This window comes from Abrus precatorius, unplaced genomic scaffold (assembly GCF_003935025.1).
Source record: "Abrus precatorius isolate BTA unplaced genomic scaffold, Abrus_2018 Scaffold2, whole genome shotgun sequence".
Classification (NCBI taxonomy): Eukaryota; Viridiplantae; Streptophyta; class Magnoliopsida; order Fabales; family Fabaceae; genus Abrus; species Abrus precatorius.
In genome coordinates, this window is record NW_020874362.1 from 27,101,672 (window position 1) to 27,172,664 (window position 70,993).

A 70,993-nucleotide genomic window follows, 5' to 3' on the forward strand; every position below is an offset into this window, starting at 1 on the left:
GTGAAGCAAGTAGAAACCAGATCATCATTGCTGATTTATCCCAAGAAAGAGATGATTTGAAGGAGGTTCTAGAGAATGAATCTGGCAAAGTGAGCAATTTGAAGTATGAACTCCAAGTCACCCAGGAGAATCTTGAAAATTCAAGAAATGAATCTGCTGAATTGGAAATACTTCTAAATGAGTCAAACAAATTGCGCAAAGAGCTCGAGGCTGAGGTCTCTCAGCTTTCATCTGAGCTCATTGAAGTTAAAAAATCGCTACAGAGAAGCCTTGATGATTCAAAACATGAGGCAGAAATACTGGCAAGTGAGCTTACAACCACAAAGGAAAATTTGAAAAAAACACAAACAGAGCTGCAAAGGGTGTCCAGTGAATTGACAGTTGCTCTTGAAAAACGTGATAACCTACAAAAAGAATTAATTGACATCTACAAAAAGGCTGAAACCACAGCAGAGGATTTGAAGGAAGAAAAACGGTTAGTTGCTTCTTTGAATAAAGATTTAAAAGCTTTGGAAAAGCAAGTGTCAAAAGACAAGGAGGACCGGAGATCTATTGAGCAGGACCTGGAGGAGGCTACCAAATCACTAGATGAAATGAACCGAAATGCTGTGATCCTTTCTGGTGAACTAGAGAGAGCTAATTCTCTTATTTCTAGCCTTGAAAAAGAGAAAGAGGTGCTTTTGAAGTCCCTTACAGACCAAAGAAATGCAAGCAAAGAGGCCCAAGACAACATTGAAGATGCACATAACCTCATCGTGAGACTTGGGAAAGAAAGAGAGAATTTAGAGAACAGAAGGAAGAAATTGGAGGAGGAATTGGCTGCTGCCAAAGGTGAGATATTGCGCTTGAGGAGTCGAATCAATTCTTTGAAAGTTGCTGTTAACAATGAGCAAGTGCAGAAAGATGAAGGTCAAACCAAATCATCTTCAAAAGTTGCTGTTGACAATGAGCAAGTGCAGAAAGATGAAGGTGAAACTAAATCTTCTTCAACAGTTGCTGTTGACAATGAGCAAGTGCAGAAAGATGAAGGTGAAACCAAGGTTCCTGCAAGTGCGAGGAAGAATGTCAGAAGAAGAAAGGCTAACCCCCAATAACATAGAGAAAGTAGAGAACCTTCCATTTTAAAAAAAATTCAATTAGGAGAATGATATTCTGTAATAAATAATTTGGAAGCCAGATGATATTGAACTTTACTTCCTTGGCATGCAAAATTTTCCATTTTGCTATTGTATTGTACAAATGAAATCACCTGATAGGAATTGTTGAGGTAAGCTTTAGGAGAGTTGATTTTTGATAGTTTTCATTATAAACCTAAAAAAGGAGAATCTGCAACATTGAACTTTATTTGGTGTATATGCAGCTATTTTTCCTGGTCTATCAAGCAAATCAACAAGCTTGCCACAACACTTTTTCCTGATATTGCGTACAATTGGTTATTTGGTTGACTCTGCCACCTCCAATCTCTTGTGTGTTTGTCAGATATCTTTTAACTATTTAGTTAATATGCTAAAAGATCATTGATTGCAGCATTTGGTAGAGTTGAACTGTTATTCAAGCGTTAGACACCATCTAGCAAATTAGACATTTTTATACTTTTATTATTTTCAAGTACGTGATGCACCATTGCTTGTTCTCATAAGCATAAAGGTAATATAAACCAAAAGCATTATATTTTTACTAAAATTGAAAAACAGACAAATTAAAAATATTGTTATGTATTTTTCATGAAAATTCTTCACGGTAAATGATTTTTTTAAGCATGCAGTAACTTGTATTAAAAGCCAAAACTGTATCTTTTTATGCTAATTGACATGGATACTAATGAGAAATGTTCCTAACATGCATTTACTTCTAAAAAGAATGTGAAATGAGTAGTTCTCTTTTGAATCTTTGACTAGTCTGTTTCTATGTGACTGCTTCTATACCAGTAGTTCTACTCTGGAGATACCATCTAGTATGGGATTGCGTTACCAGAATAAGATATGTATGTGCTTGGAACTTAATTACTTATCTGTACTCAGTCTGAAGGCGGTAACTCCACTGCCGTCAAAAGCAAAGTCCATATTATGGGTTTGCATGCATTTAACGTTGGGTGCTCGCTGACAAAGTGCAACAAATCTTCATAGTTTGCACGAAGACCCTTAGAAAGAGGACAAATCACAAGTTTACTATCATGGATAGTTGACCCCTGGTGTGGTGGCTCTTGTCTTCTAAAGAAGATAAACATAACATTTAAAAATAAAGAAATATAAGGTTTATTATATGTTAAATAATAAAGATAAATAGGTCTTTCTAGATATAGATTAGTATTTAGGATACATTTCAATAAACTTAATTAGGTGTTTGAACACTCAATAAATTTATTTTGACAAATCTTACTATGACACTTAATAAAATAAAGTAAAAAGAAAACGCACAAAACCTTCATGAGCCTCTTTTGAGGAGTGAATAATCACTTTAATCAAGGATTAGGAATTGGTCATTTTTTTGGGATGCATTCTATTACATGTTGAATATTTCATTGATCGAGATAAACATATCGTATACACAATATATACATCACGCAAATAACAAATAAAAGAATTGCTTAGGGCAGTGTTAAACGAGCACGTTGCACGTAATTGAAAAAACTCCTAAACTGTTAGCCATTTCTTCAGACCGAGGCACTAGCAATGTGCCACTGTATACACTGACACTATTACTCTACACAGTTTAGGTTGTATTTACTTCGTATCCTAGGCGCTGACTTAAATTTAAATAAAACTATCTAAGTTCTAAAACCCAAGAGGTACATTCGTGGAGAAGTTGGAATTTCTGACGAGAAGCTATGTTCAAGAAAACCTGCATCTTTGCGCGAAATTCACTTGCATCTTCCTTGCACTTAAATGAACCTGCACATGCACATTGCTCAGCCAAATGTGCAGCTTTAACTTGGTTGCACCTGAGACAAACCAGATCTTGTAGATGGTATAGTCGTTCTCTTTGTCGTACAATCTGAAGAAGAGCATTCTCCATCACCTCACGGTCATAAGGCTGGCCGCACTGTGGCACCGCACACCGCCACTCCTGAGTCAATAAAGCTGAGTCCCGGCACAAGTCCAAGTCTCTGCAGTCATTGCAATAGCTGTACCGGAAAAGGGATAACTAATCTTGTGAATATAGGAAGCTTAACATGCTCTTTTTTTTGGACCATGATTAACATCGTTTGATCTCACAAAAGATAATGGAAATTTCATCCGTATAAATCAGGCTAATAAAATTATCGAGGTTCATGACTAGCCATTAATACGGAAGCTTGCAAAATCCAAAGCACACAAAGGTGCTCCATTGGTCTAATATTTTATATCTTTTGGTTACAATGTTTCTCAAAATATCTGTCACTTGAGAAAATCAAGAAAATATAATTTCTTTCAGTAATATCCTCATTTATTAATATCTCACCTAAACACTTAATTGAATTCACAATTACATTCTAACTCTTTTAACAAGGGTAATTTATATATATATAAAAAAATCATTTTATCATAGTAAATTGTGTAATTAATAATTTTTTGAAAAAGTTTACATTGTCTTAAAAGATAAACAATGAGATGAGAGAATATTATGTATAAGAAATGGAGTCTAGCTATCACTGTTATAAGGACTCCAATAAAATAAACTTTATTAAATATTTTAAATTAATTAAAGTAGTATTAAATGACTTTTATACTTTTAATACAACAAATACTTTATTTAATTTTTTTTCCCTAACCAGTGTCTTTAAGACAGTTGTTAGCATTTACCTAAGAAATAATAGAAAGAAAGGTAAAGTTCATTCCTGAGGCAATAAGCAATCGCATTGTGTTATGATAAGAACCATGTCACAAAAGCACCATTATCGAAGAGTCTATATAAACCTCGCACTAGAATCTCATACCTTGCTATTAAATCTTAACAAAAATCATATCAACTCCTAATGCTATTGATATTCAGTAAAACTACAGTACTGTTTATTATTTGATTGATAATCAAAATTTTTATTTTCTTACCTGCAGATGACGTTGGATAGGATGAAGGAATGAGAAGGGTCAGAAAACTCAGCCTCTGGAGCAAACTCCCTGATATCAACATATTTTAGCAAATTCTTTCTCATTACCTGTCATGTGAAGGATTCAATCAGAACTATCGCTTTGCTAACCAAAGAGAAATGTAGAGACCAGAAAATCAAATAGCAGATGGAGAATGAAGAAATTCAATTTAAATTATTCAGGAGAGGCATATAAGCATAGCTGCTCTATTACATTTATGCTTTCTTCTTGATATCTTAAGCAACACAGCTTATTGAATCTCTTATTAGCTTTTGTTTTTTTCTTAATGAAATCTTCTTGACATTTAAAATTTAAGTATGCAATCAGCAGTGCACAACACATCTTTATGGTAACGTAACGTTGGTACTTATACAAGAATAGGGGGGAAAAAGCAGCCGTGCAAAGCCAAAATAGTGCAGTTACTTTTCACGATTAGCACTGGATCATTAATAATACGTCCAGCCAAGGGCTCTCGCATGGAGGGGCAAGCTAGAAATGTAATATAGAGTATTCACGTGTCTTCACCTAACAGATTAAGTTTTTTGGGTTAATTGGTTCATAACATTTACAAACTAGGTCATGAAACCTAAACAAGGATTACCAAAACATCATGCTGCACACTTCGGTCAAGAGCCAGGACAGCACAGGCATGCTTGATAAATTCCAAGGCAGCATCCCCTCTATGAACACCACCCATAACTTGAGGAAGGCCATGATTGTTTTCTGATCTGCTCATCCCCTTCATATGAAGACCAATATCATGAACAATTCCAAGCAGTTTGTGTGTGAAGTATGAGCTAACCTGGGGAATAGAATGCAAAACAATACAAGAATCAACAGATATGTCAATACAAGAAACCATGCAATTTCAATTCCTTATTCTGTCACTGTTATACCTGCCCTTTGATATATTCCTTTATATCTGATTCAAAAGCCTCTGCAGCTCCAATGTTAATTGAGGGGGTACAGGAGTCACCGTTCTGCAACGAAGACCTAATTGCTGCTTGTTTTTGTGCATAATTCCAGGGAATATACATGAATTGAGAAACAATAAATACAAAATGGTCCTGTAGAAAGTCATAATATGATCAAACAACTTAGCCATGAAAAATGCAGATCAGTTCCTGTATTTAATGGCTAAACATTTAAAATCTAGTAAACTAATCTTGCCATAGTAAAGATTTGTTGCCTTCAGCACTTATGTGTTCAAGGTAAAACTTATATTAGGTTACTTACTTGGATTTTTTCTGGCAAGTATTCAGCAATATTCCAGCTTGATATAATGTCAACTTGAGTTTCATCATTCATGGCTTCGTCAGATTTTGCTGGTATTCCCCCATAGTTATACTACAAGAAGAAAATCACAATACTAAGCAATATAAGATTAAATGCTCATTATGAGCAAATAATGACAAGTGAAATGACTGAAAGACTGCAAAACTGATCGGCCAAACAGCCCAAGGCCAAACTGATATCTCATTGTGGTAGCTAGCTTTAAAGGGTCTGTTACTGGATACAAATTTAGACAATATTGCTCGCTGTTTGTTGGGTGCAAAAGGAGGAGTCTCTTTGTTAGGGGGAAACTGTGAAAGTATTGTATTCAGATAATCTGGGTCATAAACCATATTATTTCAGTGTTTTTTAAATAAACTGTGTTCAACCTGTGTCAAACAAAAACTATATCCACTTCATCAAGCATGAAAAAATACATTAAAATTCCACAGGAGTCTAGTAAAATATTGATGCTTACAAGTAATTAGATGCATTCATCACTTGGCCAGCATCATTAGGCATTTAATGTCAAAACAGGATATTCTAACTAGGAAAAGTACTGCCAGAGATGTAAAATATGTATGGCAACTACTAGCAGAAGCAACAGTAAACACTATGTAACACCATTGTCAAATCTTATACTAACTTCGTCAGTAAAAAATATTTCCTTCTTTTTTTTTTTATTGATGAAAGATCAGTCAAGAAACATATCTATACCCATTTTGGCATCAGAATTAAAACCTTGCACATAAGGAAGATATTTCACATAAAGCCAAAAGTATATACTAAATCAGCAACTTTCTTGATGATTATATAAGAAAAATTATTTATTTCCCTCAAATTTATAATTACAAAAAAGCCTGCCAGAGTTTATTAATATGTTAGTGCGCCATTCACAATTGCTTCAGAAATAATTTGAAGAATGTAATATTATCTGGCAACTAACAACTTAAATAGTGAGGGCTAAACAATGAAAAAGAAAAATCATGATGGTGAAACCTGATCCATGAATAGCAACGAGTGCCAGTACTGCAGTGGTTCAAGCTCAATCCATTCAAATAGGTCTCTACAAAACAGAGAGCAAGATGCACCAATTTAATGTCAACTGAAGTTTAATCTGGTTAAAAAGAAAGACTCACATAAGTGATTCTTTCATCACAACTTTATGTTTTTCAGTTTAAAATTGTAAACTTTTCATTCTTAAACGAAGACAAAAGTTCTCAACTTCTGTTATATTTTTTTATGGCCCTTGCAAAACTGACCTAGATTGTATGGTTCTTAACAAACTGTCACAATAAGCTTTGGCTGTTGAAAGATCAAATTTGCCAGTGTCTATAATAATCTTTGAGAAATTTGCGAATACAATTGTAGCACCTAACTTTCGGAACTCTGCCAGCAACAATGCAAAGACCTTTTGCATGACCTATAAATATCAATGCAATCAAAATACACACGAGACAATCAATTAGGAGGTTTTAAGTTTTGACTCCAACATATAAATCACAATGAAATGAACTAATCAGGGCCAACAAGCCTAAATCCAAAATCATGGAAACCCACTTAACAGGTAGGAAAATGATATAGCATTTCAGGGAATAATCCAATTCACTAAAGCAATTTTGATTGATTTATCCATTTAAACAGAACATTTGGAAAGATAATAAAATTTATGATAATAAAATAGAAAAAATAACAAACAAATTTCTTTACATGCATCATACAGCATCTTTCAGTGTAAATTGTTTACCTTGTGGAGTTGCTGGTGGAGAGCTGGATCATGAAGTTTAGATTTAGGGCTGCAACATGGGAAGGAATGCGGTGGTTAGACAAATAAAAAAGAATAGGATGGTAAACAAAGTTAGTAAAAACCTGCAAAGCCATCTATATAGATGTTGCAATATTGCATCAGCATAAACATTTTGTGATTTAGCAGCATCTGCAAGAATCATTCTGATCAACTGTATTAGGACTCGGAAGGGATTTGCACAAGAGGTAGACTCATCAACGCCATTCTGATCATTCCCAGAAAATGCTCCAGAATCATATTCATGATCAAATCCTAATAAAGCACCACCTTCCATTTCATTAACTTGGTTGCATTTTAGAAGAGCATCTACGGCCAGGTGGTGTATCTGCAAATAAATAAATAAATAAAATAGAAGGGAATTCCAACTGATAAAAGCTTGCTCAATGTGATGCAAGTAACTTTAGATTATCGAACCTTTAGCTCCACAGTAACTTTTCTATAAGCCCCGGGATATGTAAGGACAGGTTGGTGGACCTACTTTCAAATAGCACAGCAGTCAATTTGAGAGGATCAAATATGAGCATGCTCAATCATCAAATAATAACTATTAAGGGGAAATCATGCCCAGGTGACACTTATTGCACGGTTTGGGCACCTGTACTATTTATCCGCAAATTTTTTGAATCTGCAGCTTAAAATCTGATCTTTATGTCAAAGAGAGTGGTGAATTAATTCATTATCAAACTCTTAATAAAACTGGAAGATGTCCCCCAACAGAATAACGGCCTTTAACAAAATAAGAACAAGTTAAACATGGTGATCTTTATAAAAATTGGTTACTAATGACGATTCACACACACCTCAAAAAAGTCCTAGTGGTTGAGTGACATTGTTCAAAGGGTAGTTATATGGAAAAACTAGTACCGTTGTTCTCAGAGGAATATAAAAAAAATTTTTATTTCCTAATAATAATGGTAATAATAATAATAATAATAATAATACGAATGCCAACAAGTGCCCTTAAAGCACTAGTTAAGGAATCATAAATAGAAATTTTTATTAAAAAGATCATAAATGCAAGGAGAAAATTTATATATTGTTCTTTAAGTATTGTTTGTACTATTTATTAATTAAAATTAGAATTTTATTTTAAAATTTGTATTTAATATTGTTGCAAATTGTGTAGATAAAATTCCGGTTTGATTGAAACATAGGACCAAAGTATTTATAATACTGCATCTAAGTTCATCCTAAATGCAATCCACTGATTTTTAATAAAACTTTTTATTTTTTCATTCTTTAACCAATGTCCGGTACTGGTTAGCAAGACCCTAATAATAATAGTAAAATTGATTAATACTAACTCTGCAAAATCGAAAATAGGAAAACATTAAAGGTCAGCAAAAAATTGGGTCAATGAAGAACCAAATATCTATATGACGGACCTCGTCAACAAAACAGTTCTGTTCACCATTAATGCCACCTAAATCCGGAAGGCCGTCATCAGATATCCAAAGTACCTGTACGAATGAATATCTCATTAAGATATGAATGGGTAGAAACGAATTATCATTGGGGGGACAAAAACGGGGCAGTAGGCTTCATTTGGTTGATAACACTCCAAGAACTAAAATCAAAATCAGAACCTGTTTATCATGCATCGCTCTTGAAAAGAAGATATCCGCTGTAAATATAAGCCAGTCAAGTTCAAAATTCCCCAACGGTACCTGCAAAAGAAACACGCATATGAAGAAAAAATGGTTGGGGAAATTGCATTATAGAATTTCTCAAATAAAAAATATTTGCATTCTACGAACAATTTACCACTCACTCGGTTAACGACGTGCAAAGAGTGACACGTATGTTTTTAGTTATTGGCTTAATTAACCACTTTTGTTTGATGAACTTTTCCTAAACTGAAAATTTCGTTTACAAATACATCCTTTTATTTAAATTTTTTGGTAATTTTCCCGAAGATGCGGCCAAAGATTTGAAGTGCTTACATGGGCATATCTTGAGAGAGCAATTCTCTCATTTAGCCATTGGACTGATGCAGCACAACGTTGCATTCCAATTTTAGCAGCAACTTGTTGCCATCCAAGAATCTAAAAAGAGCCAAAATTAAGTATAGTAAGAATTTAGCAGAAAAGAGATAAATACAGACAAGCTTGGAGAAGGAATTCGGATCCGAGAGATAGAATATGATCATGTTAAAGAAAAAAAAAATTCCAATTCTTGTAAAATAAAGACCTATTCTGATTGATTGTAAGACTCCCTAATTATATTTGATAAAAATTGTTTCTTTCTCTTCCTAAGTTGACTATGTCCCGGTACCCAATAACAGAAAAGGATCCAAATCTTGAGAAGAACCAGTTGTTTCAGAACATTTTTACCTGATACTGACTATCTCGTGCATTAGAAGGAATACTCAGGCATGGAAAACCATCCAAAGCTCGAATGCCCAATTTTACTTGCTGAACATTTGGGCACTCAATGACAGCAACCATAGGCCCATGATGCTCATTCCTATGACCAAGATTATCAGAGAAGAGCGAAATAATTCAGTCCAAAATATTTTGTAAATAGAAAAACGAATTTTCATATTTTAGAACATTTAGAGCCCATAGAACTCAGAAAAGAACAGAATTGGAAAACCTTAAAATCATATAAAGACCATGGAGATTAAACACCTTTAAAATTTCAAGTTGTGATCGCACTTAATCTTCTTTTTAAGTTTGAACATTTTTTTGGTCTGAAGTTTGAATAATAACTAACGCAAATGTAGACAATAGACCCATGAAATGAACTCCCCCTATACTTGCGGGGTCAAAATATGGAATCTATTGGTTAAAATCAGGTCCAGACGAACCACAACGTATTTATATATAAACTCCAGTGCTACACTACATGCCTATCACTCTACTCAAGATTTAAAATCTTATTTCACTCTTGCTTCTGCATCTGTGTTTAATTTAATTTCTCAAAAATAAAAATCAAATTAAGATAATGACGTTAATTAAGGGATTTGGGGTTTTATGGTCCCGATACGAGACTCAGTTGCAAAGCATACAGGCTACCATGAACAATTCATGAACAGGCTTCATATTGAGGTATGGCCTCTATAGAACCAACTCACCATGTATCACGTCGTTAGCATCTAACAGTACATGTATCAGAAAAAATACTCTGGTGAGGACTGAGGAGCCACAAAAGGAAATGGCTGGTAAGGTAATAACAACAGTTAACTGTGATTTTTGAAAAATAATGTTCAAGAATGTCTCGTAACCAAGAGTTTTTATTTTCTAAAACTCTATCAAGAAGTTGTAAAAATAATTATTTTCGAGCAATAGACCAAATTAATCCCAAAAATTACAAACCTGAGTCAATTTTGCCAAAATGATCGATAATTGTCAAAGCCATGGATCAAATTTACAATCCTTAACATCAAGAACTATAATGATTTCCAAGTTTAAGGAGTAAATTCTTTTTTATAATTATAAGAACTAAAATAATCAGCAATTTTAATTTCAAGGACCAATTTCATGGTTCACTCTTATTTTTCCAAATAAAGATTTTTCGTAACAAAAGACGATGGGAAAACAATTGGGTGTGAAATTAGCTGCTACTTTATAAAATATTCAACTATATTCTTAGAAACGTAGACAAGGGAAGAATGAGATTATCAACCAGCTCAGGAGTTAAAATTTGAAAACTTGGGACATTAAATTCACCTTCATACGGTGATAGATTCCTTACTCACAGATTATAATATTACGTTCCGGAAAGAAAATTAGGGTGTATACGGTTAAATTTGTTTGCACTAAGCAGCTAAAGGAATTTGTGCACAACAGAAAACAGAGTCACATATTTTTAAAAGCAATTTTACTAATACGTGCAAAATAAGAAATTATATATAATAAGCTTTTATTAAAAATTACAGAAGTTAATGCAATTTAACGCATTGATACAATTCAAGTTACAATATTTAACAAAAACTTGGTACGTATAACTTCTTATTCTTTGTAACGTTGTATATGTTGAATAAATTGTTTTAAAAGAAAACCTAAGTTATGCTACATTCTTGACCTATGACCATTGATTGCTCTTTGCATCACTGTTTTAGCATCCTTAGAAAATATTATAGTCAAGCAAGAAAAATAACCTGTGACCACTTATTGCTCTTTGCATCACTGTTTCAGCATCCTTGACATGCGTAACATAGTCCACCTGAATGTTGGACATAATTATATTCAAACGTGAAAATACATAAGTATTAAGTACATAGACACTTGCATTTAGAAATTTTAAAACATAAATATAATTAAAAGAACATCTACAGATTAGATTTTAAGAATTACTGAAAGGAATCAAAATTATGATCAGAGAAATGTTGCTGGTTTACCTTAAAATTAATGCCATTCCTCGGAGGTGCCTCAATAGACAAAGCTTGGGAAGCATCGTGAAATTGTTTTTCAAGAAAAGTTGGTGATAAATCTTTGTTTTGATAGGGATTAACTACCACAACAGTTATTGCTTTCGACGCAGGAAAATATCCAACATATATAGCCCGTCCCTCGGAGATGCTGAAGTTAATAAAAGATATTGTGGAAAGCATGGAAAAAGCATGAAATTCAATTTTAAAGAAAATATAATTAAATGAAATGAGTGAAGAAATAATTGAGAAAATATCCCTGTAGACATTTAGCCTCCACTTACCTATGGTACAAGTAAAAAAAGGATAAAGATTGTTCAAGATAAGCACATTCTGTTGTGGTCTTCATGTGCAATTCACTCAAATTCCATGGATCTTGTAGACTACGTTCCTTGGCAGTTTTTTCCACCTTACATACACAACCAAGCTGGACTATAGCATTAAACTCCAGTGGCATCTTTGTTTCATATATTCCCTGACAAAAAAATTGCATCCCCCAAGTTACATTCAATACAGTGGCACCCATCATTTGACATTATGGGCGTAAAACTAATAATATAATGTAAGTTCTTGAATGATCCTAATAGCCCAGCTAAAAACATACATCAAAATAATATGTGAAGGATTCACATCAATTCCTTTGGCATGTATACAAATTCAAAGTGAGAGATGGAGTCTTAATTATAATCTAAGAAGCATACATGGGATGAAGTAACAATTCAGATTTGAAAGGATTACCATTTTATCCAACATAAAAGTTCCTCACAATTTGGAAAAGAAAGTAGGCCTTTCACACATACCCACAGCCGTATATGCTTAAAGTGAAGATTTAAAAAACCAGTCCATATTGCAACTTTTACTGGTCAATCTCGATAAGCATGAACAAATCTAGGCATTTGTCTACCAAAATAAGCCAAACTGTACCAAAATGAAAGAGATTGTAAGCCATTTATAATTTTTATTGAAAAGGGTATATTCACTGCCTTGTTCAAGAAAAGAAACAATCTAGCGAAACCACTTCTAATTAGGGCAACTCGTACTCTTAAAATTAGATGGCATACTAGTACAACACACAAAAAACAACCTTTAACCCTGGAGAGAAAATGAAGATAAAGACAACAAATTGTCCACACAAAAATACATACAAATATGCATACAGATATATATGATTAATAAATATGCTGACCTCAACATCAGGATCTGCTAGAAGAGCTGCAAGTGTTTTACTTGCTTCCCTATATTGAACTTCATTAATCGTGACCTGTAAAATTTTCATAGCAATATGGATACCTTCAAATGAGAAAAAATTAAAAAATAAATAAAAATCTGAAATTGTATTAAAAAAAAGTAATAACCCCACAGTACCTCATACAGATTATAACTATGCCTTCCATGAGGAAGAATCTTGCTGACACGCTTAACCTGAAAGTTTTTAGTATGCCCTCCACAAGCAAGAGTGTTGTTGACACAATTACCCAGAAATTCTTTAGTAGTTGGTGATCTGGTATTCAGGTAGAAGACTCTAGGAACAGAAACAGGAATCTTATGCATAATCCCATCCACAACAACCCAAGCAAAAAATTGGCCGATTTCTGAACTCTGAATAAGTTGTACTATCTGAATCACAGGAAAAAAAGAATAAGAAATTTAAAAAATCATACCATTCATTGTAAAGCTGACTAGTTGCAAAATTTAACACTACCTGCCAGTGGTACTGTTTTAGATCTGCCTCGTGCCTTCTAAGATATGAACTGACATTATTTCTTCCCTGACTCCCCTTACCATTCATTTGTTCAAGAATACCATTTAAATGGTCAGATTTCTTTGCATTCTCCAATCTGACAAAAGAAAAGCTTTGACACTACCAATCAATAATATTTGGGAGCGCAGACAAATACAAACCACAACAACGAAAACTCGGGTATCTATCATGACAGTCAGGTTTTCATCCATTAATAATGTTCTAGGTATGGAGGTTAAGAGTAGCAGGCAGGTTAAAAGTAAATTCAGTCACACAAACAATCATGATTGGCCCTTCTACTGGTGCTGGTGCCACCTATGATTATCCCTTTTCAACTCTCCTAACTTCTGAATATCTTAGAAAGAATTGAATTCTCAAGCTGTTACACATAAGACTTTCAACATACAAATTCTGAAACAAAGTAATTGCCCACTACATGGCAACACAAACTTTTATAATTATGCTAAATGTCTCCTTTGTCCTAATCATATTCTTGGGAGCTGATAATAAAATTAAAGGCATAATGCAGCAAATGAATTCATTTCAGTAGACAATGCAGCAGCATATATTTAATACATCATTTAGCCTTTTTCTTTCAAACAACCCAAGATTATCTTTTGGGACTTGCTCTTTGAATAAGAACCACCCCAAAGGACTTCCTAATATCGATGCATGAACTTTAGTATAAAGGTAGCAATAATCACTTTACCTTTGCTTCTTTCTCCTTTCCCGAATATCTTTCCACTTTCGCTTCTTTATTTGAAGCCATGCTTGATAATCTACATTTCTGTCAACATTTTCACATGATATTTCATTTTGCTGTAATGGTGAAAGTAACTGACCCTTGCTGCCATTATCATCATCCTGTGGCTTTGAATTTTCTTGACCACTGAGCTTCACTGAATGTCGTTCATTATTAGCTTCATAATGTCGTATAATTGGTCTGGGTCCACATGCAGAACTTCTGGCCTTGTTTCCAAAGTCCTCCAAGTCATTAACAGTCTCATCATCCATCACAAGATGGACATGATTTGAATCATTATGCTTTTTTGAGCGCTCATTCCTGTTCATTGAATTAAAGACATCGACTAACTTTCGTTGGCGAAACTTGTCCTCCTTCTCACGGACCTTCTTATGCAACCAATCAGGATGAACTACCCTAGGGACAGGATTGGCAACCTACGAGCATTAAACTCTAGTTAAAAAAATAAAAAATTAAAGCAAACAAGAATGCATCATTTCCCACGTTAAAAGAAAAATTTAATAAACCTTTTGCATTGCAGCAGGAATAGTGATAATTTTTTGAATTGCAGAACTAAGCCGCTGCTTGTAATAGGACCAGTCAACTATGGATCGAATGCCAACATCTGACGAGACCTTGCACCATTGTCGGACATAGAACTTCATTACCTCTGCAAACATTACGCATACACTTCCTTATAAAATGTAAACAAGAATAAAATTGTAATGTGACTTAAAAAAATCCCAAAATATAAAATTACCAGCTTCAGTTTCAAATATTGCCACAGGAACAGCGCGCTCACTCACTGGTGTTCCCTGCAAAGACAGATTTTTCAGATAATATTAACTAAGTGATAAAGGCTTACTGTGGATGAATGAAAAAGGAAAAAGAAAAAACATATTTGTGATTCATGAATTTTCCGTACTGTACATGGATCACACCTTAGGTTCACTTGCTATTATGTACTGACATCGAAGACCTTTATCTTTGACTGTTGTTTTCCCAAGAAAGTCAGCAAGACGTTTAGCAGTGGTAACAGCACATGACTTCTGCTCCCCATAATCAGCTAAAGATTTGCTCATGGTACTTGATTCTGATATATAATCAAGCAACTCACTGTCTGCAATATCCTTCCCTTGGTTCTGTATGATGACAAAGAGTTCACATTATAAGGAAATAAAAGTTGTATCTGGTCAAAACCATCAGTATCTTCAACAAACTAATTTGAGCATACATATATCAATGCTCCTAATACATCATTCAATTACACTAGAAAATATAAATTAAACTGCAGATTTTAGCATACATCAAGAAGATCAAGCCAGCGATTTGCCACTGAAGCAACAGCTGAATAGCATTCCTCTAAGGTTGAACCATGGAGAAACTTGTCAAAAAGCTCAGCCTGTGACAAGAAATATGTTTCAATTAAAAAAAATTAGAACTTAAAAAAAGAACATTCTAATTTTGTATCAAGAACATAATAACCATTAAAAAGAACCTGAACATTGAACAACATTCAAGGCTGTTTCATAATTTTTTCAACTTAATGACAATATACAAATAGAAAATTCATAAAAAGAATTTGCTCAATGCTATCACATGAACCAATCCAGAGAATAGGCACCCACCAAGTTTGGAACTAATATTTCTAAAAAGTATTGTAAGTGTAAATTTTTTCAATTACGAATTTGTCTAAAACACTGCCAGTAGTTAATAATCCACTTTAACTAGTTTTGGTTCCACAGAAAACAACTCCTTACTTATCAGCCTTGTATTAAGAACAACAATTGCTTTATCATACGACCACACCAGAGCCATCAGGAAGAAAGTAAAATTATACATTCTCATCATTATCAGATTGTAATTTCCAGATTTGTGCTTGAAGCTAATGATCTCTATTCTTTATCAATATACCTGGAAAACTTTGATAAGCTTCAGTTCACCTCTGCGCTTGATCTCAAAACCTTTCAGTTCTGCAAGGGTTCCATCATCATTAAAAACAGCATATCGCTTCTTAATTAAAATTCCTTCTTCCTTGGAAGCAGGAAGGATCATTGCCTACATCAAATCAAACTTATATAAGTTATTTAAAAATAGTGAAACTCAAGAAAATATTTAAATCAGAAACTACAGCTACATTTTACCTTGTATGGTCCATCCACCTCAAATTCAATAGAGCATTCACTGTGAGTTGTATAAATTTTTCTAATTGGATCAGTGAGTGTCTGACAGAAAATGGGAAATAGAAAGAATGAAGTGATTGCATGTAAAAGCAACGAAATTGCATTTTAATTGCTGCAAAACACAGAAGCAGAAGCAGGTACATCAAATTGTGAATTAAATCATTTACAAATAAAATTACAAGCTGACCTGATACTGATCATTTGTATTATTTATTGCCACATCAACATTAAGCATGACACAAGGGTATGAGATTGTCAACTTCTTTGAGCCTCTGAAATGCATTAAATATGAGTAAGCATTTTAGATTTCTACCAACAGCATTCAAAAATGTTAAAAGTTAGAGAATAACAGTTTGGAACTTGGAAGAAAAACAGTAAAAAATAGGCAGGATGTAGCACAATAAACTGCCAGCAGCCAATGCCTTGAAAGCTGGAAGAATAATACAAGAATATCTAAATCAATGTCCCTTAATTTTGGAGTCAGCAATTTCCAAAGTTCTTCTTAATATAAACAAATTAGACTAAAATCATCATAGAATTGCCAGCATTCAAGCTGCTAAAATAAAGTCTGATTAAAATTAGAGAACATACTTTGTTTTAAAAGTGAAATTTTCTGGGAAAGATCCAGGAAGTGCACACCAGATACCATCCGTGTCTAATTCAAGTGGTTTTCCTATTTTCTCTACAAGCAAGCGGGCATTCTGAATGATTTTTGCACCAGTATATGTGACTACTCCAGCCATTTCCATGGAGTACCATCTTGCACCCCTGTAAGATAAACATTGATGCACAAGATGATTAAGAAAAAATAGCAAATGTTATTAAATGAATTCCAATTATGAAACTTCAAGAAAATATGGAGGTCAATATACTCACTTGCGCATGACATATCCATAAAATGAATTAAGTATACACTTGTGAGCAAGTTGCAAAGAATCATATAGCACAACCATATCCTGATGCATAAAATAATTAAAATGAAATCCCAACATAGTAATGTACTGTTTGTAGCAAACTGAGTAAACTGATCAAGAATCAACAAGTTATTAATATAATTCATACTTGTGCTTCCTGGATCTTCATAGAATTTCCACTAGCCTTGGCCTCTGATAGTTTTCCCTTCCAAACCTTATTGAGGCCTTTATATTCATATCTTCTATCCCGAAAACTTGAACCAGATAGCACAAAAACTGGGGTTAGTAAAATACAAGCAATGAAACAATGGTGCAGTAGAAACTTAGAGAGATTCTGTAAAGGTTAACCTCGCTTACATTATGAGCTGTATGACAAATATGCTCCACAGATTATAAACATACAAGGACATACTAATTACTGTCTACATCAAACTATATGTGCAAAGGTTAACTTTATTTCAAGAGAGTAATTTACACTCCCCTCCCTTGAGAGAGACTTGAATTACACTTCCCTTCCCCCTTATTTTAAAATATACACTTCCCTACTCTAAGAAATGAAGTTAAATCTGTCCTTTTGAATATAAACAAAACTTTTAACAGTAGTAAATGTTCAAAACTAGCTGTCAATCAAGCATTGTTATCATTCCCAGATAGCAACACATGGCAGCCAACTCTGAAAATGCTATAGCAAGAAGGGTGATGCTCACCATTTTAAAATATTATTATACAAACTAGATAATTTATACTACACGTATAAATAAACAAACAATTAAAGAAATCCATGATAAAGAATAGTCTTGATCTAAACACAATCACCACCAATCTAGAAGCAATAAGAACATACTAATGAGGTCATAAAATAAAAGATGATGGAAAATTAATATAAAAGAACATAATAAAAATTAGCAGAATGTGAACTGGGAAGTCTAAAGAAGAAAGAAAACAACACAGGAAAAAGAAAATAGTCCTGTAAAGTGTGAAAGAAGAGAGATCAAAACAGCAGTAACTTTTGGTTTTAGGCAAGGAAGAAAGGTTTCAGATCCTACTATGTTTTAGAGGCAAAAAATGCATTAGAAAATGGGGAAGATATAAAAAATTTACCCCAAAAAACTCTAAAACTAAAAAATCTTGTTTCAGGGTAAAAATGGGTTTTCGAAGCCTATATCATAGTAGTGCTGCTATAGTGTGAAAAGCCGCTATTTTGGCATCTATTGTGGTTGCAATAACAGCTGTTGAAAACCACTCCGCTATTTGAATCCTGTAACAGCCAAAGGCCACTTCACTCTGCCATAGTATGCTATTTACTACTATGCAGTCAAGTTGAAAATAACTAAAAAAATCTCTAAAAAATTTATTTACATTAAAATGAACTCAAATATAAATTGTCCTCGCCTTTGAAGAGGGGTGACTGTATATTTTAAAATAAGATGGGAGGAAATTGTAGTTTTATGTTAGGAGAGGAAAAAGTAATTTACTCTATTCAAAAGTAATCTTCAATAATCTTAACTCACCTGCGAACAGTGTCAACATAAAATGGATTTTCACGCATGCAGATTCCTGCTTCACGAAGTTCAGTAACTGGTTTGTCAAGTACTCTTTTATACGCCTATGAAACCCATCATGATTTAGTATACCATAACTATACATTGTTTAAACAAGCAGGTTAAATAAAACAGTCATAACCTTCTGGCAGTATTTCTTTAAACGCTCTTTTAGTCTTGATTGTTGCTCTAACTTGGAAAGGTCAAGAAAAGATTTTGACAGCCCCTCCCCAGAACCATCAACAAACTCTGATTCAATCTGTTTCTTTAAATGATAATAGTCACTGAATGATTTCCAATAAAAGCTCTAGTCAATCATTTATTAAATTTTCCAGAGACACGTTCAAAAATCTGCAGAGCAGGAAACAATTACACAAAAAGGAAAGTGTACCTTTTCTTCGCCGTGAATGTTTCTCCACGCCAAACCCACTCAAGCTTGCGTAGGCAAGTCTTTCCTGGACGATTAAAATCACATGCAGTGCAAACTTCATCTGTAACAATTGATGGTGGCTGTAATATGGAAAGAAATTTCCCTTAGGGAATGGGAGAGTGAACAATTAGAAATATCTTTAAATCATCTGCTAACATTTTACTTCAAATGCTTATACACATTAAGATTTTTCCATAAAAAGCTAAGAAACCATTTGAATAATGTGATGAGATGCACTGCCTCTATCAACAATCACAAGTGCGTAAGACCAAAAATACTCCATGCTACCAGCTGAGTTTTTTCATATATGCCAAAGACTTGCATAAATCACATATTCCCACTAAAATATACCTCAAACTGCATATTGCACTTATCCTTATCCTTTACCAGTCTTATTCACATTATTTTGAACAGCCATCCAAGCAAAATTGGAGAATAACATTAATATTTAGAAACATTCGTATCAAAATTAGACTTATAACACTGTAATGCAGGAATAGAAGACTTCAAAATGATAAACAATTATCTCGCTTTCTTTCTTGGAATATTTCCAGCTTTGATGTTTAAATTCTTCAATTTGAAGTGGTGAAGACTTAATTTTCAATGAACAAACCTCATATACCAGTGTCAGACATGTGCAGCCCAGGAAGGCCTTACAAGTGTATTCTCAAAGCTTAAATCCAAGGCCCAGTTGTAATTAAGAGAAGGGGTGTGTAATGGGTGTGAAGAGAGTAACATGGGAAAGAAAAGCTACAGTGAGAGAATGTTAATCTAAAAAATGGAGAAAGTTCTATGTTGTGGGAATCGTTTATATATTTTATCATTTCAGCTCATAGCTTGGAGCCTAAGGATTTTTTCCTTGGCTGGGAAAATCTTCTCTTCCATTTCTGTATTTTTCTTCTATTTTCAATCAAAATATAATATGCTTGTGTGGGATAGAGATTGTTCTATCAACCCGCAAATCCTGCTAAAGAGCAATATAATGAAATAGAAATCTCATCATACCTGAAGCCTGTTTGTTAAGATTATGTTTGGATACATAGCAGCTACATCAAGATGATAAATGAGGGGGCATTCTTCACGTATTGGCGCATCTCGTAATTTTACAAGCTGCATGCATAATGAGAAATAGGTCATGTCTTATTAATGCCATGCATATAGTAATTTGTAATTTTCAGTGTTTTAGACCACATTAAACAAATGAACAAATAGTGGTTTCTGTGATGACAAGTATAGCAAAAAATGATTTTGAAAATGTAAAACCAAACAATTAATTGACAGATTTAGACATGATTAATATAGGCAAGTAATTATACCTGAAAAGTTGGCTAGACAAAAACCAAAATCAGTACCTTTTCCATGATGGCATTCTTTACTTCATCATAATTAGAGACAGATTCCAAATCCATCTTACCCTCCACTCTTATAGCATACTGTAGATCTCGATCAAGGTTGTTGATCAATTGCTGGAACCACGCACTCCATGATTAGTCAAACATATTTACAGAAAGATATCACAAAGAAATTAGAATATCAGAGTTAACAAAATATAAAGCAGAAGATATATTTTTTTCATATCTGCTCTGCACTCCTTAATATGTGTGAATCATGCATATTATTTGCAAAAAAATTAGCACCTAATTTCTTAGAAATAAGCAATTAATACTCATTTTTAAATTAAATTGCATTGCTTGTAGTTAGGACAGCTGCTTTTAGCATTTTGCTGTTTTGGTAGGTGTAAGAAAAATAAGAAGCAAGCTTGTGGGATGGTCACTCAAAGCTTTAACCAATTTGGACTTCATTTGAGCATGGCAGCAAGATCCGCCAGCACCCCACAAAAAATCCCGTGATCACGGACCATGTAGGGGAAACTAGACTCAAACAAAGGCAAGGTAGCAAGTTCTTTTGCTCTGCCTATCCCTATGTATATTTGAATTATTGACAACAGGTTGTTATTTAAAGATGATAAAAGAAAATAGTAATTACCTTAAGACATTATTTCTTCAAAATTAAATAAGGTTTTCAAGAGGCTCATTTTGATGCAAAGTCATCAATTTCCATTGGAGTGAAATCAATTTATAGGAAATTCTTGAATTTAATCTTACATATACATTTAATTATTACTTTTATTGTTTTCCCTCCTTTTAATATTTCTCTTTATTTTAAAGATAGTCAGTTGAGTGCATTTTATTTAATTGAGTTGCAATTAATCAGTACTTAATGGGATAGTCCATGGGGAGACTATCTTTTTATACTACAAAACATAATCGTATACTTGTGGCCTATCACTTCCCCTCCCTCCTCAAAACTGAAAATTGTAACAAGTATATTAAAAAATTGGGCATATCTCACTCCTAAAAATTAACCTGTAAGGTGAGAATTGCTTTAATTTTTATAAACTTTTATTTCACTATATTTGTAGTAATCGTTAGACTTTAACACACCTTTTCACATTCAAAATTGGACATATAGTGCGTGAAAATTATAGGATTAAATTATTTTTTTAATACTGCAATGAAAAAATCTAAGGACCTTTTCTTTTTCTTTCAATATTGAATCTACGATAGACTCTGATACCATATTAATTATTAAAAAATTAGGTATAACTTACTTCCAAAAACTTACGATAGAATCTACGATAGACTCTAAGGCAATAATTGCTTCAATCTTTATAAGTTCTTATTTAGTCATATTTGTAATTAATGTGAAATTTTAACATCTACACATATGTAAATCAATATTGTATGGCATATTTTGTAATAAAAAACAGTGCATAGTCAACACTAAAGTAATCGAAGAGGAAAACAACAAACCTGATAGGCAGATGGCTCAAGTGCAAAGCTAGATGGAATATCAGATCTAAATACACCACTTTCAAGGCATTCCACATGACCACCAATGTACGTCTCACTCTCAAGAAGATGATTATTAAAAAACTTCTCTGAATCAGATTGGTGTTTGTTAGGGCAAATGACATTAGCTTTGTATGCCTGAAAAATATGCAAAAATAAATATGAGAAACTAGAAGCCTTGAAATGAAAAAATTTATGTGAAAATTTCAACATCAATGAACACATGCATAGGAGCCCACCTGGACCATAAGCAACATTTCACAGAGGGTCCCACTACCTTTGCGCAAAACCTCATCTGGTGACATGGGTATAATGGTTGCAAGTGAAAAAATAAAAGGATGAACATAAGTTGTATATAAGTAATAAGTTGCCACTGCATCAGAAACAGAATAGGAGGCCATCATCTGCAATAACAATTCAAATAAAAAAATAAATGATTAAGATGTCTTATTACGGATCAAAAGCACAACTTTTCAGATTGAGAACTCCATTGACAAAGAAGGACATACCATAAGGGTATGTTTGAGAAGAGTGTTATGTTATATTTACATGAATCTATCAATTTATGTTTACAATTTGTACTCTTCTCCCTTCTCCAAATATCAATTCTCAAACATATGCTATGAAAAAAGCAGGTAAAAAAGATTATGCTCACTTTCTTCATAAAACATAAAGGTTACACAATTCCTCACTGAGCTACAATACTTTCATGAATTTGGTATAATGATATACAATATAACCCCATTGTTGAGCTCTATATTTGCCAGAACCCAAAAGACCTATAAAATTAGGAGTCTATTTTACTTAGAAAATAAGCATCAAGTAAAAGGCTCTCTTTCAATTTAATATAGGTCCACTTTAACTAAACTTATTAATAAATACTGTAGCCAAAAAATTAGTAAAAAACAAGATGATCAAATTTCTTTCATAGGTTAAAATTAATTTATATACTTTACTTATTTAAAAGCTCTCATTTAAGTTTTCCAAAAGCTGAAATGTAGAACTTCATTTTAACCTACAGAAAAGATTATTCATTTTACCTCCATATTTCTTCTCTACTTTATGTAAAATTATCCATATTGGACCATAGCAATCTCACCTAAAACCAATTTGTATCACAATTTGTTTGGCAAATAAAACCACTATTCCACTATCTTCCCTTTCAATGGAAAGTGAGTAGGAATGTCAATCAAGTCAATGCTTAGTTTGTACACAATCATAGGATAATGCCAACAAGAAAAACAATATTCAAATATAAAGACTACTATTCATACTCAACATTTTACCAAAATTCAAAATGCAAAAATTTTCACTATTACAATGTTTCACCTCCAATACACTATCGAACCAATTTAATAAATGATACAGACATCACTTCAAATCACTCATACCTGAGGCTTTTCCTTTGCATAGCGAACCATGTCCTCAGGGTTCACCTCTAAAGGATCATAACCTAACTTTGCTTTTGTAACAGCCTAAATAAAAACAAAGAAATGTCACAAGGAGAAAGGACAAACTTGGTTAATCTGAAGTAAATAAGCCTAACTTATTCTCACTTTATTTAATATAACATGCAACAAGCCATTCAATTTAATGTAAAAATAAATTTGTTTCAGATTTAATAAATATAAAAATTTGAAAATGATTTTTACAATATAATAAATGTGAATAATTAGTTAAACAGATATTTGATAATCTTGGAAAAACTATACCACAAAAGCTAATTGTTGTAATTGGAAAGCTCAAAGCCTCATAAACCTCACATTGGAATCTCACACTTCCAATGTGAGACTATATCTCATACCTTACAGTTAGATTCTAACATAACAATGCTAGTGCCATGGCAATCTTCATATAAGATCTTAATTCTTAAGCCAAATTCCTTTTCAAATGACCCCAAACAAAACTAATTGCCTTACAATCTAAAAACGAAACTAATGCAACAAAGAGGGGGCATCCCTAAACACATCAAGATGAGTCACTAAGAAATACGTAAGTTTTCTCTCTAGCCAATAAAACGACCATTTTAACTATTATTGCATTGAATCTTTTTTTTCACAAAGCAAGGAAGTCTTAACTAAGGAAAGGAACCTGTGACATCCTAATAATTTTCTTATGAAATTCAGAAGAACTACTAACATTTGGACTCTCAAATTATATTACATGAAAAACTAAAGGCCCATTTGGATTCAAGAAATGTTTCTATTTTTTATTTGGAAAAACATAAGTGTAGTACCATAGATGCTTTTAGTATTGTTTTTCAATTAAAACTGGAGTTTCCTATCAATAACCCATGCAATAAAGCTCAGCATCTAAGTTTTGTCTTTTTTATTTTCCTTTCAATTACAAAGTTGTTAAGTTATTTTCATTTAATTTGTTATTTTCAAATATTTGTACAAAAAATAGTAAAAATAATAAAAGCAAGTTTTCATTGTTTCATGTAACAAAAAACATAATAAAAATACACTAGCTTTTTTTATTTCCATCCCTAAGCATATGCTAAGTGCTTTAATAGAAGAACTAGCTTTTGTGAATGTGGTTCTCTATGTTCATTTCACCCTTTGGCAGCAAATTCATTCCCTTGTACTTCAAAGTGCTTTGAATGTTGCTAACTTTCTGTACACAGAATTCCCTGAAATACAGCAAATACATTCCCTTGTCCAGAATGTCGTTAGGTTATTTTTGTTGGGTTTCTCCCAAACCCAATTCTTTTCAGTTTTCTTGCATTATGTCTTGCCCTATAACCTGGGTTGCTTTGTTGGATTTCTCTTAAACCCAATTCCTGTAGTTTTCTTGCATTATTTCTTACCCTACAACCGTTGGTTCTACTCTCTCCTAACCTTCACCTTCTGTTATAGATGCTGATGCTCTTATCGGTACTCGTATGCTATTTATAAATGAGCTTTCTTTAGTCTGCTAATTTTGTTACTTTCTTTTTCACTTTATAATATGAAAATTGGACAATTGAAAACTTATGTACTCATCCACTATACATGGGTTTTATCCACTATTTAAATGATATTCATTGATCAACCAAAGAAATTCACAAACATAGAAAATATTACATGTAGAACTTTGAAAAAATGATGTTGAAACATTAAGGGCAAAAATATCCACACTTTATGACATCTTAGAGGAACGTAAGTCATAAGCAAGTCCCATGTGAGGACAAGCACTTCTTTTGAATGAATTAAAAAATATATATCGTGAAAGAAAAAACCATGTCACTAAAAAGTCAGTGAAAGACAATGAAGAGAATAACAATTATAATGAACAAAATAAATTATGTGAAATAGTTGAAAACCTGAGTTCAAACTGTTTACCTTCAAGCCTTGGCTACCCTGAGGAAGATAACTATCACGTTTAACCCAAGCAAAACAATCCAAATGGCAAGCATATTTAGCACGACATTCCCCTTGATCCTTGTCGCATTGAAACCCTAATTCCTGCAAGATTAAATTGCAAAGATGAAATAGAAGGAAAAAAATTTGAATCAATAAATTAAAAGGGAAAAACCCATATGCTTCACTGCTTCAGAATAAGGATAAATATGAAGGAAAAAAAACAGACATGATTTATACCAAAACTTTTGTGCAAAAAAATTTTCTTCACTTAAACCACAATTGCATAGCATAGTCAAATTCAAGCTCAAATACTATGGGAATCAAGTTTCATTCTTCACATTCATAAGCTATTTATTAAATAACATTTATAAATCAATGTAAAGAAATGGCAAATTGTGGAAACATGCTAGCAGGTTCATTCTACTTAGTATTTGAAAGAAGCCAGTACTGCCAAAAACAAAAGGTTAACAGCTTACATCACTCATTTTGAACCCATGATGGGTTGCCCTTCGTTCCAAGAATGGCCAATCAAAGAAATCACCATTGTACGTCACATAGATACCAGGTTTCACCTCTTGCATATGAGAAAACCATAATCTAAGAAGTTCAACCTGGAAGAAGATAGTGAACCTGAATGAGTTAGAATCCTCGTTGTTATAAAAGAACTTTGGGGTTGAGGAACAGATTTTCAACAAGCAGATAACATAAATGATATATGGATTCACATGTAACATTACCTCATTTTGAACATTTGTCACCTTAAAACACCCTTCAAACTCTGGTTTCGGAGTGTACTCTAAATCCTCTATATCATCCCCAACACACTGTAAACGAAGTAACACAATTATTTAAGGTCATCATGAGAATCAGAATATATTTATCATGAGAAGACTACTGATGAAACATGTTTGCTGATTTCCTTTGTAATACAGTCAGAAAAATAGAGAGAGATCAGCTGTTAACACTTACCTCTCTATTTATGATTAAATATCCATGACCATCTACCATGTATGATATCATCATAACTAAGTCATATTCAGCATCAGGAAATTTTAATGGAAGTTTTGTGGTCTCAATGTCAAATGCACAAATACGAACTTCAGCACGCTGCAGAAGATCTGTCCTCTTCTCAAGTGTGACCCCATTGTTGGACACTCCAACATCATACCACTGGCCACACCGTATATCTAGATCACATGTGATTATGAGTGTCATGATAAATAGAGATACTAGCATAGCATGGGATAATTAAATTGTTGTTAACAAAACAAAGGTACCATTGTCAATGGCAAAGCGAACATGATAAGGAACATCATATTCACGAAGCTCAGTTATGCAATCTAGAAAATCTTGAGGTTTTTGTTCTCTGCTAAGCAACAAACAATCCAGGATCAAAGGTGAGAAAACACAGTTTATTTAATTAAAATAATCTGAGCTAAAAGGATGGCAATGCATCGTTAAAGGAAGTAAAATGTCCATGTGATAATTCAATCTAAAAAAATTATTTTCAGTGAAAATTGATCTACCTTCTTCCTGTTAATATATACTCCAAGGCTTCTGCAGCATCAGACTTTGCCTTATTTTTTTCAACAATGGGCATCAGGCCTTTCTTCACTTCCATTAATTGTTGCACAGTATCAAAGGAAAGCTTTAAATAAGATTTTCTTAACCCAGACAAATGGTTTCTCTGTAAAGGATCATGAAAACAAATGAGGAGATAGAAAGTAAACATAACTGACTGAATTGAAACAAAATGAAATTTTCAAATAAGCACAGCAACCTTATATTTCACTTCCAGAATGACCATATAAAATCCACAAACAATAGCAAGAAACTAATGCAGATTATATCAAGAATAACATTGACATGACCTTCTAAAGACTCCAGAAGGAATTACCAAATGAAATCCAAGAAAACAGATTGCTAATGGTGAATTTTGTATTTACAGAGCTTCTTGTTATGTATCAGAGAAAAAGCAAAGCAAAAAAGAGATGCATAGATTGCTTACGAGATCCAGGTCTTCTTTCTCTATAATTTCAACATCTGCAATCTGACTTTCAAAACACCGTCTCAGGTATGCTTCAACATCCATCTCTGTTTTATCCTATTAAATTTATATAATCATAATCAACAACATCACGTCGGTGGCTACTACAGAAATAAAGTCTCAATCAGAATAAATTCACAAAAGATGAGCATAGATTATTCCTGTCTGGTCACACACAAACACATGCTTGGACCCAAACATCTTGCCATGCCAATGCGCGCACACACACACACGAGCATTCTCGCTTACCTTTGTAGCCACGTAGAAATAAGGCCGAAATCTGAATTTTGACTTAAATGTAGACCCATCCTGCAAGCAGACTCCAATAAATAAACTATTTACCAAACTTTTAAGAAAACTAAGCTTTTGGAAAAACATTTTCACCAAACAATACCTGAGTAACAAAGTAAAGATCAACGCAACTATAGACTTTGTGAGTGTCTTCGTCCACGTAAGATGACTGCAAATTATGTTAAAACATGTATTAAGCCCATTGGAATAATACATCACAGAAAACCAACTCGTTGTGACTGCAACTATAATTAGGAACTAAAAAACTCAAGTTCTCGTCTAACTGTAGTAAATTTCAATCATTCATCGAAATAAATGCAACTAAGTAGTAACCGCTCCATTCACACTTAAAACGATGCAAACGAGTAGCAATAAGAGTCACGGCAAGTAAAAGAAAAACGGAATAGGAATAAGCTTACGGATGAGAAAGTGAGTAACCATCCGAGTCGCTTTTCGCCCTCTGTGAAAAGATCGAACCCTAATTTAGCTTCGAGCTCTTCCTCGGCGTTGCGGATAAGCTTCCGCTTCTTGGAATTTCTGGTGTCTCTCAGATCACGTCTCCGGCGATCGCCGCTCATCGTTGCCAAAGAGATCGAAAGTTTTGTGGCTAACGCTTTTGAATGAGAATTATGATTTATGCTGGTTTAATCTAAGTATCTAACTATGAATGGAGGATTAAGGACTGGGGGTAGAAGACACTGGCTAGTGCATTTTCCCGCCTTTTTTTCCCGGGCGAGTAAGATGAAGTTTGGCTGGACCGACCCGACGATTCGGGATAGTCCGGCCCAAACTCCAAACAGAAGAAATTAAATTAAATATTTAATTAGTTACCAAATTAATAATTTTAATTGCTTTTGACATTATTTTTATTATTCGTGTTTCCAGTGTGTGTGTATATATATAAAAAAATTAAAAAATCTGCCATCCTAAATTTGATTTAATTTTTATTTTAAATTTAAATCACGTTTGATTTATAATACACTGAAAGTATTTTTTTAGATAAATTAAAATTTAAGATTATTATAATCTGAATCAAATTTGTTTTGACATTGTTTGTGAAATTTGAAATCCTTCTGTGAGTGAAAAAAAGGAAAGAAAATCGTTACTTCATAAAGACTTTATCTAAAAATGGATTAAAAAAATTATAATATTTTTAAAGTTGAGTTAACTTTCAAACCCATAAAATCATACACAATAATATTAATATTAAATTTCTTATTATACACAGTAGTATTTTTTAAGTTAATTGTTAAAGACTTTTGCAATAATGCCTAAATTTTAAAGTCATTTCTTCACGTATGTTAAAATTTACGTTTAAACTATATTACATGAGTTAAATTTATGATAATTTTCCTTTTATCCTAATTCAAATAAAGTACTAGCTCTCATAAATTACATTTAACTCAATTAAGATAATTAATATAAATAAAAATGATATATTTTATTTAAATTAGTTAGTTCCATAACTTTCTCCTTGATTGTAAATATTATCTATTAAACGTGTATTTAATATGAAAAAAAATTCATGATTAATAATAAAATGAGCATTTATATTTAATTTCCTTATTTAGAGTTAAATATCATTTTTATTTAAATAAACTATTTTTTATCTTTATATATTATGTTTTTAAAATACCCATGTAACACACAACATCTTATGTCAGTTAAATGTAACAAATTATTCTTACATTTTATCGATACCTAATAATGAAAGGGATATGAAGTACAGTTTTCGTCAAGATTTGAAGTTTGAACATCTCATTCCCTCTTCTTTTAGTAAAATAATTATCACACTAATATTGTTCCTTGTATTACCTCTTTTTGCAACACATTCCCTTTTAACAAAGTCCTTTATTAAGTAAGTCTACGAAGGATTATAATTCCTCATATCTGATATCTCCCCCTCTCCCTTCATTTGCATCTAACCTCTACTTGTTCTTTCTTTGTTAAAACCAAACAGTTTTTTTTTTTTTTTTTCTTTCTTTCTTTTATCTCATGCAGTTGCTTTAGAATATTACACCCCACCCCACATTTACACGTCAACACAAGCTTCATCATCATGTGTCTGATAACTTTGCAATTTATGCCTCATAAATATAAAAAGAGGAGGGCGATGAAATATCAATAGAAAGAAAAAAAAGTTTTAGGGAGCCATCACACATAGCTGCAATTCCCTCTCCATTAATAATAATCAATGGAAATCTCAGGACAATTTTCATGGTCATCGTTTACAGCTTCTTTAGCACTAGGTGGGGGTACAAAGGGTGGAGTTGTACACCTTAGCAATGCCCAATTCACACCTTGAAAAAATGAGTGGTGCTTGATCGCTGAAGCTCCCATCACTGACCCTAGTCTCCTTGCCGGGTCCTTAACCAATAACTGTGAGATAAGGTCTTTCATAGCAGCTGAAGCAGTGGGTTCCTTCGGAAACTCAAGGGCTCGAGCCACAATGTTTGCGAAGGTTAGCTCATGGTCCATGCCCTTGAATGGTGTCACACCATAAAACAGTTCGAACATAAATATCCCTAAAGTCCACCAGTCCACAGCACTACCATGACCCTCCCCTGACACAATCTCAGGTGCCAAGTACTCGTGGGTCCCAACGAATGACATGGACCGAACATTAATGGGCTCGGCCACAAACTCAGGCCCATTGTGTGGTCTATGCTTTTTCTTTCGCTTGCGTTTTGGGTGGAAACATGACACGGCAGGGACTATACAGTTGGGTATTATGCATGAAGACGAGGTAACATGAGAAGGTTCGTTACGTGGGACAGTGGGAGTAGGGTTTTTATCAGAGATTATCTGAGCCGTTGATATGGAATCATCGCATTTTAAGGAGAGGTCAAAGTCAGTGAGCATGATGTGACCGTCAGATTGAACTAACACGTTTTCGGGCTTCAGATCACGGTAGATTACCCCTAGCATGTGTAGGTATTCAAGTGCTAACAATACCTCTGATGCATAGAACCTATAAACACCAAGAGAAGAATAATAAAATTACCATTGACTAAAACCTTGCTATATATTTTTAGAGTAAAGTAACCATTTTAGTAAAACTTGCAATATCTCTTTATAATATTATCAACTACATTTATTTTTTTTCTTTTGTTGCGAAAGAATGTTTGTTGAAACGTTATCTCAAGGTTTGTCCGTTTGTGAGACAAGAAATGTTTTTTGCTTTTGAACTTGCCATATGTTGGGTGACATCTTTGAGAAAATATCGATAATATCCACGCTAGAAGGAAGAAGAAAATAAGGAAATGTCAATGATAATGCCATATGCATGTCAAAAGTTAATTTGAAAAGTCGTATGTTTCATGTGAGAGGTGCAAATAATGACAAGAAAGCAAAAGCAGTTACTAAAGTAGCTCTTCGTGCAAAGATACCAAGCATTTGTTGTTTCACAGAAAAATCAAGTTTAGTTGAACATGATGTATCTGAAAGATTCAGCTTTTGTTTCCTTTGGTCTGTGGTTTCTGGGGGAAGGGAGAGAATAAGGGAGAAAATGAAAGAAACTATTTGACATCCATAGGAATCTTTTGAACGGTCACCAAACACAACCTACATGGTAAATTTGTCGTTGCTTGTTAATTAAAATTCAAGATCATTAATATGTCAACATTTCTGTGTTAATATTTAATGTAGAATTTTGTTATGTAAAGTATTGAAATTGAACTTTAATTATGATAAAAAAAATAATACTTATTATATCTAAATTTGGGTAAAATTTTTGTATGACTATGAAACACGCTAAAAATAATTTGCATTACACGAGAGAAAAATAAATCTCACCATAGGGACCACCGCAAGATTTGCCTCACATTTAGTCAAATTAAAATAACAATAAAAATCCAGAAATCTGGCAAAAAAATTATAGAATCGAATTTAAAATATTTTATCTCTCTCAAATATTCCATCATCCATAATTCCACATATAGAGAGCAAGAAGATTCGTCGTCTGGGTAGATTCTCCTATGAAAAAGCTATAATTTTCCCAAGCAGAAAACTAAGCTAAAAAAATCCCATTAAAAAAAAAGTTGTAAATTAGATCTACCACCTAGGGTCATGCACACTTTATGGCTAGTTCATAATGGCACACACTACTCACTTAAATTGAGCCACCACCGTGAGTTGTCGTTTTGACTTTAGAAGTAATTTTACGTGGAATGCATAGACACATCAATATCATCACGTGCCGCCATTTCTGAATTATATTGCAAAAACGTCATAATCACATTCTAATTTCTAACACACTTATTATCACTCTTATTAGTTACTATATTGTAGTATACTCCACCAAATGTAAACAATGAAAAAAAAACGTGCATATCGATAGTTTCAACAAGATTAAATTTATAAACACGACTTAAATAAACATTCTATTATATAAAAATTAATGTTATAAATATAGTCATAATTTTTTTAAAAAAATTACTATAAGCTCTTCTTACGGTGTGTATATATATAAATTTAGACCCAGTACTAACATGAAAATATTTTTCATTTGAATAATATTTACAGTTGTTTTATTTCAAAGTTATTGGTATATAATTTTTTTAATGTTTTTTGAAAGGATTTTATTTATTTATTTAAAATTGTGCCTATTGAAAAGCGAAGCAAAGAAAACTTATCAGCGTTAGCACCTGACAGCGGATTCGTGGAAGCGTTTGCTGGGGTGGCGCTGGCGAAGCGCGTGCAAGTCACCGCCGGGGCAGAAGGGCGTCAAGAAGCAGAGGCATTTGGGGGCGTCGATGAAGGCATAGAGAGTGGGCAAGAAAGGATGCTCCAACATTTGAAGAATTTCCCTCTCTGTCCTCGCTCTTCCTTCTTTGCTGCGCCTCGCCAACTCCTCCTTCTCCATCACCTTGGCGGCGAACGATGCGCCGCCGCGTTGCTTGGGGTGGGCCAGGTAGACGGAGCTGATGTCGCCGGAGCCGATGCGGCGGGTGAAGCGGAGGTCGGAGAGGGAAACGGAAGAGAAGTGAGAAGAGGTTGAAGGAGTAATGGTGGTGGTTTCGGAGCTGAAGCTTGTGCTTCGTTTAATGGAAGTTGTGGTGGTGGAAGTAAAGCTTAGGCTGTGAAGGTCTTCGGTAAGATCCTCTACGATTGGTTCCATTTTTGTTGGGAAGAAAACGCAGCAGCAGAATTATCAGTTACTGCCACTGTGCTGAGTGTGAGTGTAAGGAGGGCTGAATTTAAACCCACGCGGGTTCCTTTTTTATTTTTTGTCTGACAAGGAACATATTGGGCCGAAAATGTGGGTTTGGGCCACGTTGAAAAACAACAGTTTTGCAGAGCATAGAAAAAATGCCAAACTGGACTCTTTTACTCAAATGATGCTATGACCCAAAAAATAAAAACTCAAATGGTGCCAATTCAATCTCAATTTTTTTAAAATGGAGAAAGTTGAAAAAAGAAACTATTTTGGACAAGAAAAAATTAAAAAATAACTATGGATAATATATGCGAGTCATTAAATCTTTTTTTTTTTTTTGGTAAAAGTCATTAATTCTTTTAATTGTATGCTTGAGTTGTGCATAAAATCTATAACTTACTACTTTTTTTATTATGATTTCAACAACTTCAGTTTTTAATATTGAGATTGAATATTTAATAATAATAAAATTATAAAAAGTAAATATTTAGTATTTTGTTTATCTTTAATATAATCCATGTTTTATTTTTGATAAAATATTACTACTTTTAATATTTAACTTCAACTCTAAATTTGTGTGTTTTAAAATAATATTTTTCATAACATATATATAGAGGCACACTAATAAATAAATAAATAAATAAATTTTATAACAAATTATAATATTTAATATTATTTATTTATTATAAAAAATACTATACATATTTTGATATCGTTTTTAATCTCACGCCAAAAAACAGTTAAAATAATAAAAATTTCGTGTTCATGTTTTATAACGGAACACAAGGACAGTGCACAGTGAAGGAATAATGAACGTGATTAATTTACGACTTTGCCACTGTTCCCATTTCGTCCTCTCACCAAAACCAAACCCAAAGGCCTCGTTCTTCGTTCCTTCATCGCTAACTCTGAGAAACCGAACAACCCCTTCTTCCATTTCCTGCAAAAAACGTTTTTTTTCTCCGATTCGAGCGTCTATGGCTTCTTCCACTGCCACACACACGGAAACGAAGCCATTTTCCGTGCTCTTCGTGTGTCTGGGCAACATTTGCAGGAGCCCAGCTGCTGAAGGAGTCTTCACAGACTTAGTCAACAAAAGGGGTCTCAATTCCAACTTCAAAATCGATTCTGCTGGCACCATTAATTACCACGAGGTGGGTTTATCTAAAAATATCTTCATATCAATGATAAAATATTAATTTTTTGGTAAGTAATAATGTTAACTTGATCTAATAGATTCTACCTTGATTTTTTTGTTGTTGTGATTTTGCATGATAATTTTTAAGGTGCTGGCTAATAATTGAAGATGAGTGAAGATAGTTGTTTTGTAACTTTATGGAATTGTCATTGAGTCTAATTTTAAATTAACTTTTGATCATTAAAAATTGAATTAATATGACCATTCCGGTTCTAAGTTTCAATTTCATGTGGTTTCGAGTGTTGTGAATGAAAAATTAAAAAAGTAAAAGTGGGTTTACTTTGACTCAATTAGTGGTTAGGTTCACCTAGCTTAATTAGTTGAGGTACAAAGTGTGAAAAGTGATCCTGGGAGATGAGGTTCTCTTCATTTTATTAAACGTTATGATGAAATATTTTAGATTTTCAAAGTAAAAAAAAAAAAACTGATTTTTTGCAATGTTGATAATTTTTTAAGGGAAATGAAGCAGACCCAAGAATGAGGGCAGCCTCAAAGAGGCGTGGGATTCAGATAACTTCTATTTCAAGGCCAATCACGCCTTCTGATTTCGTTGACTTTGATCTCATTCTTGCTATGGACAAAAAAAACAGAGGTAGGGTCTGAAACAATGGAATGTTGTGTTATGTGATGTTACATTATGATTCATATTTTTTATGTGTGCTTTAATTGTTATTCATAGTATTGGACATTGTTGTTTGGTTTAGTGGACATATTGGAGGCCTTCAATAGATGGAAAGGTAGACATACCTTGCCAGATGATGCACATAAAAAGGTTGGTGCAAGATTTTGCTCATCTCTGGGGCTTTCATTTTGTATACATTTTGGTCTAACTTTGGTGATGCAGGTTAAATTGATGTGTTCGTATTGTAAGAAGCATGATGAAACTGAAGTCCCAGATCCTTATTACGGTGGACCACAGGGGTTTGAGAAGGTATGCTAATTATGTTAGGTTATCAGTTGGCTCTCGGTTCATTTTGTAGGTTGAAGTTGAATATTACCTCCCAGTACAACGATAGTCTTGAATCATGTAGGTCCATAAATTTAATTAAATCACTTGGAAAGAGCATCATGCGTCAATCATCATATAGACGTGTCTGGCTGAATTGATTGAGAACTGAAATCATTCCAAAAGCTTACACAATTAGGTGAAGACACATATATGCTTGTGCATTATATGTTTAAAACACACCCCTTGAGCGAGAGAGGCCTTTGGGCATTTCTCTTGGGCTCGAAGTATAGAGAATGCATAGTTCCACCTACCTTATACTGAAATTTATCCCTTTTTTGAGAAGATTAGGGGCAGCAAGTAGTGAATTGTAGACTGCTATGTCATAAAGACTATAATATCATGTCACTAGTTAACTATCTCAAAAACTCGAGTTATTATGTGATAACACTAGAATGGACTTTTATTACATTTCTAAAGGTAAATAATGTCATTTAAGCGAGTCATAGAAAGTTCCTGAAATCAATTCTTCTTTGTTGCTGCCTCTGAAGATACACCTTCCTGTCTATTTGGCAATTTAGTTTATGTCATGCTTTCTGTTCTACCTCCGGTCTCTTCTCAAATAAGAGCAAAAATCTTGCTAAGAATTTCTGCTTCCAGACATCTTACATCGAAACAATTTTGTATTTGCATCTTTTGGCACCTACGACCAAGATATATCAGAGTGAGTTAAAAGAAAATTATACCCTTTCAGGAAGTAGTATATTAATGATTCAGTCAGAATACTGTGTGATCTCAAATTGTTGATGATGTAGGAAATCCACCTATTTTAAAAAATGGAAAAAACGTTAGCGTTATACAGAAGATTTCTTTACTCGTGGTTGGTGCTCTGCTTATCATCAATATGTTGGCACTGGCAGGTGTTGGATTTGCTTGAAGATGCTTGCGAATCATTGTTGGAAAACATTTTGGCAGAAAATAAACATTTACGAGGATCTTAATACCTTTTTTTAAGGCATTATTTGTTCCGTAGATGTCAAAGTACCTTGCTTCTGTGGTTCGACATCCTAAATCCACAATTTGAATATATTGGAAACTTCTTTTGCCAAACTTGTCCAACGGACTATCTTGTAGTAAACATTGAAAATTTATTTGTCCAATGGATTATCCTAAATCCACTCTCGTTGTCACTCCTTAGTCTCGTAAAATTCATCATTGAAAAATTTATATAAAAGATGTGGCTGTTAATATTTCTCTCGGCAAACACCATGATGATAAACGGAAGTTCTAATGTTGCAAATATGGAATGAGACTGAACAAACCCCAAACAAAAGCATCTACTTTCATATATTTTTCGTTGGAAAACTTCGTTTATTTTTTTTTCCCTTTTTCTCCTTTCTCCATTCGAGCTAAATCCCTAAACAATCATAGAAACGAAATTTTAATGCTAGAGCAGATTAGCGTATCTTGTTCCAATCCTATAGTCATGGTTTGTATCAGACAAATGGCAATGTACAAAGAATAAATGAACTAGCTTTGCAATTATTTATTGCATAATGTCCTGCCTGGGATTTCATATAGGACTTTTTTTCCTTAAAAAAAAGATTCATAACAAACTTTGTAAGGGAAAAAAATGCATTCTGAAAAATCAAACTTGCACACTAACAATTCATATTTTATAACTAACTGAACTGTGCCATGCCCAAACAAGAATTATCGACACCACAACCACCCAAGATAACTGAATAATTTCTCATTAAAATACAGATATTATGCAATTCTTTCATATTTTCAGGTCTGGAATAATCATGTATATACACGTTCATTCCACACACAAAAATGACATTCGGTAATTCGAAAATGGCACCGGAATTAATGTAGTGTTCAGCAAATATACAAAAAAAATAAAAATAATGAAAATCTAACGAATATACGAGTCGCTTAGGCTAGCCCCACCGCCTTCTTGATACATCAAGGTCTTGTCTATCTAATCTAATTACATTTTCTTTCTCTTTGAAAATGCCATTGCCAACTGAATTAACACACAGCTCAGGCCAACTTCACGTAGCATCCATTTGATGATCATTGTCATTGTCGCCTTCATAATATTCATCATCGCGCTGGATCTGCTTGTCTTGAGTGTGCTCTGTAAAGAGAATTATCAAAATCAATAATAAACTAAGATTTGACACCAGGTCCAGGGGGAATAAGCAAGAAGGAATTTTCTTTTCTCCTTACGATCAATGCGTTCATCCGGGTTCTGCTCGTCTTCATCAAAATCAGGAATGTAAAAATCAGGTGGTACCTGTGACCCCTAAAATGTCAGTCTCGTCCTTTGAAAAAATATTACTTGTTCATGTATTGCCATCGGTCAATTTTGATTAAAACTGGTTTGATCATGACATCACCAAAGGAGTTTGAAATCACCCAAGTCAGAAAAAGTTCAACGTGACATTCCAAGTTTACTAACATAGAACATACATAACCTAAGTAATACATTTCAGTCTCCCAAGTGAGAAAGAGATGTGGATGTCTAGATTCTAATTCAATGACTGTCATCCATCAGCTTCACAGCATTTTTACACGACCATTTGTTGCTAACATATTGTTCCTGAATTTCCACTCAACTTTTTCATCTCCAATCTACAAATGAGTCTCATCTTAATTTAGAAGCACAAGAAGAAGAAAATTTATCCACATTAGCTGCCACAGAATCCACCTTCCAGAGCAAATAATTGATTTGTTAACCACATTCTTTAAAGGTTAGAGAGATTCTAACTTTTGTTACATAAAGCCTCTAAAGGTTGAAACAAAACAAACAATCACAAGAGACAGTTTTGCACTATAAAATTGAGCTCGCCTACTGGGTGGGTTGTTCCTATTTCAAGGATGGACTCACCTCCTGCATTTGTACACTTGGAGCATGTTGAATGCAACGAAGATTTTCCAAGACTTGCATTTTGATGGTGCCAAGATATGATTTACTATTTAAATTCTCCTGATCAATTAAAAGAAGAAAAATAATGAGTACAACCAATGGTATAAATCGTAGACACATTGCTAAATACTGCAAAGTCAACAAAAATTATAGCAAAATATGAATTTGATCATATCCAATATAAATTGGAATCAAATGTCAAATGATCCAAATCTTCAATCAAACTCAATAGCATTGAAAAGTCCCAATAAATAAAGGCACAGGGCTAACGAGAAAATACATACAATATGTCCATTTGGAATCTTCAATGAAAAGTCTGGTGCAAAATATTTAATATAATCATTCTCTGGGATCTCTGCAAGATAAACCAAGCATGTAAGAAACATTTCCACTTTGGAGGCAATAAGAAAGATTTTTAAATCTTGAATGCTCATTTGACTTGTTGGAAAAGAGATTGTATGGGATAATTTATAAGCTTGCAGTGATGGGGCAGATTACATTTTCAGTCATGAACCTTCAAACACAAGCAAGCAATTTTAAAGTAAGATAATGGTTCAGAAGATGTCCTACATTCTCCAGATTGGAAAAGGAAAGATTGGATTGAGATAGAAAGCATTTTGGTAATAAATTATTGTCAGGGCAAATATTGCAAGACAAGATGTATAATGAAGCAATTGGTACATTAATGCATTGAAAGAAAGAACCTCTCCTCTGCTCCCCAAGGGAAAATTTGGTATTTAAGATTTTGTCATTCATTCCAGAGACTGTATTACTTTGAAGTTTGAACAATAAATATTAAATTTAAGTAATGGATGGAATAAAATCATGGTAAAACACGTCATAATTTAAGAGTTCAAAAGTCTTAATATACCATTTGGAAGCTCTGTATCCAGAAGAACTCCTGTTTCAACTGTCCAACACCGAGCAACATTTTCTTTTGTGTATCCCCCACCTCCAGTGACCTGTGGCAGATGTCTATTCATTTAAATCTCACTCATAGCACAAGTAAATGGAAGGCAAACATAATGTGATGTACACCCACCAGCAAGGGCAAATTGAATCTCTTTACAAACCTAACACACTCAGCATGACCTGTAAAAGAAACATAAAAAAATAATCTTCTGATCAAGCTAAACTATCTACTAATACAACAACAGCCCACATTGGACAAGAAGAATACAGACAAAAACTGATACATTGAATAATATTTTTATCAAAATAGGAAATTTACTGGTAGATAAGCACCATCAATAGAGAGATTGAAGCAGCCCAAGCGATCTCCTGCAAGTGAATCTGCTCCGCACTGGAGAACTATCACACCAGGTTGATATGTTTCAACTACTTTGGAAATAATCTGTATGAATTCAAGAAGTTCAGAGATGACTCCACAAGTCAGTATAATGTGATGTATTACTAAAATGAATAGCTTTTAAATTGAGCTTGTAGTTCGACCAGAAATAGAAACAGAAAGAATGGAACTTACAGTCTTGAAAAGTCGAGTGAAGCTAGGGTCATCTATTCCATCCTTGAGTGGAACATTTATGGCATAAAACTTCCCTTCTCTCTCTCCTATTTCCTTCAATACAGTAAAATCAGTTCAAATCATTCCAATCTATAGAGTTTCAGAAATGTTTCGGACAAAAAAGAAGATTCAATAGCAAATGCACAATAAGGGAAACAATGAAATAACAATATATTATATTTATATCATTGGACCAATAAAATCATGATAAAAATAGGGTGATTACCACATTAAAACAATAACTTAGTCAACCCACTACAAACAGAGTGAAGAAAATCACCTTAGCATCACCAGTACCCGGAAAGAACATATCTCCATACTTGTGAAAACTGACAGTCATCACCCTGTCATGACAATACCATTTAACAAAATACAGAAAAATTACAGACAGTGTGCCAAAAATGTTTTATTAGCTAGCATACAAACATCTGAAAGCAAATTCTGTTCACAACTTTTTATTTCATATTTAAAAGAGAGTGGGACAAAGCATGGCTATTGTCAAACGGCATTATTAAAATCTAATGACACGTCAGTGTTAAGCATATAAACAATATTTATACTTAAGCTCAAGTCAAGTCCATCATAAGAATAAAAAATTTCGTAAAGCTGAAGGTTCTCAATAGCCTCATTTCATAAATCTAATAAAATAAGAAATAACAAACTGCTGACCTGTCAGTGAAGTAGAAGGCTTCTTCTACACCATCACCATGGTGCACATCTATGTCAATATACAAAACACGGGCATGATATTTAAGAAGCTCTAAGATCCCTAAGACCAAGTCATTGATGTAACAAAATCCAGATGCTTCACATTTCTTGGCATGATGTAGTCCACCAGCCCAGTTTATAGCAATATCGCAGAGTTGATTGTTTAACCGACGTGCAGCATCTGCAGGTATATCTCATCAGCATTTCAGCATATGTATGCCAAACTAGGCAGGAACAAAATGCAAGAGAATCACTACTATAAACCTATTACCTATAGTTCCACCAGCATAAATCTGACAAAATTCAAATAAGTTGTCAAATACAGGGCAGTCTTCTCCAAGATTATCTGACAGAAATGACCAAGAATGTAAGATAAATTGTTATTAGTTGCATTTTAAATTGAAAAATACTAAAAGTAAAATCACTATATAAGCATTGAGGTTGGATGATGTTGATTTGAAAAGTTAAATACCAAGCATTTATAATAAGGGTGCAAGTTCTTTCAGTGTTTCTCATTCTATGAAAAACGAAATCTTAAAATCACAAGTGAAAAGATGAATTTAAAAATTTGGAAAGTCATACATTTTGCCAGGTCATTTGAAAACAAGTGCTGAGTGTCAGGTGTAATCCTATGAAGAAACTCAACATATTCAGCCGAATGAAACTGGGCAAGCTCAACAGGATAAGCCTTGTGTGGGCGCTGCATTATTTACGAAAAAAAAAAAATTATGTAATCAACCACTCCAACAATCAATAATTTGAAACAAAAGAATACAAATAAAAACAAAGCAGCCAACATATGTAACTAACATAAATCTCCATCTTCTTATGAAGCTCATACGACAGAACAAGATGGTGAGTCATACAAAGTCGATGAGGCTTCATTGGATGGTTTGGCCCAAAGTAAACACTACCCACATCACCTGCAACATAAAGTTTAAACTTTTTAAGCAACTGAGTTCCAGGAAAATTTGCAAAGAGACAATTTAGTAAATATGAAAAAACTATGAACAAAACACTTATTAAGGATTCAAAAATAAGTATTAACTTATAAAAAAAAATTATTTTTATGTTCTTAATATATTTATATTACTGGACAGGAATACATGCATGTTTTGAAATGCTTAAATTTGGAGAAATAATAATTTATTTTAAACAACACTCAGGAAATTGGTAAACACCACACAGTAATTAATTGTGAGCGATAGTGCTGCTATGGGCCTATAACAATGTCATGTCACATTGTGCCATCGCAGCCTCCTGCTGCTGCTTCAATAGAACTCGTTGCAGAACAGTTCTGCAGTGTTATGCTCATTGCAGCACTAGTTGCAGGCACAATTGCAGGAAATTGCTGCCATCGCAGTTGCTATTCTGCCATGTTTGGAAACCCTAATTTTCTTACCGGGAATGCTGTCATTTTGTGAGGTTGTAGGGGGCAGGGCAGTCTTGGAATTTCACCTCCCTTTTCATTTAATCAGAACAAAATCCCTATTTTCCCCTTCTCGCTCCATTTGTGCCGCCCAACAGTGACAAACCTAGTGACATTTCTGGTGTGCACAGCATTTCCCAGTGAACTTGTCACTGTTCTCGTGAGCCCATGATCTTGCAGCTATGGCTTCATCCATTAAGCCATGGGTAACAACACCAAGAACTGTTTCTACCATTGTATTGGTCTGTTCTTATTTGATTCCTCGCTGTTTGTTACTATTGAAGCATTTGGTTCTCAAATTCTGAACCTTGGTTATTAATCATGAATGACTTGAATTTTAGGTTATTATTATTATTATTATTCAGCATATATGCACACAAGTGGGCACACAGAATATCACTTACAGTATGTATATCTTAAAACTTCAAAATAGCTCAGTTACCTGCTATCCTATCAAAGGGGATTATTGCTGTAGCATATAAGGGTCAGCCCCTCCGCATCACTATTTGGGATTGATTACTACAATATAGTGGTTTATTTGTTCAAAATAAACTGAACTACACACAATTAACTATTCAATTTTTATTTCTTAAGCAGGAGCCAAAAAAAGCACCAAGTATTTAAGAATCAAAAGCTCGTCACATAACTCGAGCGCTATTAAGTATTAACGATGCTAATTCCCGTAAACAATGGAGTGGGAATTAATAAAACAAATGCAAAACAATTCCTAGTGACAGCAAATAAATTAAAAGGAAAAAGCAGATCAATAAAAATGTCTCCGCGCTAATGATCAGCTAAGCCTAACACAGACTAGAACCCGAAATCTAAAACTAAAATCTAAATCAGTTCTAAACGCAAGTTCACTTTCTTATTGTTCAATTTCCTCGGCGCAAGGAGCATCAAGATAGGGGCTAGCTAGGGTTTCGACATTCAAAACCGAACTGAGCTAGAAATTAGAAAATCGCATCAAGGCGGAGAGCGTCGACGAGTTTCGCCAGTTCAATTTCGCGAAGAAGAAACCTGGTAAAACAAAAAACGGAAAACGAAGAAATACGATTCAAATAACATGGATGCGATTAGAAGAGGAAGAAACGAAAACGCACCGTCGTAGAAGTAGGAGATTCTGTCCTTGGAGCGCATCTTTTGCAGAGAGTGTTGGAGAGTAGTTGTGAGAATTAGCGAAGAGAAGAAGAAGAAGAAGATTCCTACGACTACGATGCCGTTATTAATCGCGCTTGATTTTTCTGCTGTCACATTTCGCGCTTCTATTCGTTTGTCTATGTCTCCCTACCGAGCTAGAATTTGCTATATGGAAATGGAAGGAGCAAAAGTTTTCACTTAAACGGCATGTCGCTTTGCAAAATGAGCTCCCCACACTATACCACTGGAATCTCACCTCGTGTGAAGTGTCGTTTTGGTTAACCCTATGACTATTTTCTCTAAACAATCAACATATATTTACTAATTTATGGCGAGGATTAATTAATTAAATGTATATATGTATCGTAGATATGTGTTAATTTTTTAATTAATTTTACTTAATTTAAAAAAATAACATTGAAGAATTAACTTTTCTTTAATGTAAAAAATATGGGTTAAAGCTCACAAAAAGGTTATTAACTTAAATATAAAAGGAGGAAGACATACACTGATGAAATCCTCTTTCAACAAATAACATGTTATTTTGAGATAAGAAATTTGATTTCAAGATTGGAGGGGGGAAGGGAATGAAAATTAGTAATGTATTTGAATGAGGAGAGGGAAGAGGCAGAAGGAAAAAATCTGCAGGCTTCTAATCTTCTACTTTGGAGTAAAATGAATGGGACTCAAGAGAGTAAGGGAAAGGAAGGTTTGATTGGTAGGGACATGAATTTTATATATATATATATATATATTATTGTTTTTTAAGAAATGTTAAGAGAAAATAAATATTTAAAAAATTGTTAAGAAAAATATTATCATTTTAAATTATTTTTAATATAATTCAATTATTTTGTACTCATCATTATTTTTTATCATTTTATCTCCTTTTATTAAAACATTAATTTTTTCTTTATTTTTACTCTATCTTTTATCCTCCTTTATTTATTTATACTTTATTTAACGAGATCCTCTTTCAACAATTAGCAAATTTGCCCGAGACAATAAACTTGAGTTCATGATTTTATACAGGCTTGCCATAGAATTTTTCAAAAGCTAAAAAGCATTTACTTTAATCTAATGAAGGTTGAAAATACAAATACAAATGGGTCTGAGATAATAAGAGATAACAAAGTTTGCTTATTTTATACAATTTTTAATATATTGTCTCAATTTATATTTATTTATCTGGATGAAAAAATGTTTATGTAAGTGTTCGATATAATGTTGATTATTTTTTATTGATAATTTTTGTTCATAAAATGTTTGTAATTCATAATCAAAGCAAAAATATTAATAAAAATTAAATAAGTGATTTTAATAATTATTTTTTAAACATATATATGTAGGTTACACTAAATTTAAATATTTATTGGATTATTGCAAAATAAAATACTAAATAATTCAATTTAATATTTTTGTTATGAAAAAACTAAAGTAACGGGTGTTCCGATTCGGACCGGGTCAATAGAAAGAAAAACGGAGCCCCTATAAAAATGGTTCATCTTCACCGATTGGAAGACCCTAAATCGTTAGAGCTGGTTCCTCATTTTGTTGTGCCTCCAATCTCAATTGATAACGAGTCCGTTACCTTCATTCAAAGTAAGCTGATAAAGCTCTCTCATGTATTCATTTCTCACATTCCATGATTTCAACCAAACACTACTCCCAGATCTCGCTGCTACATTTTTCTTTTTTAAAATTGTAAAAAAAAAGTCGTTTATTAAAATTTGCCGAATTCCCGTGTTCAAATTGCGAACCTTCTCGGCGATGCTGTTTTTTTTTTTTTTCTCAAATTCTGATTATATGCGATTGTATTTTTTCGATTATATCTGATTCATTATTTGTTTTCCCGATTTTCATTATTTTGATCCGTTTCCAAATTGATGGTTTAATTTGATCTTGATTTTTTTTTCCAATTGTGTGTGGGTGTGGGTGGGTGTGTGCGTGTGTGTGTGTGTGGGGGGGGGGGGTAGGATTTATTCACTGTTATGAACTATGAAGTTAGCTTTAGTTGTCTGCAAATTTGTTCACTGGGTGCAAGATGACATTAGGGTTTGACATGCTCTGTTCATAGCTAGTGGCAACTTTTGAGAGATGTTAATTTTGTTCATGATTTTTTTGCACTTGTCATAGTCTTTGCTTAGGTAATTCGAAAATCATTAATAACAATACTACTTACTCCCCAGTATCCACACATTCTTACTTATCCATCATATTACATTTGCACTTTTTTAACAACTTGATCGCTGCTGGTCCCATCTAATTTTTTGTGCCCCCACACTTCGATTCTTCCATTTTACACAAGTGTGTGTGAGGCGATATGGTGAGGAGAATAATATGGCAAGAGCTAGTTTGCTACTTACCAGAATATGGGGACCTACTTCATTGTACATGTAAAGCTTTTCTAATATGACATATTAGATATTATCTTCTGAAGTTGTAAATTTTTTGTACTAAATTATTATTAGCATGCAAGTTTTTGTATAATACAACTTCTTTTACATCTCCTCAAATTACCTACTTTTATTTGATACAATTCATGGTTGGGTCTAGGAGTTCAGTAGTTTGGTGCTTCATATTTATATTTATTGCATTGTTCCCTGTTATCTGTTGTCTTTTCCCCACTTGTTTCATGCCTGAGTTGGCATTAGTTAAAGACTTCAAACACCTCTCTCGATTTGTTGTGTTTTTGACAGAAAAAGAGGGTGGGAAAGGGGGCAAGATAAAGTTCTGTTTTGTTTCATTTCATTTCATGTCATGGTTTTTTCTTCTTTCTTATTCCTTCTTTTATACAGTTGGTAAAAGCATTTATAAGATTATCACTGGCCATATTGTGCAGGATGTCGGAAGCACCATTCAGACCACGAGAGAAGCTTTTTGAGAAGCAAAAATATTTCCAGGGTATTCATAAGTATACTTACGTGAAAGGCCCCCTTGACAAGGTTACATCTGTTGCAATACCAATTGCTCTGGCTGCATCGTCAATTTATCTGATTGTAGGTTAAATCTAAATTTAAACTCTACATACGTGTCTGTTGATTTTATCGGACTGAAATTATCAGTGTCACCTACTCTGTATTTGTTTCTACTTTCTATTCGTATCTTACGGACCCTGTTTTATGCATTTTGTACAGGGACGAGGTATCTATAATATGTCGCATGGAATAGGAAAGAAAGAATGACTGGGCAATTTCGGATTGAGGAGTTGGGTGTATTGCCGCACCAACCTAAAAGGACCTGCTTAATTTGGACCAGTGATTTTCTTTGCATTTATGCTTGTTCTCTTAATAAATTGCTTAGTTGCACACTCTGATCACCATTGGAAGATTATAACTTGAACGGAAGTGGTTCTTTGTTTGTTCTATATATTCAATCCACTCAAACTACTGGTTTAGGACTTGTTCCTTGTTCATTGTTCTTTTCAGTTTACGCTTCTCCTTGCATTGCATGCGCTAGACAAGCTTAACTATTTTTCTTATGCCTTTGTAAACATTTCAATTTGCCTGTTAGCATGGTAAACCGACCAGTGGAATTGCCTTGCGAGTAGTTGTTGCTTATTTTGGTTATCAATGGGTAACGTAGCATGAGCTAGCATGTCTTTCCACGTCTGCGGTTCGGTAAGGCCCTTAAGCTATCGGTGGTGGGAGGACCATGTGAAATGGACAAAGAAGGTGGATCTAAGTGCGGTTTGGATTACATAGCATTTGTATTTATTCTTAAGTGCATGTTTGGTTCTCAGTTGGAAGCCCCAACAACGACGGTGGATCAAGGAGATTTCTAACTGAAAACCCAACAACAAATCGTTAGAATCGTGTAATACGCTACTGCCGCGTTTATATGTTTGTAGTGAAAAATAACATTTTTGTTGAAGTCCCCAAACTTATTGCGTCCTTTAATTGGACCTCAACTATCGCTCGAATTGTGTGGAGACTTGTAGCGTCCGTCAATGAGAGAAAACAAGAAAAGATTTGATTTTTAATATATGGATTGTGTCGTGTAATTGCTTCGTTAGGAGCATTCCTAAGACAAATCTACATGTTCTCGGGTTAGGAGGCACAAAACACCAGGGAAAAATTTCTCTTTCGGGATTTGAATTTGACCCCGAGAATCTTAAGCAAACACACTGTAAAGCTGGCAACTTTGTTGTCAAAAGGAGAAACCAGTTTGTTTCAACGAATGGCACAAGAAGATTAAGGCACGAACTTCAGTTTGTAAATGCAAGCACGAATTTGCCCTTTAGTTGAACATTTTATGGGTTCAAGGTTATCATGTACTTTTTCTTCCTCGCGGTATTGTTTGATCATGTGCAAGAAGTGTGTTGCACACTAGCAGCAAATGAATTCTCATTATCATCAGGCAAAGCAAAACTTTTACTGCATTAATTCAGTGGAAATATGATATGTTTGACCTGGTGGGCCTGAGCACTTCAAAGTTCAACATGACGTACCGCAACCAGTTGGTAGTTGATACTAGTGCCTTAATCGCAACAGTTTAGGGTACATATATTCAATGCTGTTGAATCAAATTCAGATAGTTAAAAGTTCATGGACAGTCAACACCCACAACCAAGAGTACGCCACCCACTAAGGTGAAAACTACAATTTTTTTCGGGTGGGTGAACTGTGGGGCATATAACATTAAATTGCCTACAATCATCAGAAATTTTGCAGATCTTTGAATGGACGCACCACACTTGACAGAGCAGGATTGGCTTTTAAGCTCTTCTGAGTATACGTCAGAAAGTAGTGTTCTATCGATGGACTTAATAACCATACAAGTGTATGATTAGATCAAAGAAACATCTTAAATTGTAATCGCTACTATACAACTTAATCTATGACAATGATGCGCCCAAAATAAAAAAACAGAGCTTATGACAATAATGAAGGATCTTATGTCAGCCTGGAAAGTCCTCACCATCTACCCTTTCATGTATTTACTTGTGTTGTACTTGTCCCTACTTAACTCATTCGAGTTGTGTGCTTATTCAAGAAGTTTTAAACAATCTACAATGTATTCCGTATATTAATTCAAGACTAAAAGGGCATTCACATATAATAAAATATTACCTTAAAAATGAATTTAGATTCTAAGATATTGATTTCTGTTTTTTTCCCACTTAGTGGAACTCAATAGTGCTTGGCCCAGTAGCGTGAGAGACCAATTATTTGGAACATAAGCCTGAAGTGCCTTTCTCATAGCGCCAAGCTGTGATGTGAGGGTATCTGACTTTCCGTTGCATAATGCATTTTTGGGCTGGTCAGCCATATGGGTAATAATTTTTCATAAAGGTAACTGTGCTGCCAATTCTCCTACTCTGTCTTGTTTTCTAAGGCTCTCCCCAATTCATGCTTTTTGTAGCAGTAGGTGAGCCCTTTCTGTTCACTCCCCAACCAAAACTTCTGCTCCAAGCACCTTTCTATCTTAAAGAGAACACCTCGTATAATTACCAATACTACTTAGAAACTTTCAACCAAATTCATCCATACACGTGATCTTAACTAAAATGGACAAGGAATTGTTATATAAATGGTAAAAGGAGGATCTGATTCTATTGGTTAAGGTAGGGTGGCAGGTATATAACTATATGCATACATGTGTCTTTCTAAAATTTTGGGTCCATACATATACTATTGATGCCGTGGTGAGAAGCAGTAGTTAGCTGAATTTGCCAATATACCAACTTAAGAAAATTGCTACCTAACCAAAGCAGGCTCATCAAGATTCTTCACTAAGTTTTCACAGAATAATAAAAAGGAGAAGTGTAGGCAAAGATTTAACATTTATACTCTCGACGTGTAACACCTCTAAATCCCAATACTAGAACTTTGATAGTGCTATATAATCAAGTTGGCTTGTGACTAAAGGTGGCAGGAAAAAACACTAAGAAGTACTTGTTCAGAGGAGATAAATTCACTGTTAACTTTATAGTTTTTTAACAGGCATTTCTGTCATTTGGGCTTACTCTATAGTTGGTTAATAAAATAAGCTACCTGGTCTCATACCCTTAAAAGCTAGTCCTGTTTATAAGCACCTCAAGAGAAAGAGAGCCATCATTCCAAAAAAGGGAGAAAAAGAAGAGAGAAAACAAGCGAGAATTGACAAGGTAGAGGAAAGAGTGTTGTAGTTTGTGGTGCAGCAATGGCAACACCAAATCAGTCATATGAACAACAACTAAGTGTGCAGCGAGTTAGGAACTCAGGGATGATTAGCTCTAACCAGAGTCCAATGAGGGATGACAAGGAAGAGGAGATGTCAAGATCAGCTCTAGCAATGTTCCGAGCCAAGGAAGAAGAAATTGAGAGGAAAAAAATGGAGGTGAGGGATAAGGTTCATACTTATTTGGGTCGAGTCGAGGAGGAAACAAAGCGCTTGGCTGAGATTAGAGAAGTAAGTCTAACAATTTCGCTCTTTCACTTTGATGTTATGTTTGGTTTTGCTCAAAGCTTTCATGCTTTATTTGGTTTTTGGTTCATGTATAACATATATATCTTACACATCTTAATCAATTTATATGGCATGAGAAAAGTATATAATCAATTATGAGTTTGTATATCATTCAGGTTAGTCTGATTAGAAACTTATGTTTCTTTTTTTGTGTTTTCTCTTAAACCTTTTGAGCAAGAAGTGAGGATAAGCAGAAATTCAAAGGCAATTGATGTGTCATGTTGGTTGCTTATCCTTGTTCTTATACAATTGCTTACGTGTTTTAAATGCAAGTGTTGAATAGAAATTGATTGAAAAACTGCATATCATGATGTAGGAACTTGAGGGTCTCACAGATCCATTGAGGAAGGAAGTTGCAATAGTTAGAAAGAAGATAGACAGTGTTAACAAAGAGTTAAAGCCCCTGGGCCAAACCTGCCAGAGAAAGGTGAGGTTTTCAAGCTGTTTACCAGTTGTTTGCTTTTGTCATTTCTAAAATCTTTACTTAAGCCATATGATTTGTTCAAGGAGGCAAAGTCATGCGTTTTACTTACACTGCTTTTGATACAAGCACCTTAGCACTGTATAGAATTTAATCAATGAATCTTATTTGCTTTCTTGGCCCCATATTGTCTCATCAGCTGGGAGGCAAAGTGGACATGATTATTTAGTGGTTAAGGTGATCATTCATAATAATTGTGTTTAAATGTCCACGTAGAAAATGATAGATTTGGTTCAATGGGAGATTTCAAATTCCTCATGCAAGGCTTCTTTTGCATCATTCTGACCCGGAAAAGAAAAAAGAAAAGAAGGGACTGAAGGGAAATATCAATTATTTTAATGTTAAACATTTTTTAGTTCTTGTAAAGTTAGTAAATTTTGATTTCTTAATAATTTTTATTTGTTTTTAGTCCCGATATTTAATAAAAGTAGTGTTATTTATTCCTTACTGAGAACTAAAAGTACATAACTTTTATATTTTGTATGAATTAAAAATAAACAAAATATATTTAAGGAATTAAATCAAAATTTATTAATTTTATATGAACTAAGAATATTATATAATCTATTACTGTAACTTGGATTATTTATTCAAGTACTTTTTTTTTGGGTTGGGGGGGGGGGGGGGGTACAGGAGAGAGAATACAAGGAAGCCCTTGAAGCCTTCAATGAGAAAAACAAGGAAAAAGCTCAACTTGTTACTAAATTAATGGAGGTAAGAAATTGTTCGATGATTTGAATGTTGGTAAAAAATTATAATTTTGTTACCTAACTTGTCTTTTTCCTTCAAACTTTGGGTTAGCTGGTGACTGAAAGCGAGAGGATGAGGATGAAGAAGCTGGAGGAGTTAAGCAAAAACGTAGATACCTTGCATTAAGATGCTAATGAAAAGTGACCCTTCTGGATTCAGTGTCGTTGTATGTGGCATAATTTGTGGTTTCATTGTATTATGCTGACTTAATTAGGAAATGTGCATTAGACACCTAAGTTCTGAATATTACACAAGTCTTGTCATTTTATTATTGAGATGTGTTGATTCTATCATCAAATGCAAATTCAAAACTTGGAAAAGTCTAGTTAAACTAATTCATCATTTCACCTTTCAACTTACCCAATTGAATCACGATTACAGAACTTTACTGTTTTAATAACGTTGAAAGGGTTGTTCTATTGCCCTGCATTTAGCATATATATTAGCACAAATCAATTCTACACCTATACACACGAACTAAACTAAGCTTCGATATTTTTTACAAAGCAAATGATTGGTCTTTTGATGGGTGAATTTAAGAGGAAAGGAATAAGAATGGAGAGAATTAAGAAAGGAAGAAAAGAATTATGTATGTTTGAAGGTTTCCTTTTTTATATTTGTTTCTAATTTTAAATACTTATTAAACAATTTTTGAGAAATTAATTTTTAATTAGTAAAAAGGTTTTTTTAAATTTATGTAAACTAGTTATGAGCTCGTAATTATACAAGTATTAATACAAAATAAATCTAATTTTAAGGCCCTATGTTATAGTAATTACAAACATTAATACTTGTATTGTTGTCAATTTATACGTGGGGGATACAGTGGGACGTGGAATCTTTATTATATGAGGTATAATTGAAAAACCTTAAAAATTGAATGATAGTTATTAATTAAGATTATTGAATCTACGATACTGAAATTTCTTGAAGGTGATTCAATTAGGGATGGAATTGAGTTGAGATAAGTTGGATAAGATATGAATTTAGTCTATTTTTTAAAGTTAATATTTGAGTGTTTTTAAAAGATTGACTTAATTAATAAATTTATTTAAATGCTTATTTTATAATATTTTTTAATAAATTAAATTTTTTTATTTTTAAACAATTTTTTTAAAAAATATTAACACTTTATTAAAGATAAATTTAAAATATACAAATACTCTGTTATATTTTTAAAGAGAATTAATAATACTTTTAAACAGTTAATAAATCTAAATTTATTTATAAATAAAATATTATTTAATAATGACTGATTTTTTTTATCATTTTAAGTGAATTTAAACTTAACATTAAGTTTTATCTTGATATATAAATATTAAGATAGTGGTGAATTTAAAAATATAAAAAGAAGTGTGTTTAAATAATAACTTAATTAGATATTTATTTAATAAATAATTTTATGAGAATTTTTATCATAAATTAGATTATAAAATTTATAAACATAAATTAAAATAGATTATAAATTATTTTTACAAATTATTTTTTCATGAAATATGTAAACTCTTTTAAAGACACTCTAATAATAGTTAAATCATAAAGTTAGCTTTACATGTTTGTATTAACAACATTAGTTGCTCATTATTATTTCAAAAAAATTTGTATTTTATTTAACCTACAAAATGACTTACATAAGACCCATATATATTTAAGTCTTTTTATATTTACTCCAAAATAATTTGACAATATTTTGGATAAACAGACAAAGCAATTAAGGGGAGAAAAGTGAACCTGAGAAAAACGTATAGTGAAAGAATGGCTACAGAGAACACTGTAACTTCAAACCCTAGCAATGGAGAACGACGAAAGGTGCTCGTCGTAACGGGCCCCACCGGTTCCGGCAAGTCGAAGCTTGCCATCGATTTGGCTTCACACTTCGCCGTCGAAATCATCAACGCTGATTCCATGCAAGTATACCGTGGCCTCGACATTCTCACCAACAAAGTCCCTCTCTCTCACCAAAATGGTACCACCCGATTTTTCCTCATTCCAATCGCGTTTCGTTTCTGAAACCTCATTTCACTTCTTGTAGGAGTGCCGCATCATCTCCTGGGTACCGTAAGCCCGAACACGGAATTCACTGCTAAAGCGTTTCGCGATTCCGCTATTCCTGTGAGTCTCGACGCCGATTGTGAATTCTCTAGTTAGTCATCGTTGAAGAGTGAAGAGATTGATTATATTTTTAAAAAATATTTTTTATGTCTAAGTTTATTATTGTTATTTCTTAATTTTCAGATCATCGATGCCATATTAGCTCGCAACCACTTGCCTGTTATAGTTGGGGGTACAAATTACTATATCCAGGTATTTATTTATTTATTTTTAATTTTTTTTATTTTCTTATAATGGACAATAATGTTCTTTCTCATATAATTTACTTATAGCCTGTGTAGTTTCATGTGTTCTAGCACTGGTTAAAAATGTATTGCAAGGCTTTATTTCTTATATTTTGAATTATTGCTTTTTATTTATCCTCTCTAGGCTCTAGTGAGTCCGTTTCTGCTAGACGATTCTGCAGAAGATACGAATGAAGGTTGTTTGGATGATCCACCTGGTAAATTGCTATTCGGTCCTCTATGTTATTTTTTTTCTTTTTTGTTTCTGTTCATTTAATGTATGCTCGGTACTTGTTACGTTTGTAATTCAATAGGTATTGCGCTGTCTGATAACAGTTTCTTTGCTGAAAACGATGGTTCAAACAATAGTTATGACCTGCTTAAAGATATTGATCCAATTGCTGCAAATAGAATCCATCCAAATAACCATAGAAAGGTTAGGGTGTCATTTGATTAATTTTTCTTCTACAGGCGTATGTATACAAAGGCCATCTTTATCTTATTTAATGTTTATATTGTTAGTGGTACGTTTGCAGAAATTCCATGATGTTATTCTGTTTGTTATATATAACGCATGTACAAATATGTTGGTTTTATTGGTGTAGTTATTGATGTATTATTTGGGTTTCAGATAAATCAATATATTAGTTTGTATACTCGCACTGGTGTTCTTCCTAGCAAGGTTTTTCAAGGAAAGGCTGCGGAGGTTTGTTTTCTTCTTTTGCGCTAATTGATTTTTTGGAAATTTAATATGACTTCTTTTCCCTTTGTCCAAATATGCCTTGATATATCATGCTTTTGCTCACGTTATAGTCTGTCAATTGATTATTTCTGCAATTCACTAATCACCGTCCCTCACTATACCCATTTTGTTCTCCTATTGGTGCACAATTCTGGAAGAAGGATGTTTAATTACCCATTGTTTTTATTTCAATACGTCTGTTGATTCTTTTTTTCCCCTCATTTAAATGATATTGATCTTGCTTGTGGCAGGGCAGAAGTGGGGTCAAGTTGATAACTTAAGATATGATTGTTGTTTTATATGTGTGGATGCATCTCTCCCTGTATTGGACAGATATGTGGAGCAGAGGGTAGATTGCATGATGGACGCTGGGTTACTCAATGAAGTCTATGACATTTACAATTTGAATGCAGATTATACAAGAGGTCTGCGGCAGGCCATTGGTGTCCGTGAATTTGAACCTCTTCTTAGAACTTGTTCTGTCAAAGACATGTGTGAAAGAAAGAGGGAATTGACCGAGGGATGCAGCATAGAAAAGGGTGAGAAACTGTTTAATGGTGATCTGATGGAGTTGGTGAGATCTTCCACTGATACTGAATCCGTAGTTCTTTTGGAAGAAGCAATTAAGAAAGTAAAGCTTAATACCCGGAGACTTGTTCGCCGTCAGGTAAAATTTGTCTTTTGTTCTGTGACGTTAAAAACAAGCATTATTGACTGAACATTTCTTTGGTTGGGCATGCAAGGAAACTGAAAATGAGTCATTTTTCTGATTAATCTCACATGTAAAATAAAATCACCTTTGACTCTCTGAGCTGCTTCATCTAAATTTTGATATAAAAGTTTGAAATACCTTCTGCTTTTTTAGAACGTTTATTTCACCTTGTATAAGTCTGTACAATATCAATATTTCTTTGTTTTAGCTACAAGACTCGAGTTTTTTTCCTGGTGCTGCCTAAAGTTAATGTTGTTGTCTCGTCAGTATCATAGCATATCATCACTAAGGACCCATGTTAACTTGAAGAGAAAATAATAATTGATCAATATTCTTTTATGACTATTGCTAAACCCTTCTACATTGAATTGGCTAGAGTTAGTACAAAAACTTGAAGTCTTGGATTGATATTGAATCTTTGTTCATGATAGAAGAGGATGCTCAATCGACTGCAAATACTGTTTGGTTGGAACATACACTATGTTGATTCCACAGAATCAATATCAAGTAAGTTGTCTTAATCTTGTTCCTGTACATTTTCTGTTTATCATCATCAATTAACTTATTAAACTATCCTGGATTACATCCATTTCGTTTTTATGTTCTAGGCCAATCAGATGATGTATGGACTGACCAAGTGGTAGAATCTGCCGTAAAGATAGTTAAATCTTTCGTGAGTGAGAATGGAAGCTTCTCATCCACCTTTGGAACATCAACCGAAACGGGGATGAAAACAGTCCAAAGGGACCTCTGGACTCAATATATATGCAAGGTCTGTTATGTTTTAGAATCCACCTGTCATGGGACATTAGCCCCAAAAGATCTGCTTTGTTTTGCCCGCTGTTGCCCTTCAATCACACTGCTTTTGTAGTCTTCGTACAATTGTGTGCCACAAATTAATTCTTAGAAACTATTCGTTTTTAAGTCTTTACATTTAACAAAAACTATGTAGTTATAATATCTTGTCAGGGATTTTATATATATGACTTTTATAATTTGTAGAGATTAAAAATGAATAGAATTTATACAGTAACCAAAACAAAGGGCATATTTTAGAGACTAAAGATTTATTCAACTCTACATTATTTTACATATGCACTGATTATATAATTTATTATGGCTGAATTCACGGTATTTTCTGGGGTCATGTGTTATAATAATTTTTTACTGTGGTACTACTTCATCAACAAAAATACCGTTCTCTTATAAACATTCTTATTGACAGGCCTGCGGAGATCGGGTACTTAGAGGATCACACGAATGGGAACAACACAGAAGAGGTCGTGGCCACCGAAAACGTATTTCTCATCTTAAGAGTAAGACGTTTCGTGGAAAAGAAGGTGAACATTTCCCAGTGTGAACAGTGAGATACTGTGTTATAATTTGGAATTCGTTCCAGTTATGAAATGAATGTATGGCGTGTATTCCTATTTACACCTTCTCCTGGCCGTGTAAAAAGATTAAAAAGGAATTTAAGCTTAACTATATTTTGTTTCTAAAACTATGAATTTATTTTTATTCATATTTAGTGCTTACATTTAATACAGTAATGTAGTTTTAGTCCCTTGTTATAGACTAAAAACCATTTGGTTTTTATATTTTTTAAGAATTAAAAATGAAATAAATTAATAATATATTTAAACTATGTATATAATAATTTAATGACGCGTGAAGGTTTTTAAAATAATCTGTTTAATTATATTGGAGCTTTCCCTCTTATTTAAATTAGAATCACTTCGTAAATTAGTGTTAACATTAAATATCAAATTTTTTTCGTGTAGATCACATTAAATCTCAGTTCAGAAGTAAAACTTCAAATTAATAAAAAGTGACATGAAAATGTATTTTAAAAGCTTACGTTCAAAATTTTATTTTTTAAAATTTAGTTCTTCCCGAAATTATAAATATTTGGTCATCGTTCGCGAATGCACATGTAAGGTATAGGTAGGTATATCTAATGTATCAAAACTAACGTGTCATGTGCCTTGCTCAATTTTGGCCATATTTTGGAAGCATTTTGTTTTTCTTTGTTTTGTATGAACAAAAAATGTATATTTAAAAAATATCAATTCTGATTCTTTAAATATATTTTTATCTTACATTCTATTTATATATTTTATTACATTATTTATTTTTCTTTTTCTTTTTCTACATTCAACTCACACCTGATAATAATATCAATTTTATTTTCAAAATTAATGCTATCAAATTATGGCTAGTACTGGACTTTCTGTCATAAATTCGATCAAACGATAAAATTAGATGGTAGATAGATTTATTTCTCTCCCTGTGTATTCCTGCTATACTTCATGACATCAAATGAATAATAATTGATCTTTTAACTGAGTATAATATAGTAATATATATGTCATGTATCTTTTTAACACGACAAAGTCATGTAAGATTTATCTAAGCTGTTCATACATTTTAAAGACAAATATCAAAGGTCCCTTAACGCGTCATTTTTTATTAAAATTTCTCCTCTCTCTCTCTGCTGGGTTTCGTTCGTCAATATTCACATGTATACGCTAAACGTTTTCTAATTCCTCATGGCCTCACGACTTTGCTCTTGTGTCGTAGTAGTGATGATCAAGCAAATTTTGAACCGCATCAGACTTCAGTTAGATGACTAGAATAGCCGAATTGGACAAAGAGCTCCTGCAAGAAATTGCCAATTAAGGAGGTTTCCAAGCAAAAAGCCTTCACTCACGTACTCAGAACCTGGCTGAGTAATTGAGAACTGCCAAAGGAAGGTGAAAGTAATATCTATCTATCGCATTTAAGAACCCACATGTATCCTTTTAAGGTGGAGAAACATCTGAAGGATGATGCCACTGGTTCATTCATCTGCAAAGCTCTTATGAAAAGCAACAGGACATCTAATTGAAATATAACTCGTAGATACAGGATGACTTTAGTGTCAGCCTCCTTAACTGCAAATCAAATCACAGTCTGTTTTGCAAGTGCCAGTGAGGTTATCAACACTTTTAGATATTAATTTTCTGAAAATTATTCCAAGTAACATCCAACAAGCCATATAGCAGAGTTAATGGCTCTTCTATACACATCCAAGGAGAACAGGGAGAAAATGGTTGTAATCAAAACCATAACACGTTGAAACTCAAAATAAAGTAAGCTGAGAATCAACGAAACTTGAAGTAAACATGCAGTTTCAGCACCATAACATTCTGAAATCAAACCTTTAAAAAGATTAACGCGAGAACATAAAAAAGGAAATAAAAATGGAATATTGAAATGAACCTGAACGAGGAGCTCCTGCAAGCAAAATTTTTAGCTATGGCAGGTTCGTCACAAGAGTGTTCTGCAGAAAGCAAAATGTTAAAATTACAGAATGCAGAACATGGTTTCAAATTGAACGCACATATACCTTCAATGGTTCAGAACCATGTGGATTGTTCTCATCCTTCAAGTGTCCAATATCAGCACTGATGACAAAAGTGAATGGTGACCAACATGATCTTAGGAAGAAAAAAACTGAAACCTTTAAATGATGCTAAGCAAGAAATGACAACATACCCAATCCAACAACAAGATGCCTCATAATTTCAAATGCCGAAGAACACGCCACACCTGCCCTGCATTCTCAATATCTCCCTTGCAAAAATCTTGATTACCAGTTAGAACTAGTCCCTTTAAAACCTGATTAAACATAAACTTCCGCGGCAAGAACCCTCTATCAACCATCTCTATCAACAACTTCCCAGCCACCACTAAATCCTCTGATTTCTTCCTCACAAACATGGCACTAATCAGAACATTATAAGTGTCCAAATTAGGCAAACACGACCCATTCCGCATCTTCCCAAACATCTCCAAACCCTTCTCAATCTCCCCAGCATCACAAAAGTACCGAATCACAACATTATAAGTTTGAACACAAGGCCACAACCCACATTCCTCCATTCTCCCCATAAACTCCAACACCCTCACCATATCACCAACATGACAGAAATCTCGTATAACAACGTTGTAACTAATCAAATTAGGCTCACACCCCTTCTTCACCATCTCCTAAAAAACCAACACCGCGTTCTCCACACTATCCTTCTTACACAAAACCTGAATCAAAGCATTATACGTGGCAACCGAAGGAACCACACCCTCTTTCACCATCTCATAAAAAATGTTACGAGATTTCTTAACCTCAACCACTACACCAAACCCATGAACCATCGTAGTGTAAGTAAAAACATCATTTCACACTTCCTCTTCTTCATCTCCAAATAGAATTCCCAAGCTTCCTTAACCTGATTGCTCCTAAAATACCCTTTCAACAACGTGTTATACGTAACCATCGTAGGGTTAATTCCTCTCTCCACCATTTCCTTCATCACCATTAGTTTGTATAGTCGCACTGGTGTTCTTCCTAGCAAGGTTTTTCAAGGAAAGGCTGCAGAGATTTGTTTTCTTCTTTTGCGTTCATTGATTTATTGGAAATGTAATATCATGTTTTGGATCACGTTATAGTCTGTCAATTGATTATTTCTGCAATTCACTAATCACCCTTCCTCACTATACCCATTTTGTTCTCCTATTGGTGCACAATACTGGAAGAAGGATGTTTAATTACCCCTTTTTTTTTTTTTTTTTTAATTTCAATACATCTGTTGATTCTTTTTCCCCCCATCATTTAAATGATATTGATCTTGCTTGTGGCAGGGCAGAAGTGGCGCCATGTTGATAACTCGAGATTTGATGAGAACAGTGTAGGTCTAATGTTTTATTTGTTGAGATCTCTTATAGGGTATGAATATATTTATTTTAATATATATATTTTAATAATTTTTACTTTGTTAGCTTACTTTTGACATTGAATTTGGTCTAATCAAATTAAAAAAATGCTATACATGTAACTTATTTCGTGAATTTTTTTAATAAAATTTACCTTTTTGCACGACTTTGTTTTAGTGGAAGTTGAGTCAGGTTGAATTCAAATTTAAGATTATTATTCACTTTACCATTGTCAATAAATTATTTAATGTATTACTTTAAAATAAAAATTTAGTATCACACTTTCTAACTTCAACTCATAAATTAATCTTAATTTAACTCATAAATATATTAAATTTAATCTATCTTATTTGTTATATTTCATAATTTAAAAAAAATTAATTATACTTTTAGTCATCATATATTAATTTATGTTTATTTTTCTTCTTTAGTTTTAATTATTCATATAATGGAAGATTAAATGTGAATAATTAAAATTATGAGGGTCAAAGCTTCACCTATGCTTAAAGACCAAAAATAGAATTAAGTCTACAAATTAATGAAAAAAATATTTAAATAAACATAATAAATGAAATATATAAAAAAATAATAAGTATTTTTATTTTATTTGTAATATTTTTATTTACAAATATGTATAAATCAATTATATATTATATTTTTTATATTTTTATTAATTATTAAATAACTTTTTAGAATGATAGACTTAATTTAAATAGTTAAAAATTATAAATATTAAATATGAGCAATTAAAAATAAAAATAAAATTACATATAAATCAAAGTGAATTGAGTAAAAGTACAATTAAATAAAAATAATATGATATTTTTGTTTAACTAAAATAGAATTATGTCTGATTATAGATCTTTGTTATTAGAAATATGTGAATTTTTATAAATAATTTTTTTTTCATAATATAGATAGATTTATAGATGAAAAATTAAAAAATTATATTTTTTAAATTTTTGGATAAATTTGTCTATAAATACATTTGTATTACAAACAAAAAAAAAGTCCATTTATGAAATTCATCTGCAAATATAGATAGATTTTTTTTCTTTTAGTATTACATTAATTTTATAGACAGATTTATAAACAGAAAAATCAGTCTATAATTTTACAGACTGATATTTTTTTTATCTATATTACCGACAAATTTACAAATTAATTTTTTTATCTGTAATTTGAAACTAAGGCGAGAAATATTAAGCGCAAATTATAGACAGAAAACTTTGTCTGTAACAGCATAAATGAAATAGTATTCCATGAATAGAGAGTTACAAGATGAATTTTTTCATTTATAAGTCAATTAATAAAACTCTACGTTTAATCAATGCACTTACAGATGAAAAAATTCGTCAGTAGTATGTAGAATAGTATAAAAATGTGTCTCCTCCTTCTTCTTTCTCATTTCTCTATTTTCCTCTCTCTCTAGTATCTTCACTTCCTTGCACATTGCTACTGGTTTGAGCCTCTATTTTGCAAACATATTACGCTATTGTATTTCTAGTATTATACTCTAATTAACTTTTAATCAGTTTTATTTCTCTATTTTTGGTGTAGGATATAAACTTATTCGTTATAAATTATTTATTACAAATGGATCACACGAGAGAATGTACCAATTTTGAACGTCTTACAGTTCAGGAGGAGGTTGAAATATGCAATGGACTTAGCAACAATAAAGGAGGGAGACTCATTGTAAATGTATTAAGTTAAAGAAAGGTAGAGTTGTGGAGGGACAATAAAGTTGGAGCTAAAGGAGAAGTGTTAGAGTGCGAAGGAAATAATGTTTAAGTATGGGAAGTGTTGTTTCAAAGAAGTGAGAGTGAAATAAGAAAAGTGGTAGAAGATGCCATGAGGTGATATAAGAATTATGAATAAAATAATTATTATAAATTAATTTATCACATACGAAAAATTTTGTCTATAATTTTATAGACGGTACAATCTGTCTATAATAAATATATTTATTACAGACAGAAAAATTCATCTATAAATTTACAGATAGATTTTTCTGTCTATAAATCCTTCTGTATGACTTATTGACACTAAAATTACAAATAAATTTTATCTGTCTATAAATTTATCTGTAATTATTTAAAATTTATCAATAAAATATGTTTATATTTACAGGTTTTGTAGTAGTGCTCTAGGCGCAAATAAAAATTAGAATGAGTAAATACAAGATTTATTTACATGATTATGAATCTAAAAATGAATTTATGTTTATAAATGTAGATATGAAAACAAATACAATCGTGTTAATAGATTTGGTCATGGTTCAAATTACTTAGAGAAAGTGAAATGGCAAGCTTAAAAATGTCATCACACTCACACTTTGCATATTGTTTTGACTCTTGACTACAATGATCTATATAGGGATGACAATGGGCCACAAAATTTACTGTCAACAAGTAGAGTATTTACCAGTTAAATAAGTTGTATAGAGAAATACCTACAAATTTCAATAGGGATGGGTGTGGGTATAAGTACCTAAGTACCTACCCTATCCCATACTCGCATATCTATAATATATATAATTGAGTACCATTTTGTGAAAAGTTTGATAAGGTGTCAGCACCTCATGAAAAACTTCTCCAACACTCTTCTTTATTTCTTTCTATTCTTAGAAATTTTATTTTACTTTAGATTTCAAATTTTAAATTATGAAAAAGTAATAATTACATCTTGACAATGTCATTTATTACTTGTCATTTTCTACATTGGCATGTTATCCTGGCAAGATATATTGGAACTCATTCCAATAACCTACAAAGGAAAGGAAACCCAATGAACAAAAAAAAAAAAAAAAAAAAACTACCACCAAATAGTCTATTGAAAATTTGAAATCAGTTTTATATGGTCTATGGTATTAAAGCTCTTTCTGCCTACCATTATAAACTTTTGCAAGTAAATAAAAGAAGAGGTAACAAGTAAGTTTTATTTCTTTTGTCATCATGTTTGGTTATCCCTTATTTTATTACTTCTTTATATTTTGTTTACTCTTCCACATTGTTTTTACATATTAGGTTCTATCAAAGGATTTTACTATGTACTTTCCTTTCAACATTTTCTTGCCTTATGCTTTCGCAAAGAATCTTTCAAATGAAATCACAAGGTAACATTACACATGATTCTTATATTCTTTTCCTATAGTATAAATTTGAAATTAGTTTTATATTCTTTTGCACTCTTGAAGCACTTCTGCCTACCATTACAAATATTTACAGTTGAATAAAAGAAAAGTTAAGCAATGAAGTGAGACATCATCTGCATTTTACTTTATCATGTCTTTATATTTTGTTCTTCCTTTTTCATATTGTTTGAAATTAGTTTGGTGTGTCTGACTTCATTGTTCTTTTTTTCGACATTTACAAAACTTGTAGTTAAATAGAAGAAATATTAACTAATGTAAGTTAGGTGTAATTTATATTTTATTTTATTTATTTATTCATTCATGTTTGGTTTATTCTTATTTATATTGTAACTGTATAAATTCTCTCAGCACTAGCAGCAATTTCTCTCAACTCTTTTTTTTTATTAGTTGTGTACTTTGCGACTTCCCTAGTGATAAATCTTTCATTTGAATAGAAGAAAAGCTTAAGAAAGCAAATCCAAGTATCATCTCTATTTTTTTCTTATACCTTCATATGTGGTTTATACTTCTTCTTCCTCATTTATTTTTTATTACTTCCTTTTTCTTTTATATGATTTATAGATCATTATCGTTTTTTTATATTTTGATTGCTTACATACCATTGTTATACATTTTTTCATTGCTTGACAATAACAAGCTCAAGTATCATTTTCACTTTGGTTCACCCTTCTTTCTTTTTATTATTATTCATTACTTTGTTTTTATTTTATATAATATTTATATAGTATTGATTTTTTAATATTTTGATTGTTTACATACTTTTATTATGCATTTTTCTATTGTTGGACAGGAACAAACATTAATAAAGATTAACTAAGGAAACAAAAATATGACCTTTGTTATGCATTTTTTCATTTATTTTTATTTTTTTCATTGTTATGCTTTTTTTATATTTTGATTACTTACACACATTTGTTATGCATTTTTCTATTGTTTGGCATGAACAAGCATTAATAAATATTAATTAGCGAAACTCATGTATGATCTTTTTGTGCATTTTTTCATTTTTTTAATTATACTTTTTTATATTTTGATTGCTTACACACCTTTAATATGTTTTCTTTTTCTTTTTTTGTCTATGTTCTTCACTTTCTATCTGCAATAGTATGTTGCTATAAAAATAGTTATTTTATTGTTAGTAGTGTAAATTTAAATTTAAGGTTGACCATTATTTCTTTACATCTTTATTTTTTCTGAAATGATTTTATAATGCATATTCTGTTCAACGCTTCCTTGTCATTGTATTTTGCAAAGGATCCTTTGGATGCATTCAAATTGTTAAATGAAATTATAATATTTTATGTATTTAACGAGTTTGACAAGGTAATGTTAAAAATGAAATTAATTATTTCTGTGCTATAGCATATGTTTTATATATTAATATATAAAGTGATTACTATACATGTTTTTGAAATATTGGTTAAAAAATTTGTTTTATATACTAATATTTAAATAGATATCAATATACGATTGATAAAGTTAAAATAGAAGTTAATACTTTTGATTCTTAGAGCTTTTTTATTCAATTGTATTAACTCATTATCATACTACTAGAAGTCAATTGGTATTTTCAGATTGTTAGACATCTATGTTTTTATTTGAATATGCAGTTATATTTTTCTGACTATTGAATATATCAAAGGAGATAATTGTAAAATTTGTAAATGGTGAGAACGGAACTTAGAAGTTATGCAGTCTGAATTAGATAGCAGTTGTGTACAAAATTCTAATTTACTATAAATCTAATATCAAATTTGGAAGTGAATAGAAATAATTTTGCATGTTGAACAAATTTAGAAAGGGAGACAAATGTATATTTATATTTGACTATTCTAACATGCAACTTTAGATGTTTCTTTTCAAGATCTTAGTTTACAAATCATATAAATATTATGATGATTGTAATTTTTTTATTCAATATTATTCTTAAATGAATTCTATGTACATTTAGTTTGTATTAATATTAACTACAATGAAATTTTCTATATATGATTTAATGAATATTACTATTGTTAATAATTTCTTTTATATTTATTTATTTTTTCTAAAATAATCTCTTTTAGACAAAATAAGATCTTAATAAATTTATTATAAAAATTTATATTACTAGAACAAATGAATATACATATGAAGAAATATAGTAGGAAGAAAATATTTATATTATTATAAATATTTATTTGATAAAATTAACATAATATATATAATATACATATTTTAATAAAGTTGATGACAAAAAATGTTAATATTTTTATTTTAATCAAAGTTTTATTTATTATTTTTTATGTTGTTGAATTAAGCTAATAAAAAATATTAACACTATTAAACTTAATTATAAATTATAACTTGCTCGTGTAAGATTTTATTTAGCTTAATCTAATTTTAAATTCTAAAATAAAAATATAATTAAATCACATAAAAATTATGATTAACAACAGGTTAGTATATTAAAATTATATAGATTAATTTTTTTTATACTATTAATTAAATACACTTAATTTTATGAAAAAATTGACACAATCATTTATTAAGTTATATTATTTTATCTTTTTAATAGACAAATTTTTTAAAATATGAATAATATTATTATATATTTTAATTTATAAATTTTTATTCATAATAATATCTTTTATATAAAATAAGAAGTTAAAAAAATTAATAAAAATATTTACATTATTCGAACAAATGAATGCACGTGTATATATATATATATATTAGGAAAGAATATTTACGTTAATATAAATATTTATTTAAAAAAATTAACATAATATATATAATATCTATATTTTAATAAATTTAATGTCAAAAATTGTTAGTTTTTTTATTATAATAAAAGTATTTTTTATTATCTTCTATTTTATTAAATTAAGCTAATAAAAAATATTTAATATAAAAAATTTAATTATAAATTAGTTCAAGTTTTTAATATTACTAATTAAATAAACTTAATTTTGTGAAAAAGCTGACATACTTGTTTATTAAATTTTGTTATTTTACTTTTTCAGTGATAATTATTTTTTATTTTAAATAATATTATTGTATATTTTAATTTCTAAATTTTATATATATATATATATATATATCAGAAGAAAGAAATATTTACATTAATATAAATATTTATTTGATAAAATTAGAATAATATATAAATATGTATAATATGTATATTTTGATAAAGTTGTTAACAAAAATTGTGAATTTTTTTTATTATAATCAAAGTTTTATTTAGTATTCTTTATGAAAAGTTTGATAAGGTGTTAGCACATCATAAAAAACTTCTCGAGTACACTTCTTTATCCTCTTCTATATTTTAGAAATTTTATTCTACTTCAAATTTTAAATTATGAAAAAATAATAATCATGTCATGACAATATCATTTATTATTTGTCATTTTCTATACTGGTATGTTATCTTGGCATGATGTATTGAAACCCACTCCAATAACTTGTAGAGAAAAAAAATTCAATAACACTCAAAAAAAATAAATAAAACCTATTACCAAATTGTCTATTAAAAATTTGAAATTAATTTTTCATTTTACTAAAATAATCTCTTCTATACAAAATAAGATATTAATAAATTTATTATAAAAATTTACAATATTCGCACAAAGGAATACACATACAAAGAAATATAGCAGGAATAAAATATTTATATTAATATAAATATTTATTTAATAAAATTAATATAATATATATATATATATATAATATACATATAAAAAGTGTTAATATTTTTATTTTAATCAATGTTTTATTTATTATTTTTATGTTGTTGAATTAAGTTAATAAAAAATATTAACAATATTAAATTTATTTATAAATTATAACTTGCTACGCGTTAGATTTTATTAAGTTTAATTTAATTTTAAATACCAAAATAAAAAAATAATTAAATCACATAAAAACTATGATTAATAACAAGTTAGTATATTAAAATAATTTAGATCTATTCTTTTATACTACTAATTAAATACACTTAATTTTTTTTTATTATAATCAAAGTATTTTTTTATTTTCTATTTTATTGAATTAAGTTAATAATTTTTTTAAATATATTAAATTTAATTATAAATTATATCTTCCAGTATATAAGATTTATTTTAGTTTAATTTTTAATACAAGAAAAAAAAATCTAACTAAATCACGTAAAAAATATAATTAACAATAGGTTAGTATATTGAAATAATTTAGTTTAAGATTTAAATATTACTAATTGAATAAACTTAATTTTATAAAAAAGTTGACAAACTTATTTATTAAGCTTTGTTATTTTATTTTTTTTCAATGCTAATTTTTTTATTTTAAATAATATTATACTTTTTAATTTTTAAATTTTATTTATAATAATCTCTTTTATATAAAATAAAAAGTTACAAAAGTTATTATAAATTAGTCAAACAAACGAATGCGGATATATATATATATATATATATATATATATATATATATGTATATATATATATATACACTTATGTAAGGGAGATCTTAATTCAAAACACCTGATGAGATTAGGTTAATACTTTATATATTTGGTTAGGTCCCTTCTACAGTCATTAAAAATTGTATAACTATATGAGTTGCTCTACAATTTGCTCAATCGAGAGTTATGCTTTAGGAGTGTGACTTACATAAAAGATATAACCTATCACTTCTCATAGAATTCATAAATTAAGTACAACAACTTTCATACAAAGGTAAGTCTTCAACAAGTAACCTTAAGCCTCTATTATAATTATTACTGGTATGTTTAATTATCTTTATTGTTCTAATTTCATATAATTTCATTTACATAGTTTTTCACTTATAAAAAAGCAATTAAGAATTTAAGAAAATAAGAACTTAACTCACCTTTAGTTTTTAAAAAGTTTTTAGAATGCTTTTGTAAAATTTTGATCAAAATAAATATTTTCTTATTTATTTCATGCAATTTCATGTCTTATATTTTTTACTCAGTTCAGAATTCTTTTATAGGTCATAATAATTTTATTTTTTTAATAGACAATTTTTTTTAAAATTTTTTAAGTAATATTATCTTTTAATTTATAATTCTCTGTTTTCAAAATTTTTTCTATGCAAAATAAAAAATTGAGAAATTTAATATAAATATTTATGTTACTCAAATAAAAAAAATACATATTTAAAGATATAAAAATCTATCTAATTAAATTTATTTTATAAGATTAACATAAAAATATATTTATTAATAAAGTGAATCATAAAAATAAATTTTTTTCATATTTTTAATAAAAAATTTATTTACTATTTTATATCATTTAACTAAGTTAATACAATTTAATTATTACATGTAAAATTATTTTTTAAAAAAATATTTATATATGACACATACAAAATGTTTAAAAATTTAGGGATTAAAATTAAGTGATATTATATTGACTTGCGTTAAATAAATTTTTTATTAAAATTTTTGCTTTGATATAGGTAATAACAATTGAAAAATGTATGTGGATTAACTTAATCTGAAAGTAGTTTTTCTTTAATTATTTACATTACTCCCACACAACCTAAAAATGTTTAAGTAGATGGATATGATTGTGATGCAACTGATGATAGAAAAGAAATAAAGAAATAAAGATGTTAGTTGTATGAAATCACTTTAAGAAAAAAATTATTAACAGAGAAGAAAAAATTATATACAATTATTATAACAAGCAATTGATAAGTAGAATATCATATGAAACAAATTATTTGCATAACACTATCAAATTTGTAAGAGAATGTCATATAAGTATATAAAATAATCAATCTTGTTGAGAGAACAAAAGAAAGCAGATGTATCATCCACTTATTTGAGTAATTATCACTTTAATTTATAAAAATTTAAAAGAGATCTTGCTTTTATGATAATAATTCAAGTGTATTCCTTTCTAGGGTGAACCATTTGTGGTTTAGAGTATATTCACAAAAAAAAATTAGAAAAAATCTTGTTTTCTATTTATGTTTGAACTTTATTTGATAATTACGTATTAAATATAGGTATGCAGATACTCAAAATATACAGATATAAAAATTAAAATTATTACCTAAACGGGTATAGAATTAGGCACAAATATTTTTTTAAAATACAGATATTAAAATAGTACTACAGTATCCTACACATAGCCTATCTAATGTCATTTGTAGATATATAGTAGAATAATCGTATTGACATGACTTATAATTGAGGTTAAAATTTGCTTCATCATGGTCAACTTCTTGTAATTTAAAATTTAATTTGATTAGAATAAAAAAGCAAAATCGTGGCGCTGATGTGTTTTTAAGAAATCATGAATGGTAATTAAATGTTTCACCTAAGTTGTATATAAAAGAATTCATTAATCCTAAGTCTATAAGTGTAAAATTGAATACTAATAATATAAATAATCATAAAATCTCTTGATTATAAGAGATTAGTTAATTGGTCTAACAATACTGATGAACGCTTAATTTTATATGATTAAATTTTATTTATTTCTTTACATTTTATAAATATTATGCAATTTTTTTCTTGCAAATGATACTTTCTACACAAATATTATGCACTTTTTTTTTCTTTTTTGACATTTGTTTATTTTTTCATTAAAGATTGTTATTAAATGTTTATAGAAGAGAAAGAAAATTCTTCATTTAAATGTATGAAAAATTAGAATCTTAATCATGATTCATTCTATCTATCCCCAAACAAAAAGCAATAACCCTGTTATTTAGTTTCTTTTTTTAGCAACGGAATATTAATAGTATTCTTCTTACAGATAATTTTTATAATGCTTTATAAATTATTAGGACAACGTTTTATGTCTTTTTATATATGAAATAATTATTACTATTGATTTTATATTAAATATATAATAAATAACAAAAATTAGTAATTTATTTTAAAAATATAATATTTAAAATATTAAACAAAATATAATCATTAATTAAAAATATAAAATATTTTCTCAAATTTACAAACAAGTAGCAATCGGATTATCAATGAAAAGGATCGAGGCTTGTTTGTTGCAGTGTGTACGATGGACTCGATCTATTCTGGTGATGTCTTACGCCGGTTTCAAAGGAGTACACGATGTTGACCAAAATAAATACTACTACACGTTCTTGGTGTGACTAATTACTGTTGACCTAAAAAATTTTGTGAAGGTGATTAATTAATATTAAATATTTTTTAAATTTAATAAATATTTTTTATTTTAATCAAAAATTTATATTTTTTTCTTAACCTATACATTTAATGCATTAGATGTAAAATTGTTAATAAACTTTAACTATGATAAAAAGTAAAAATCATTTAAGCTTATTTATAGCAAGAATTTAAAAATTGTTATAAAATTTTATGTTAAGATATGTTATTAATATTCATTCCATTGTAATCAATAATCATTATTTTTTCATTAATTTTTTTAAACTATTAATAAGTTATATTTATTTATAAATAAATTATTTTATCATTATAAATATTTTTTATCTTTGATTTTATTATATTTTTATAATTTATAATATTTTTTATTAAATTTTAAAATATATGATTGAATATTTTATATTTTAATTTAATTTAATCGTACAACGCACATGTTAGCTAGTTACATTGAAAACAATTTTTTTTTCTTTCTCATTTACACATGCATTTGATGTGTATAGAAAATGTATTTAGTAAGAATAATTTTTTTATATGAGAGTAAGAGACATAAATATATTTTTATTTTATTTTAATAAAATTTATTATTAAATTTATGAAAAATTTATAATTCTTAAAAATTTATTAAATAAATCTTTAAATAAGTTAACCATTTACCTACTATGAAAGCTACACACCATAGTAAGATACGGTTATAATGAGATAAAATATAAAATATCAATGATATAAATTATGCTTAAATTCACTGAATATGTTATTTAATTCAAGGATTAGAAACTAATCTTTACCCTTTTATTGACTAACATGACATTGTATTTTTGAAAAACTAATTGAAAAATATTGATTTTACAAACAATATACTTTTATAGTAATTTAATTAAAACTTATTAATAATACATTTTTTTATATGATTACCTAATCATAAATTATATAACAATAATTTTAAAAAAATTTATAATAATTAATTTTAATTTATATTTAATTAATCAATAATATAAAATCTTTATATGTATCTTCTAGATTATTTTTATACAGTTTAATACATAAAAAAAAAGCTATAACACAAAATATTGGGCCCCACCTCGTGGAGTCCCCACGTGGTTTCAAAACCATAGCTGCCATCAATCAGACGAAATGGCCAAAACATTCATAGCATCCGTGTGGCACATGTTCTTCTTCCTTCTCCGTGTAGTCTTCATGTTCAAGTCGCGTTTTAAATACACATAAAATTGGGTACCCAAATATTTGTATCATCTTTTTAACTATGCACCAACATTCTTCAACTCAACTCTTCACACTACCACACTTTTCCAATTTTCACTTCTTAGCCAATAATAGAAACTCCCTCTATACACCCTTATACTTGATCTTTTTCACGAAACACCACAAGTACGTTGTATTCCATAGTTATATATAATTAATTATATACACCCCATATGGACTTTGAGTATAATGAATGTCCTAATTTCACTTCACAATCATCATCATCCACTTTCATAAGCCATAAACTCTCAGCACCACCAAATCCTACTCCATTATGGGATTCATCAAACCCACAAACGAGTAATAATATTTCATCAAAAAGAAAAGCAGGGAGAAAGAAGTTTAAGGAGACTCGGCATCCAGTGTATAGAGGTGTAAGGCAAAGAAATGGTAACAAATGGGTGTGTGAAATTAGGGAACCAAACAAGAAATCAAGGATATGGGTAGGGACTTACACTACACCTGAAATGGCTGCTAGGGCACATGATGTGGCCGTGTTAGCACTTAGAGGAACCTCAGCAAAGTTCAATTTCCCTGATTCAGCTTTTCTTCTTCCACTTCCAAACTCATGTTCCCCTT

The 70,993-nt window shown here is 31.5% G+C and overlaps 9 protein-coding genes and 1 pseudogene across 11 annotated transcripts in view; 6 read left to right on the top strand and 4 right to left on the bottom strand.

Moving 5' to 3' along the window:
* Window positions 1–1,460, top strand: part of LOC113858007 (MAR-binding filament-like protein 1) — a 4,693-nt gene extending 3,233 nt beyond the window's left edge. The window contains exons 5-6 of one of the 2 annotated variants that reach the window (XM_027490397.1): window positions 1–969; window positions 1,030–1,387. The exon at window positions 1–969 is cut by the window's left edge and continues 736 nt beyond it. In XM_027490397.1, coding sequence (XP_027346198.1) covers window positions 1–969; window positions 1,030–1,094 — 1,034 coding nt within the window. In that variant the 3' untranslated portion in view covers window positions 1,095–1,387. The other variant, XM_027490396.1, reaches the window with a different exon arrangement.
* Window positions 1,461–2,665: 1,205 nt separating this feature from the next.
* On the bottom strand, window positions 2,666–28,181 carry LOC113859736 (DNA polymerase epsilon catalytic subunit A-like). Its single transcript, XM_027492436.1, has 49 exons — window positions 28,023–28,181; window positions 27,707–27,772; window positions 27,562–27,621; window positions 27,274–27,369; window positions 26,792–26,952; window positions 26,543–26,631; window positions 26,235–26,452; window positions 26,003–26,089; window positions 25,742–25,876; window positions 25,245–25,367; window positions 23,313–23,396; window positions 22,161–22,325; window positions 21,883–22,059; window positions 20,422–20,535; window positions 20,075–20,179; window positions 19,031–19,149; window positions 18,782–18,923; window positions 18,610–18,704; window positions 17,247–17,352; window positions 17,061–17,140; window positions 16,776–16,952; window positions 16,372–16,456; window positions 16,146–16,226; window positions 15,916–16,059; window positions 15,308–15,403; window positions 14,943–15,143; window positions 14,762–14,816; window positions 14,529–14,671; window positions 13,969–14,438; window positions 13,221–13,356; window positions 12,884–13,135; window positions 12,705–12,779; window positions 11,803–11,993; window positions 11,489–11,669; window positions 11,249–11,313; window positions 9,480–9,612; window positions 9,090–9,191; window positions 8,733–8,813; window positions 8,532–8,606; window positions 7,561–7,620; window positions 7,209–7,471; window positions 7,087–7,135; window positions 6,602–6,762; window positions 6,339–6,405; window positions 5,304–5,414; window positions 4,964–5,134; window positions 4,669–4,869; window positions 4,029–4,135; window positions 2,666–3,124 (listed from the first exon to the last, which is right to left on the bottom strand). The coding sequence occupies exons 1-49, from the start codon at window positions 28,179–28,181 to the stop codon at window positions 2,764–2,766; spliced, it is 6,675 nt and encodes a 2,224-aa protein (XP_027348237.1). The 3' UTR covers window positions 2,666–2,763.
* A 1,603-nt stretch (window positions 28,182–29,784) lies between these two features.
* On the bottom strand, window positions 29,785–32,757 carry LOC113858925 (serine/threonine-protein kinase D6PK-like). Its single transcript, XM_027491727.1, has 2 exons — window positions 32,250–32,757; window positions 29,785–30,574 (listed from the first exon to the last, which is right to left on the bottom strand). Exons 1-2 carry the CDS (start codon window positions 32,720–32,722, stop codon window positions 29,785–29,787), a joined length of 1,263 nt encoding a protein of 420 aa, XP_027347528.1. The 5' UTR covers window positions 32,723–32,757.
* Window positions 32,758–32,861: 104 nt separating this feature from the next.
* LOC113859737 (putative low molecular weight protein-tyrosine-phosphatase slr0328) lies at window positions 32,862–36,093 on the top strand. Its single transcript, XM_027492437.1, has 6 exons — window positions 32,862–32,878; window positions 33,549–33,915; window positions 34,416–34,551; window positions 34,664–34,731; window positions 34,804–34,890; window positions 35,826–36,093. Exons 1-6 carry the CDS (start codon window positions 32,862–32,864, stop codon window positions 35,904–35,906), a joined length of 756 nt encoding a protein of 251 aa, XP_027348238.1. The 3' UTR covers window positions 35,907–36,093.
* A 457-nt stretch (window positions 36,094–36,550) lies between these two features.
* Window positions 36,551–42,785, bottom strand: LOC113857456 (histone deacetylase 9). Of its 2 annotated transcripts, XM_027489377.1 has the most exons (15): window positions 42,606–42,766; window positions 40,884–40,996; window positions 40,656–40,773; window positions 40,345–40,419; window positions 40,035–40,254; window positions 39,646–39,709; window positions 39,327–39,419; window positions 39,089–39,197; window positions 38,886–38,935; window positions 38,715–38,805; window positions 38,128–38,198; window positions 37,940–37,972; window positions 37,805–37,903; window positions 37,144–37,210; window positions 36,654–37,051 (listed from the first exon to the last, which is right to left on the bottom strand). In XM_027489377.1, the coding sequence occupies exons 1-15, from the start codon at window positions 42,640–42,642 to the stop codon at window positions 36,966–36,968; spliced, it is 1,326 nt and encodes a 441-aa protein (XP_027345178.1). In that variant the 5' UTR covers window positions 42,643–42,766; the 3' UTR covers window positions 36,654–36,965. The 2 variants fall into 2 exon arrangements, with proteins under 2 accessions (XP_027345179.1, XP_027345178.1); XM_027489378.1 differs by lacking the exon at window positions 37,940–37,972 and having other exon boundaries at window positions 36,551–37,051; window positions 42,606–42,785.
* A 1,369-nt stretch (window positions 42,786–44,154) lies between these two features.
* Window positions 44,155–45,864, top strand: LOC113857993. Its single transcript, XM_027490376.1, has 3 exons — window positions 44,155–44,244; window positions 45,485–45,641; window positions 45,780–45,864. Exons 2-3 carry the CDS (start codon window positions 45,486–45,488, stop codon window positions 45,825–45,827), a joined length of 204 nt encoding a protein of 67 aa, XP_027346177.1. The 5' UTR covers window positions 44,155–44,244; window position 45,485; the 3' UTR covers window positions 45,828–45,864.
* A 212-nt stretch (window positions 45,865–46,076) lies between these two features.
* Window positions 46,077–50,485, top strand: LOC113857992. The gene is made up of 4 exons (XM_027490375.1): window positions 46,077–49,035; window positions 49,409–49,519; window positions 50,207–50,287; window positions 50,375–50,485. Exons 1-4 carry the CDS (start codon window positions 48,787–48,789, stop codon window positions 50,447–50,449), a joined length of 516 nt encoding a protein of 171 aa, XP_027346176.1. The 5' UTR covers window positions 46,077–48,786; the 3' UTR covers window positions 50,450–50,485.
* Window positions 50,486–52,045: 1,560 nt separating this feature from the next.
* Window positions 52,046–55,556, top strand: LOC113858491 (tRNA dimethylallyltransferase 2). The gene is made up of 10 exons (XM_027491172.1): window positions 52,046–52,289; window positions 52,356–52,435; window positions 52,559–52,627; window positions 52,805–52,877; window positions 52,974–53,095; window positions 53,291–53,365; window positions 53,658–54,068; window positions 54,545–54,620; window positions 54,722–54,885; window positions 55,339–55,556. The coding sequence occupies exons 1-10, from the start codon at window positions 52,079–52,081 to the stop codon at window positions 55,471–55,473; spliced, it is 1,416 nt and encodes a 471-aa protein (XP_027346973.1). The 5' UTR covers window positions 52,046–52,078; the 3' UTR covers window positions 55,474–55,556.
* A 2,123-nt stretch (window positions 55,557–57,679) lies between these two features.
* Window positions 57,680–58,471, bottom strand: LOC113859738 (annotated as a pseudogene).
* A 12,116-nt stretch (window positions 58,472–70,587) lies between these two features.
* LOC113859740 (ethylene-responsive transcription factor ERF024-like) overlaps window positions 70,588–70,993 on the top strand; it is a 726-nt gene continuing 320 nt past the window's right edge. Inside the window, exon 1 of the mRNA XM_027492438.1 lies at window positions 70,588–70,993. This exon is cut by the window's right edge and continues 320 nt beyond it. Within this exon, the coding sequence (XP_027348239.1) occupies window positions 70,588–70,993 (406 nt within the window).

Coding starts and splice junctions, on each gene's coding strand:
- LOC113859737 (XM_027492437.1), top strand. Junction 33,916..34,415: donor GCACCATTAATTACCACGAG/GTGGGTTTATCT, acceptor TAATTTTTTAAG/GGAAATGAAGCAGACCCAAG. Junction 34,732..34,803: donor CAGATGATGCACATAAAAAG/GTTGGTGCAAGA, acceptor TTGGTGATGCAG/GTTAAATTGATGTGTTCGTA.
- LOC113857456 (XM_027489377.1), bottom strand. CDS start 42,642: ATGCGCTCCAAGGACAGAATCTCCTACTTCTACGACG. Junction 40,774..40,883: donor ATAAGAAGATGGAGATTTAT/GTTAGTTACATA, acceptor TAAATAATGCAG/CGCCCACACAAGGCTTATCC. Junction 37,052..37,143: donor CCCGGATGAACGCATTGATC/GTAAGGAGAAAA, acceptor TTCTCTTTACAG/AGCACACTCAAGACAAGCAG.
- LOC113858491 (XM_027491172.1), top strand. CDS start 52,079: ATGGCTACAGAGAACACTGTAACTTCAAACCCTAGCAATGGAGAACGA. Junction 53,366..53,657: donor TTCAAGGAAAGGCTGCGGAG/GTTTGTTTTCTT, acceptor GTGGCAGGGCAG/AAGTGGGGTCAAGTTGATAA. Junction 54,069..54,544: donor GGAGACTTGTTCGCCGTCAG/GTAAAATTTGTC, acceptor TGTTCATGATAG/AAGAGGATGCTCAATCGACT.
- LOC113857993 (XM_027490376.1), top strand. CDS start 45,486: ATGTCGGAAGCACCATTCAGACCACGAGAGAAGCTTTTTGAGAAGCAA. Junction 45,642..45,779: donor CATCGTCAATTTATCTGATT/GTAGGTTAAATC, acceptor CATTTTGTACAG/GGACGAGGTATCTATAATAT.
- LOC113858925 (XM_027491727.1), bottom strand. CDS start 32,722: ATGGAACCAATCGTAGAGGATCTTACCGAAGACCTTCACAGCCTAAGC. Junction 30,575..32,249: donor TTCCACGAATCCGCTGTCAG/GTGCTAACGCTG, acceptor TGGTGTTTATAG/GTTCTATGCATCAGAGGTAT.
- LOC113857992 (XM_027490375.1), top strand. CDS start 48,787: ATGGCAACACCAAATCAGTCATATGAACAACAACTAAGTGTGCAGCGA. Junction 49,520..50,206: donor GCCAAACCTGCCAGAGAAAG/GTGAGGTTTTCA, acceptor GGGGGGGTACAG/GAGAGAGAATACAAGGAAGC. Junction 50,288..50,374: donor TTGTTACTAAATTAATGGAG/GTAAGAAATTGT, acceptor ACTTTGGGTTAG/CTGGTGACTGAAAGCGAGAG.
- LOC113859736 (XM_027492436.1), bottom strand. CDS start 28,181: ATGAGCGGCGATCGCCGGAGACGTGATCTGAGAGACACCAGAAATTCC. Junction 25,368..25,741: donor ATGGGTTCAAAATGAGTGAT/GTAAGCTGTTAA, acceptor TTAATCTTGCAG/GAATTAGGGTTTCAATGCGA. Junction 5,415..6,338: donor CGTTGCTATTCATGGATCAG/GTTTCACCATCA, acceptor TTCTTCTTGTAG/TATAACTATGGGGGAATACC.